At 41.2% G+C, this 72,089-nt stretch overlaps 1 protein-coding gene across 1 annotated transcript; it reads right to left on the bottom strand.

Moving 5' to 3' along the window:
* Positions 1–34,468: 34,468 nt before the first annotated feature.
* On the bottom strand, positions 34,469–64,717 carry CFDP1 (craniofacial development protein 1). Its single transcript, XM_075188883.1, has 7 exons — positions 64,543–64,717; positions 62,312–62,435; positions 60,890–61,121; positions 58,434–58,552; positions 53,125–53,244; positions 36,048–36,206; positions 34,469–34,808 (listed from the first exon to the last, which is right to left on the bottom strand). The coding sequence occupies exons 1-7, from the start codon at positions 64,703–64,705 to the stop codon at positions 34,718–34,720; spliced, it is 1,008 nt and encodes a 335-aa protein (XP_075044984.1). The 5' UTR covers positions 64,706–64,717; the 3' UTR covers positions 34,469–34,717.
* Between the last annotated feature and the right edge of the window lie 7,372 nt (positions 64,718–72,089).

Genomic DNA, 72,089 nt, shown 5'->3' with positions numbered 1-72,089 from the left:
ACTTAATGAACTGGCCAGGAACCCAGGAGGTTGCCCTCCTCTCCCGAGAGTCCAGGAGGACTCCCAGAAATTCGGGAGTCTCCCAGACATCCCAGGAGAGTAGGCAAATATGCTGTAAATGTATGACCTGCCAGAGCCTGGTAGGAAGTGAGGTCGTTGGCTATGCATGCTGGGAAGTTCCTGTTCTCTGTTCTGTATTCTAGTTATGTATGTTATGCTGAGTAAACACGTTATGTTTCACTCCTGAGAGTTGTCACTCCAGTCTTTCTACACCCATATCGACATGGTGTCAGACGTTGGCAGACACGGCTCAAGGTCTCCACCACATTAACCCTCTCATATTTGATGAAAACATCAGTGAAAACTGGCTCCAGTTCAGGAAGGAATGGAAAGTATACTGCATCGCTGGGCTATCTGAGAAGTCGAAAAAGGTACAAGCATATACTTTACTAAATATGGCTGGTGCAGAGGTAGTAGATAAAGCAGAGACATTTATCTATGAGGAAGGGGAGGATAATGAGGACCCCGAAAAGCTTCTAAACAAATTTAAGAAGATTTGTTTACCAGTAAAGAATGTAATAATGGACAGACATTTATTTAATATTAACAAATCAAAAGTGTCAAAAGTGTGATGAAAATGTGTAATCATATGTGTCAACATTAAAGCTACTAGCAAATGTGATTTTGGCACCATCACTAACAAAGTAATCAGGGAAAGAATTGTTTGTGGTATTTATAATGATACTGTACGCACACAGTTGTTAAGAGAAAAGAATTTGACTTTAGAAGCTGCCATTCACATCTGCATGCTTACTGAACAGTCTGAGCAGATGTATGTAATATACAGCGCACACCAACACAATACATGCAATGCCAAAACTGTGACAGGCACTACCCACCTGAGCAGCAAAACTGCCCGGCCTTTAACACTGTAACTTCTGTAATAAATGGAACCACTCCGCTAAATGCTGCAGATCCAAATACACAATGGCAACTAGAACTCGAGGAAGTCAAATATCTATTTGACTGTTTTACCATTGATACACTCCCTGTCATTTCCCACATGCGAGTGGATGAGTCAATTGTCCCCACAGCCATGGTACCAAAGATGGGTCAGTCAGGTTATGCATAGACACCGTGCACCTAAACAAAGCACTGCCGAATCCTAAACACCTACAGATTTTGGCAGATACCGCTGGACAAAGAGTCGCCCAGACACCCACAAAATGCGGTATGCTTTTTTCGTATGCCTTATGGCCTGACCACAGGTAGTGAAGTTTTCCAATGATTCATGGAACAGTTGTTTGCAGGATACCCGTGTGAAATCATTGTCGATGACATCCTCATCTGTGGTTGCAAAATGCAAGAACACGATGTGCGCCTCTGTGAGGTATTGGACAGGATCCGTGCCATAAACTTAAAGTTCAACCCATACAAATGCAAGTTCCGGATGTCGGAAGTTCTATATGCGGGTCACCTCCTTACTGACAAAGGAGTTAAAGCGGAACCAGAAAAATGGCGGCCACTGAAACAGCTCCTACACCAAGACACAGAGGTGCTGGCAGGAGCCACAGCAGGCTGCAGTTACAAAATTGAAACACATGTTAACAAGTCCTGCAGTACTTATTGTGCATTTACCAGTGTAATAATAATAATGCTTCTGTTCGTATACATATAATGATGCTCAAGTTATAGAGATACCATCTAGATGTTATATACACGCGTGGCAAATTTCTTTGTGGCTGATGCCATCTTACGTGCCTACTTAGTTCACACTGAGCGCCCACAAGTTGAGGATAAATATGGCATCAAATACTATCCTCTAACCGAACGAATGAGCTACAGCATGAAAACTTGGTGGATGAACTTTGCCAACGGCTTTCTCAAATCATATTATAAGGGTGGCCCCAGTCATCCAGGGAGATCTGACAAGATTTACGCCCCTTCTTTGCCATGAGAGATGAGCTGACTCTGTCTGATGAAGTCATCCTGAGAGGTCAACAATTTATAATACCCTACACCCTGCAGAAGCACGATGCAAAGCTGCTCCACCAGGGGCACCTGGGCCTTGAAGCCACCAAGCGCAGGGCCACAGAGTCACTATACTGATCCACCATGTTCAGTGACATTAAAAGAAAAGTCTCCATATGTGGCCCCTGCAATGATCTCAAAACATATCAACCAACCAGCACATCAATTTCCATTACACAAGATTCCCGACTTGCCCTGGTCTGTCACTGCTGCAGATGTCTTTGAATGGAGAGAAAAGGAACATCTAGCTTTGGTGGACTCTTATTCAAGGTAGTTTGAGATCGACTACCCAATCTCACCAGCGCTACTGTTATTGCCTAACTCAAGAGACACTTTGTTACATATGGAATCCCATAACAACTCATCACGGACAATGCCATGCAATTCATGGGTAGAGAGTTCAAAGAGTTTGCAAATACCTGGGACTTTCAACACTCTACCAGCAGCCCACACTATCCTCTATCAAATGGGCTAGCAGAAAAAGCTGTCTGCTCAGCCAAACACCTGCTGGCAAAATACACACGTGATTACACCGATATCTTTGCAGCATTGCTTAACTTAAGGAATACACCACGGGATGTTTTGCCATCTTCTGCCCAGCAGTTATTGTTGTGCCACACCAGGAATCTCATCCCTGTTACACAGCAACCATTGCAGCAGTAATTACAAAATATAGTTTCTTATTGGGGCTTTTTAGGTATGGGACCTCTCCCCCTAGATGTTGTTATTGCCTCATGTAGCCTTCTGCCACGAACCCGCTCCCTGAGAAATGACAGGTCCCCAGCAACCTCCAGACGTGGGAAACCTGAGACTTTATAGACTCAGGTTCCCATATCACCAGCTGAATGGAGCACTTTCTTGCTTCGCCACTCAGCCCTCCGTTTTGCGGTGACACAGTTCCGTCATTCCCTCTCGCGAGGCTCATCTCAGCACTAACTTGCCCTCCTGGTGAACCCCGCATGCAGTCACCAGGAAGTGTGGTCATCGATAAAGGAGGGCGTTACATACATTTATTTAGTTTATGGGCAGCACGGTGGCTTAGTGGTTAGCACATCTCACAGCAGTGGGGTCATGAATTTGATTCACAACCATGGCCTTATCTGTGTGGAGTTTGCGTGGGTTTCGTCCAGGTGCACTGGTTTCTTCTCACACTCCAAAAACATACTGGTAGGTTAATTGGCTGCTATTAAATTGACCTTAGTCTTTCTCGGTCTGTGTGTGTGGGTATGTTAGGTAATTTAGACTGTAAGCTCCAATGGGGCAGGGACTGATGTGAGTGAGTTCTCTGTACAGTGACGCTATATAAATATATGATGAGGATTTATTTTTATGCTGTTGTGGAATTACATGTCCCAGTATGTAGTGGCAGCCATTGATTGGATAGGCTGTTAATTGTGTTTCAACAAGCCAGTTAATGGCTGCTAGTGCATGCTGCGATATGTAGTGTACAATAGCATGTAGTTGTTCCTCAATAGTTGAAGCAAACATAGCTGAGGAACCAGAGGTTCACGTCCAACTTCCTTGCTCACTAAGGGCCTGAGTTATTAAGGAAAGTAAGGGGAAAAAAAAGGAGTAAATGATCTCCGGCACAAATCATGTTACAATGCAAGGGGTACTAATTAGTTTATTATTTTGTACATAACTTAAATACAGGCTGTTTTTTCAATTAGCACACAAATACTTGATAGCTTTATTTGTACACTGAAATTTAAAGTTGATCTAGGACAAACCGTACCCCAACTATAAATCTGTACCAAAATTTCAAATTTACCTCCCCCTCCAATGCAACATGGTTTTGCCCAGGTGTAAAGTTACTCCTTTTTGATGCTTTCCTCTCCCTAATGACTCAGCCCCTAAGCCTCTACATTTTTCATGTGAGATCCGGCATGCAGCTAGGTGAGGTGGTCTTTGCAAAAGTTCTTATTGTGCAGGAATGATTCCCCCTTCCCTTGGTGTGTTTTTATCATACCATAAGCCATCCAGTGAAGACAAAATGAAACCATGATAAATATAAGCACTGAGTTTCATTGACATATCAATACATTCCTCACATTACAGGAGTTGCCTGCAATCTCAGGCACTATTGTGCAAGGCATGTTAGGGCACGGAGTTTTTGGCACAGAAAATATTGTGAAGATGCGCCTGGGTTAACTTCACCAAGTGATAATGTGATGTGTTTACAGAGAAAATAACACAGAACAGGGTCATCGTGTACTATAACAAATACCTAGAAATGTTTGGACGCTATCAGAAGATAATGTACTATATAAACAAATATTACATTGAACAGCTCTGTATAACCATTTTTTTAACTGCTGGCACAAGACTAACAGTATCAAATCTAGTACATTTATATTTTAAATAAGCAGTTCTCTTTTCTCTTAAGTGTTCTATTTTTTACAGCTTTAGTATTATTCTTTATGAAATACCAACGAATTCTGCAGAACTACCAAGTAGGGAGGGAAACAAGTATTCAATAGAACAAGTGTAGAACATAACTTGAGACAAAAGCTCTATAAGCCCCAGTCACTACAGCTTACAATAAGAGGGTTTATCCCCTGTATTGTGCAACGTTTGTATGTGTAAAAGATTGATACTAGCAGGGGCTGGCTGGCAAATATCACCCCGGGCGGGGGGGGAAGGTGTGGCTGAGACTCTGCTCAACAGCCTATTAGGAACATTTTAAAGGTAAAAAAATGCAGGTAGCCCAGAGTGACCCAGCCCAAGGTAGCCTATTATGGGATCGGCCTGGGAAGGGAGGTGGGGGGAGGGGCAGGGGCGCACGCAGGATTGTCAGAGGGGGGGTTCCCCCCCTCCCCAAAAAAAACAAACAAACACATGAGATAGCATGCATAGCAGCTCTGTATCGGCAGCGCTGTCCTATACAGCAGCCGCGGCGCTGTCAAAGAAGCGTCCGCGGCGATGCTGTATACAATACAGCATCGCTGTGGACGCTTCTTTGTAAGTGCCGCGGCTGCTGTATAGGATAGTGCCGCTATGGCGGCCACTTAGTTAGCACGGGGGAGGGGGGTTTCAGACTCAGAAACCCCCCCTGCGTGCGCCACTGGGGGGGGGGGGGAGGCAGATTTACTAAACTGTGGTTTTGAAAAAGTGGAGATGTTGGCTGTACAACCAATCAAATTCTAGTCTTACATGAAAAAACAGTCAGTATTTAACTTATGTGCAAAACAGAAAACTAATTTGCACCCCTTGCATTGTAACATGGTTTTGTCCAGGAGACTGAAATAAGAAGTTTCTCAAGTTAAGATCCTTAATGGATCAGGCCCCTAGTTATCATTTATTTAGTACTTTCTGCAAAATGACAGCTAGAATGTGATTGGTTGCTATAGGCAACATCTCCTCTTTTTCAGTTTAGTAAATTTACCCCTAGATCTTGCTCCTAATGAGAGGTGGCAAGAGTTCTCTACTTTGTATCTCCCCTCTGTCTGCTACTACTGGATTTATGTCCCCTGTATTACCCTTCGAAGATGCCGTAGTAACTCTACCTTGAGGGATTGGCACATCCTTGCTTTCCCATTTGTGTAGGTTCATCTGTGCCTCCTGCCAATATACCCAGTGGGGTATAAGTCTGTTTGGGCTTTTGACAATCATGGGTCTGGCATTCCAATGTGAAGGTTTATGAATTCACCCACTGAAGATAAACTCATGCCTCTGTCAGTAGAGCTAAGCCTTGTCTGTGTTTATTGGATAAGCAAGGCAAAAAGGCTAATCAGCCAGGTCATGTGCAAGGTGCGTGATGTAACCATCCAACCAGAACGATGAAAGTCCAATTGACCACAATCAAATTGTTATCAATATTCTTGGATGTTTTAACCTCACTCAAAAAACTCTTCTCTGCTGTTGTTCAATGTGAAGACACACAAAGCGCCCCACTAGAAGAATAGGATGAGACCCAAAGTCTGCTAGCACAGTGCTACTGTAAAAGGCAAGCCCTTTGCAGAGGGAAAGTGGCTGTGCATCCCTCGTACAGCAATAAAATGTGATTTCTACACCCTATATATCATTTCAATAATTGCATACCGCAAATTTAAATCTCATTTTTGCACTGCAAAAGTAGCCACTAATCTGTACTTTGCAGGGTATGTCCTCCCTACACCCAACTCCTTCTGTCAGCTTGTACAAAAATATGCTTTGCGAACCTGTACACTTTGACAAAAATCTAGGCAAATTGAGGCACAAGGCAGAACCAAAGCTGCGGTACACCTCTGCCATTTTACACTCCGTAAGTCACACCATTGGTGATTCAAAATAGTAATAAAACAACAGAGAAAATGTTAACTTGTTGTTTTCAAATATTAATAAACAGACAAGCATATTGGCTCAGTGGTTAGCACGTCTGCCTCACAGCACTAGGGGTATGAGTTCGATTCCTGGCATTGTCTGTGTGCAGTTTGCATTTTCTCCCCGTGTTTGCTTGAGGGTGTTCAGGTTTCCTCCCACACTCCAAAAACATACTAGTAGGTTAATTGGCTGCTATTAAACATTTACCTTAGTGTATGTTAGGAAATTTAGACTATAAACTCCTATGGGGCAGGGACTGATCTGAGTGAGTTCTCTGTACAACACTGCGGAATTAGTGGGGCTGTATAAATAGCCGATGATGACAATGCTTAAAAGAACACAAAAACAACAAACCTTTTCACAACCGCTTTAGGTATATCTATTTCTACTGAAATAAACTTCTTTAAATTCTGCAACTGCTCTTTTTTACTCCAATAATAAAACAAACACTACATATATTTATGTATACTCTTATCTACATCATGAAGAGAGCTACTCTACTATAGCTATTTAGAAAGAAAGAAATTGGGGAAAACTTTGATAATGGATTCCCTTTAAAAAATGCTGCTCAAATCTCCTAAAGGAAAAAGGATGTACAAATATAAGCTGAGCCTGTATCTATGAATTTATTTTATGCTTTCCTATATTTCTGTGTGCTTTGCTGAGCATTTATTAAACAAAAAGAAATTGTGCTAAAATTTGCAGCATACTTGCTAACTCTCCCGGAATGTCTAGGAGACTCCTGAATTCCGGATAGGTCTCTCGGACTCCCGGGTGAGCTGTAAATTCTCCCACTTTTTGAGCCTCCATGAAGCAATTCTCCGGGAATCGCATCATTTTGGCCCACCAACCGTGGTAAAACGTTCTGTTTCCGTCATTACATCACGAGGGCAAGGCCAAAATGATGCAATTTGCTGTTATACAGGGTCCGGGAGGTTTGCCTACTCTTCCGGGAGGACTCCCTGAAATTCGTAAGCCTCCCGGAAATTGGGGCAGCACTGTGGTCAAGTGGTTGGCACTTCTGCCTTACAGCACTGGGGTCATTAGTTTAATTCCCGACCATGGCCTTATCTGTGAGGAGTTTGTATGTTCTTCCTGTGTTTGCGTGGCTTTCCTCCGGGTGCTCCAGGTTCCTCCCACACTCCAAAAACATACTGGTAGGTTAATTGGCTACTGTGTGTGTTAGGGAATTTAGACTGTAAGCCCCAATGGGGCAGGGACTGATGTGAGTGAGTTCTCTGTACACCGCTGCAGAATTAGTGGCGCTATATAAATAAATGGTGATGATGAATTCAGGGAGAGTAGGCAAGTATTGGCTATTTCCCATCAAGCGGCCCTAGCGCCTGTGAAATGTTAGGCTGGCCCAACTCCCTTCCCTCCCCTAAAAACATCCCTATACTGCTATGTGCACCAGTGGCTGGTGCATGCAGCATCTGCTCAATGCTCTTCTGCGAGCAAGATATACTGCCCAACAGTCGGGACAAATCAGGACTGTCCCTCCTAAATCCAGATAGTTGGGAGATATGCACTTGTGCACCTAATTTTACTAACACTTGCAAAAATCAAGATTTCATTTTTTAGGACGAAAATTTGAACGTTCAAATAAAGCCACTATTTTAAATTTATTATATATTAAAGTGTGTTATTACACAAATTGAAATACATGAAATAACTGGAGTTTTTGCACCCATCTAAATACATCCACTATACTTTCACTCCTCTGCAGAAGGCTTCTGTGTTAGGAAGGACAAATTAAAATGCACTGTGACCCCAAATGTATTCCTAAATTTGCCTTTCTTTATTGTGCTGCACGTTTTATACTTCTATTTTATTCATTGTACCAAGTGCGTATTTAAAGGGTTTTTCGCCTTTAAAATTTATTTTTGTTTATCCTCTCCCTGTCTTACAATAGTACATTGGAGTGTGTGGATGTGTTTTGTACTAAGCAGGTTCACTAGTAGCCAGCATCTCTGATGCTCAACTTCAGTAATCCACAGGTCTCTCTGGAGAACAAAAAATCTGATGCATTGTCTAGAAAATGAAAGTTGCCATGCTCAGGAAGGGTTAACCCATAAACTATTAGTACTACTAACCTTGTATATATGTGCTGTCAGGACAGTCTGTAGCATTTTCTCCCAGAGTTATAGCGTTTTGGAACTACTGTCCCTGACATATTATTTACAATTCATCCCTGAATACAAAAGATACAGTGTGCATTTTAAAAACCAAAAAGAAACCAAAATGGGACGTATCTTACATGTCTATAGGTAGCCACAGAACAAAGGTATATCACTATTTATTTATTATTAACATTTATTTATAGCATACTTAGTAGTGTTTTACAAGATTGGCTATTAACAGACAGACAGGGACACTTGTCTGCAGACTTACAATCTATAGATCAAAATTTAGGCAAGTTAGAGAGATGAAAAAAAAAATGTACCACAGGTGATTGTATCAGGAGTTTTACTGGGGCTGATTCTCGCTCACGGCGAGAGTATATCCTGTGAAACTTAAGTTGCCAGTCCAACCTATATGGCTGTAACAATACCACAAAAGCTTTTGCATAAAATGTCTTGTCTTTAATCTTGTTCTCTGCTTTGTCCTTTGGGCATGAAGTTCCCAAAGGAGATTTGCTCTGCACAGTCGATGTTTACAAAATGGTCAAGTTATCTGTTAGAATGTGACCCTCCAGTTTAACATTGGCCCTGCAATACATTCATCACCCGGTTGTGTTTATTGGTTCAGAGGTAATTAATCCTAAGCACACAGAAATGATGTGCCAAGGTCAGGACTGGGGTAACCAAGAAGTCATTAGTGCTATCCTTGTATGTGCTGCTGTCAAGGCAGTCTGCTTTTTTTTTTTTTTTGCAGACCAAAGGTCTGACAGTTTAATGGGAAGTGTGGAATAAAAGCCTATGTCTACAGATCTCTTGTGCTACAAATTGTCATCTCTACAACTAATGAGATATTCCAAACACCTCTTTGTGCAAGGTATGCAAACACACACACACATATATTATATGTGTATGTATATGTATATATATATATATATATATATATATATATATATATACACATATAGCTGGGACTGATTAATCCTCAGACGTAAGTCCAGTTGCGTGCCGTATCTTGCGTGAAATTGCTCCTCACGCTCAGAAACTGACTGTACGCCAGTGAACGCAAGTGCATGCAATTCATCTGTGAACGCAAATGTCACTTCCAGCTGCCTACATCTTGAAGGGCGGAACAGGGGAGGGAATGGGGGTATACAATATATAGGAAGGCCGCATCAAGGCTGAGCACACAGATCGCTTTCCATGGTCACTTCTAATAATAATAGGAAGCCTCTGGAGCTGCCATGTTGTCGGGTTCTAGCAATCCCAGATATATATGGGAACCTCATCTGCCATCAGGATATGATCTCTGCTCAAAGCCAATCACTGGTACTATGCTCTTCTCTTTGCAGAAACATATATACTTGCTCCCGGCCCAATCTCTCCCCTGACACTGAAAGTCAGAATTTATTAATGGGGAACATCCCTGTCACTAAGTCATTTACTTCACTAATGAGACACAGCCTTGTACGTCAACATTCACTGACAGACTGGAGATATTGAAAGCACTTACATCTGCATAGAGAGACACACACATTAATACTTAGACGACTGAACACTGACATGGTGACACAAGCATGGCTGGTGCTAGCATGTCGGGCGCCCCACTGCAAAATCACATGCTGCCCCTCTCTTCTCATTGCTGCCCCCGTCTCCTCAGCCACATTGCCGCCAGTTGTTTTTTTTCAATTATTTTTGTGCCGGCGGACAAGCGGGGATGGCATGCAGAGGGAGTGACCCTCAGTCTTGGCACCCGCCCCCGCCTGCCTTGCTTACTCTGCCGGCCCTGGACACAATGATAGACAGAAACATTGGTGCAGCATATGGCATGTGTACAATGACACAGTGATTTGCATATATGGATATACAAGTATATACTCGAAGTGGTACAGAGCAAGCACACATTTATCCATAGTTACTCTTACGCACAGGGCCGTAACTAAACATTGGTGGGCCCCATTGCAACATTTTGTCCCTATGTACCTTCCATTGGTGAATATGTAATGCCACCAAGGGTACAACAATTGCACACTGATGTTCACAATAACAGTTCCTAATCAAACAACAACATCAACATGAACAACAATGCACCAACATACAACAAACAGGACATAGGGAGGTGTGAACAGCTTACCTTAAATGAGGGCCTGCCTGTTTTTAACCATGTAACTTGTACAGTACCAGCATAATCCTGATCAGATGGGCAACAGGGAGAGAAAACCCAACACTGGCAGGGCCTAAGACCTCTGAATTGTCAAGGGCTAAAAGGCTGTTGCCTCATAGAGGCCTAATGCCTGGACTGAGCCTGGATACAGCTAAGCTCTGGGGGTGGATGTAACTGGTTGGCTGTGGCTTAAGGGTATAGCAAGGTCTAAGGCTGTGGTAAGGCCTGGGGCTATGCTAAGGCTTGGGTCTGGCTTAAGGCTTGGGGCTGGCTGACAGCCTGTTGACCTTGGTCTGGCTTAAAGCAAGGGGCTAAACTGAGGCCTGGAGCAGAACAGAGCCCTGGGATTGAACTGACTCCTGGACTGAGGCCAGGAGTTGAACTGAGGCCTAGATCAGGACAGAAGCCTGTGACTGGACTGAGGCCTGGAGAAGGGTAGAGGCCTGGAGCAGGGCAGAGGTCTGGGGCTGCATGACAGACCCAGTCCAACCACTTGACAGGAGTGAGGAGGGGGTATGTGTGCCTCTCTTTCCTGCTCTGTGGTCCCTCAGGGTCCGCCTCCATCTTCTTCCTGATCATCCCACCACTGGTTGTGCCATCTCTGCCACCTCCTCATCTTTGCGATGCCCTCTGCTCCTCCTGGCATCCTCTTCCTTCCTTGCAGAACTTCTTGATCCGAGCGTCTTCTCTCTTTTTCTCCTCGATCCTTCCTGCATCGAACTACCCACTAAGAGTAGGCGCTGATTGGTGCAAATAGAATCCATTCAGATTTGCTTTGCCCATCACCATAAAATTCTGCTGCCACAGCATGTCGCCTGCTGCTGGACAGTTAAGTACTTGCCTATCTTATCACCTGGCAGCATTTCACAAAACTCATGTCACATTTATACAAAGTATGTAAAAGAAAAGATAGTCCAGCACTCTAAAACAAACAATTCATAAATCACTGTGTGTCAGTTACACATAAGTAGGATAATTTGCCAACATCAAGGCATCTCCTGTAGGTTACACCCTACTCTGTGTAGCAACAAGTGTACCCAATATGTCACAATTAAAACCTTTCTGAGTCTCCATTTTTAAAATATGCAGCATCTATGAAGGGACTCCTAAAAACAAATTAGAACTCTCCTGGCAGCACTATCTCAAATTATTTTATTCACTTGTACACATTTTATGTAAAGGAGAGCTCCCTATTTTCTCTGATTTCTCATTTGTTTTTGGGAGTCAGACCCCTCTCTGCTGCATACTTTAAACATGTAGACTCAGGAAGGCTTTAACTGTGACATCCTGAGTAAACTCATTACACAGGCTAGTACATACTTACCAACTTTGGCAAGAGGTACATCGGGAGATTGGGGGGAGGTGGGCATGTTGGGGCCCGACGGGAGCGTCATTTAGCCCGCCCCCTAAATGTCCATCACAGTTTCTGGCCAATTACAAGAGGGGACGGGCAGCAATTCCGCACAATTCGCACCATAAGCCCCTCCCCCCACCACTTTAATATAGAAGAATTTAATAACCAGGATGTTGGCCTGCTCTCCCGGGAGTCCAGGAGGACTCCCAAAAATTTGTGAGTCTCCAAGTAGGCAACTATGGACTAGTGCCTCACCTACAGGAGATGCCTTAATGTTGACGGAGAAGCTTACCCAAATATAGCTATATTGTGCACAGAATTCTCCTCCTTATGTGTATGCTGCACATAGTGATCTATATATTGTTTGTTTTAGTTGAGTCCTTCAAATAGAGTTATGGCGAGTAAACTGAAAGCTAAGAAATTGTTTGTCCATGTCCTCTAGAAACCTGTGTCTGATCCGTATGGGGAACCTGCTGTGAAATAAAAATAACAAAAACATAGTCTGGTTTCCATCAGTAGGCCACTGTCAGGCAGCAAATATTCACATGAAACCTGTGTTTTGCTTTTCTGTCTATGTGCGATTGACAGAGTGAAATGCATTACATTGATTCATTATCGCTAGGTCCCCTACTGGTATGTATCATATGAGCTCTGCTGTGACACAATAGGGTGGCCCCCTGCTCACATTAGTGCAAAGAGTATGTGTGAGTCTAGCATAGATCATCCCATTGTTCCAGGTTCCCTACATTGTAGCCATTTATGGGTTGTGGACATGGAATTCTCTATAACAAACCCAAATGTTATGTTAGGCTTTAATATACCAGAGATGCTGAAAACAGTTTTCAAACTTGTTTATATAATCTACATCATCATTTATTTATATAGCGCTAATATATTCCGTAGCACTTTACAATTGGCGACAAATACAGTAAGAAACAAACTGGGTAAAACAGACAAAGAGGTGAGAAGGCAAATCTACATAAAAGATTAGAAAAACTTTGTGAAATTCTTTAGCTTTTGCAAGTTTGCAAGCATTGACCATGGTTTGAGACTGTTCAAAAAATCTTGAATCTGTCATTAGTCAAATGTGTTCAACTTACAGTTGATATTTTAAATTCTGTTTCAGAAATTAGGTAAAACAATGAATGAGCTGACCCCAAATCAAGAGCAAACAGTGGCTTGTCAAACTTCAATCAATTTTCAAACTTGTTCGAACAGTTCAAACGTCTGCGCAGAATCACCAGTTTTAGTGCTTTGTGAAGGTTTGTATTTAGTCATTATTTGTCTGAAATGTTTCCTGAAATGTGTTTGAACAAAAAAGTGAATGATTTCCGAACAAATATAAAATATAAAATTCTTATCTTTGACATGTTGGGAGGTATATAGATTTTTATATGAATAGGATCCTATTTGCTTTACTGTATTTTCCACTGATCATGAAGGCTGGGGTGGCTTTATAAATAAAGCAAATAATAAATAATAAATTGTGCTGGTGTCTTTCCCTGCAATGAACAATTACTGGCACTTCCACAAGCAACAAATGCAGGTGGAAGCACACAGCAATATATATCTGTGGCTGGATCACTTATAAATAGCTTATTGCTATAATATGTTTAAATTATTAGCACAGTGTGCCAATTTATATCACTGCAAATGTACTGATTCTTGATACTGTGTATTAGAAATGTACTTATTTTATTATATTGTGTTATATTTCTGTATAGGAAATGCATTAATTTCTGAGGTAATGATTTGTAACTTCTGAGACTGTCATGATTGGATTGTGTTACTTTTCTAGAGAAAGCCCCTCATGTTAATTAGACCTTTTCATTTCAGTGGCCAACACATCTGAGAGGCCGCTGCCTCTCTGCCTGTGTGGCTTTGCATTGTGCATCTCCGATCCGGTCCAATTAATGCAACTAGCAAGTTTTAGGATATAACAGATTAGTGTAAATTTAGTTAACTTTTCACATGCTGCCTACCAGGATCTCCAGCTGTGATTGGCACCACAAAGTCTATTCAAACAAATATCAACAAAGCTGCACCAACATACATCTCCTCTCTTGTCTCAAAATATCTCCCAACTCGGCAACTCCGTTCTAGACAAGATCTGCGTCTCTCATCCACCCTCATTACATCCTCCCATTCCCGGTTACAGGACTTTTTTCGGGCTGCACCCACTCTATGGAATTCTCTCCCTCGCACAATAAGACTCTCCTCTGGTCCACAAACTTTCAAGCGTTCTTTGAAAACCTACCTATTCAGACAAGCTTATAATATTCCTCAACCACCCTCTTAACCTCACCGCCTTTAGCCTGTTACCGCCTGTTACACAATTTCACACAAGACAACTACATTGTTGTGTGACAGGATCATTTAGCTTATGAGTCACTTTTACCTTTGCAGTCTGGCTGGGCCAAAATGCAAAATGTAGACTTAACCTCATGTGTCAATCTCCCATTGTCCCATAGATTGTAAGCTTGCGAGCAGGGCCTTCTCACCTCTTTGTCTGTTTTACCCAGTTTGTTTATTAGTTTATTATGTTTGTCCCCAATTGTAAAGCGCTACGGAATATGTTGGCGCTATATAAATAAATGATGATGATGATGATGTCTGCAAGTATCTACTACTAAGTTGTGTCTGGCTTTCTTAAGGCTGCTATGACCATTAATACAGCAAAGGATGATGATCTAGATGTATTTTACTTTGCAATTGCAGATTGGCTTTGAACTCTCACAGAGGAAAAAATTGAGAGTACCAATAATTGTTCAGGCTGATATTTTCTTTAGTCGTTTCCAATTGGTTGAAGGCTGGGTCTGGATATTATAATTTTAATTAAACTTTAATAATAAGGTGTTGCAACAATACATTTTCAGTTTATCACTGCAGTGGTACATGTAGACACCTTTTTGCTAGAGTCCAACAATTGTTTTAATTATTCGTTTGTTATATGTATAGTATTTAACAATAAAAGTTTATATTTTTATAAAATCACAGACACAGGTTTTTTTTAAATTGTCTTTTACTAAGCTTAAGTTGAAGTAGGTTTTAAAAGAATCTAGAGAACCTACAGTGCCAAATGTCTTTTTTGTGTGTGTACATAGACTGTCATCCATTAGACTCTGAGCAAATTTTAGCAGGAGGAAAGTGGAATTAGAAAGCAGAGAAAGATCCATAGTAGTGAAGACTCTTAAGTATTTATGTTGGAAGGGATGTCTCAAAAGATGAGGAAGAATGTTTCGGACGCCATACATATTTCCTGAGAAGTTGTAGATAAATATAAGGCTACCGATGTGCCCAAATTTTAGAAATTCTGCAGGAAGGTTGGGGGTCAAGACAATTGGGTTAGTAAACACTGCCAGCAAATCATCCACAAACTAGGCTAATTTATGCTTGCTATCTCACAACCTGCAGAATATACTGATTGGCCCTGATTGACTTTGCCAGTGCTTCCATATATAAAACAAACAATAGTGGTTAAAGAGGCAGTACTGTCTTGTACCATTTTGTAAAGGTTCTGAGACGAAGCCATTCATTTGATTTCTATGGATGTTTCATAGAGAGCCAGGTAGGACCCAATCCGAGGTGTGCCAGCAGACCAGATATGACTTGGTCAGCACTATCAAAGGCCTTCTTGGCATCTGTTAACAAGACTTTAATGGAAGTTTTAGTTGTGCAATATGATGTATTAAGTCAATAAGTAACTTAGTGGTATTATCACGAGTTTCACGACTTGATGCAAACCCCACTTGGGGGTAAATGTATCATACCCCGTTTTTTTCAACTCGCGGGAGATCGGCGTCTTCGCAGCTAAAATTTAAAGGGGCGATGGCTTGTAAAGGCAAGTTTGCCTTTACAAGCCATGCCTTTATAAGCCATCGCCCCTTTAAATTTTAGCTGCGAAGACGCAGATCTCCCGCGAGTTGAAAAAACCGGAGTATGATACATTTACCCCTTGGTCTCTAATGGGGGGTAATCAATTGACCGCAAGATTATTTTTTTTCCCGCTGCGTTGAAAAAAAAACCTGTGGGTTTTTAACTGCTATAGTGACCCTTTTTAGTTAATGCAGCGTGAAAACTCGTGCAATTCAATTGAAAATTCAATTGTGTTTGCAAGTTTTTAGGGGAGTAAATTGCCATTAATTTTCATTAATTTTATTGCATTACACAATCATTCTAGTTGATAATATCTACATTACAGTACTTTCTTTAGCATATTTTTTTATTTAACTATTTTTTACTATAGAATCATCTATACCATGTCAAAACACATTAGTACAAACATATTTGTACCAAAAACATACATAAATATATTTAATTAGTGATTTTTATTTTATTTTTTATGTTTTTTTTTTTTTTTAAATTAAGAATTAAGAAAATCAACTTTACATGTTAGGCATTAGTGATAAACATAGTTTATTTTTTTCTCCTCATTACATGATTTCAAATAGTTTTCAGAGGTTTTTTATTTTTATCACACCCCAAAGTGGTGCGAGATAAAACAACATATTGGCCTGTTTAACGTGCAGCGTTAAAAAACAATTGAATTGCTTTTAACGCGGCTGCCTCTCGCACACCCTATACTTTCAATAGACCTTCCACTGGAGCGCGAGAGGACCGTTTGTTAAAAAAAACCCAGAGCGTTAAAAATGGAATTGAATCGCGGGTAAAGTTAACCCGCGCAAAAATGATAACAAAAAAAATCTTGTGGTTAATTGAATACCCCCTATGGATTAAATTAGACAATATAATTATTAGTTGATTCACTATGAGTTTTATATAATATAATAGCACATGAATATTAAGGTGAGATATTGGCCTGTAGCTGGAGCACAGGAATGGGTACAGTATTGGTATTGGCATGCAAGCGGCAGTCAGTGCTGCACTTTAGATCAGCTCTGTGCCTTAGTTCCCACAAAATCATCATCCCACACATTATTAAAAGTTAAATATATGTGAAGACAGTGGTAAATTACAAGGTGGTGTGGAGGAGTGCCATCACGCCAAGGAGGGGGTTGTTTAATGCTCTACTGAATACCACCTCAATTCAGCTGCTGGACCCAGTGAGTTCAACTGTCATTGCTGTCAACTGTCATTGCTGTTGCCATCTCAGTTCCTCCACTGGTGCTCTCCACTGCCTCCTTGGTGGAGCAGCTGATGCTGAACATGGGGAACAAAAGTCCTGGCCCTGTTTCGAGCAGTGACTATGATAACTGGGGAAAACGCCAGGCTACTCTCAGCTGCTCTGGGTTGGCGGATGGCCACAGGAGTGCCCTGTGGAACGAAAGCAGGGGCTTCTCCAGAATCAGGAGAGTTAGGAGATTCAGTTAGGATGAATAGGGGGACAGTTATTATTGAAAGCAGCTGACTGTTTTGAGATTTCTACAATGTCTGGTTCTTATTTTGTGTCTCCACCTTCCACTGTCTCTCCTCGTTACAACGACGCATCACCGGTAGCTGCACAGAAATGTCGATCACCAATTTATTATTGGTCACTGTCCTACAATAACTATACACACTTTCCTCAACGCAGCTACAATTGTTATTTTACTACTTTATGTATCAAGTTTGCCACAAACCTCTTAGATTGTAAGCTCATTTGGACAAGACCATTTTTACCTTCTGTTTAATGTCATTGTAATAATCAACTCAGTGTATAGCATTGCATAGTATGTCAGCACTTTATATAAGAAAGATAATAAGAATGGGTCCTTCCCCTCCTTAGGTAAAATGATAATATGAGCCTCTAAGGATAGGTTTGAAAAGGGTGTATGGACAGAAATTGCATTAAAGTCCTGGGGAAGTAGAGAAGGCGGCTCCTATTTGTAGTAAACTATCATCACCCCATCTGGGCCTGTAGAAGATGAGGCTATAACATTCTCTACTTCTGACAGAGAGAAAGGACTTCCTGTAGCTCCTTCTCTTCTCCCAAAGTATTAGGGAAAACCATGACATGAAGCAATGCACCTCCACTTAAGCAACTCGTCCTTTGGAGAAGATTTCAGGGGAATGTTATTTAATTTAACATCATAACAATGGAAGGCTCTAGCTATCTCCTGAGTAGTATGGCATTCCTTCCCTTTATTATTTTAATTAGAGTGGATATAAGTGAGGACTTTTTGGACTGACAGCTTTAGCTAGATGTGACATAGTTGCTTCCCACATTGGAAAAATGTTTTTGCTCTATTTACGAAAGGCCAATTTTATCTTCCTTTTCTCCCAAAAATATTTTTATTATTATTTAGAATGTTAAAAAAGGAAAATATGATTGAACAGCTACCGCCAAAGGGCCTAAATCAGCTTCTGCAGCCATCCACTCTGAGACCACAAATACAGCGGCAGAGCGCGGCTGCGGCTACACTTCTGGCAGGGTACACTCTAAGGCCCAACTGAAGAAGGCATAGGCGGCGGTTTTTCTGCCAAAGGACCCTTCTGTCAGTGCCATCTTACAGAGACACTGGGCTCCAGTGATGGTGGCAGGCTCTCAGAAGCCCCAAAGTTTTAAATTAGCATGCTGCCCATCCATTCAGTGCACCCTGACCCTCCCAACAGAGATATCCAGGAGGAAACTGATACAGAGCATTTCTTCCTGTAGTGGGTCACTTCCACTTCTGCCTTAATTCACCCTTCCTGCATTGACCCTGAGGGCACAAAAAGCCCAATTGTTTACACCACAAATTAGAACCGACACGGGGACACTTAGCCTTTTGTCAACAGACATAGTCGTGATGTTTTACTCCTTCTATTCCAAACTTTATAACTTATCCTGTGACTTGTCAAATCCTGACAGATCTCTTAAACAGATACACATGGCCTCCTACCTCAAAAAATATTAACGTCCCCACACTCACCACGGAAGACATACAGCTGGTAGAGACTCCCACTCCCTAGGTGATTTAGAGGAGGCCATTAAGACGACCCCTTCAGGGAAGAGCCCAGGACCCAATTGCCTCACAGTCTCTTACTACAAAACTCTTAAAGACTAGCTGGATCCCGCTCATGCTTCAGGTTTTCAACTCTGTCTCCAACCAGTCCCATTTCTCCACACATTCTTTAGCGGCACATATCACTGTCCTTCCCAAGGAAGGGAAAGACACCGCACTATGCCCCAGGTACAGACCCATTTCACGGCTTAATGTGGATATTAAATTGTACGCCAATTTAATTGCCAAAAGGCAATTGCCAAAAGGTTCATTCTGTCTAAAGTGATCCATTCCGAGCAGGTGGGCTTTGTTCTGGGCCGTGAGGCTCGGGACAACACCACAAAGATAATTGATCTGGTCCATTATGCATCATTTGTCAATATCCCTTTGAATTTCTTGCCCACAGACACGGAAAAGACGTTTGATAGGGTGTATTGCGACTTCATGCTTTGCATAGTTTGTCATTTGTGATTTGGTCCGGTGGGCATGGGGCAGATCAGGACCTAATACACGGGTCTGACTGCAAAGATCAAAGTTAAGAGGGAATTCTCTGAATCGGTCGGGATCACGAATAGATCGAGACAAGGCTGCCCCTGTCCCCATTGATATTCATACTATGTATGGAAGCATTAGCACGGTCCATCAGGGCTAATCCTGATATCTCAGGAATGCGGTTGCGGGACAAAGAATTAAAACTTGCACTCTTTGCGGATGATCTCTTAGCTATCCTCACAAATCCTGTTGTCTCGATTCCAAACTTGATGTCCGAATTTCGAACATTTGGAGACCTCTCTAATTTTAAAATTAATTACACAAAATCAGTGGTGGCATTTAACAATGTCCAATTGAGGTCCCCAGCACCACCATCCATTAAGGAATGGATCGCACAATTGGACTTTTGCATGTCCATTGACGACCTGCTTTTATCATCTGCGGACATATACCACAGGTACTACATGTTGTGGTTCGAATGGCTAAAATTTATGGAGACCCCCCCCCCCATATGCCCTCTGGAATGGCTGAGACCTCTTAGTCTCTTTCATAATGCTGAGTTTGCCCCCTAGTATATTGCACACCGAAACCCCCTGGCTTTCCTCCTTTTGTTCCTCCTCCTGCCCCCCTCTTACCTATACTGCAAATACAGTGCAAGTGTTACACAAAGGCTGATTTGGTCAAAAGTGTATAAAGTTAGTCTGCCTCAGGTATTCATTGTATTTCCATGTGCTGATATGAAGGTAAAATGTACTATCTTGAAAGCAGTTAGCAATTCCTTGTTAGAGAACTCAAGTTCCATGCCTCTGCTTTCCTATGTTCATTGTGTTATATCCATAAGCTGTACCACACTTCAATAAAAATTGATTGTGCCAAAAAAAAGGAAAATATTATATAATGGTACAATGTGTGAACATTGAATAAATGTTACGCCAATTTTATCTTATCATTTAGTAATTTGCTTAGCGTGGCCCTCATGTCTATCAATACAGCGCATGTTTAATAGACATAGAGGACTTGTGATTGCTTTAATGTTTTAATTCTCCAAACTAAGACTGTAATTGGATACATTTTACCCTAATGATGAACTTGTGTGCTTCCGAGATGGTGACCCTTGAGGGGTTCAGGTAGTCATTAAGTTCTACACTAAATGGCCAAAAGTATGTGGACACACCTTCTACTTAGTGAAGCAGCTCAACCGTGAAGCAGTTGGCCACAGAAGCTCACAGAAAGGCACTGCCGAACACTAAAGTGTGTGGTGCATACACATCGTATGTCCTCTATTGTAACACTCACTACTGAGTTCCAAACTGCCTCTGAAGCAGCATCAGCACAGAAACTGATCTTCAGGAGCTTCCTGGATTGGGGTTCAATGACTGAGCTCTATGTAGTCATCCACTTAGGCATCCTTATTCTCCTCTGACACATATATGGTGCACAGCTCCCTCCTCTCCACAACCTTCTCTCTTGACCTTCTCCCATACAACTAATACTACAAGTCATCACTATTTTTTCGTTCTTTTTTCTTCACTAATGTGGGTCGAGTCTACTCTCAAAAGCTTGACCTACACCTCCCTTCACATACAGCCCCTCACCACCAACCCAACACACCTTATTTCTTAAAACTAAGTCATGTTCAAGCTCACCTTGGTGTTTGCACTGCTCATATTATCCTTCACCATATATGGCTTACTCACAAAATGGTGTACACCCACTGTACTGGTTCTACTGTTAAATTGCTTGTTTCGACCAACCAAAACGAAGAATTCTACTCAAAAAATGGTGTCCTTTTTGTATCCCAAAGATACCAGTACAATATATGATTCAGGAATACTCACTAAATAAGGGTTCATTTCTTACAGGCAGATGTAATCCATAGAATCTCTCTCTCTCTCTTCCCCCTGAAATGACCATTGCTGCGTGGTTCTGTTACCGTCTGCAAGTGTATGTGGTGATCACATATTAGACGGTGAAGTATATGGGCACCTTGTGGTATAAATAGTTGGTCTTGCAGGGAGTGTTTTGAGCTCTATGGTGGACAACATCTGCATGCCTTGAAATTCTCCCATTAAGAAAGTTCTCTGGAAAGCTTTTAGACTGATTGAAACTGTTTGACAACCTAAGATAAGTAAAGACTGTATCTTTTAATGAATCACTAGTTAAGTTAAGTGAAAATGAATAATTCGCCAATGACGTGCACACACTAGTATATATTCACCATGCAAACTGCAGAGCACTGTCTGCCCCCTTCTGGGGAAAATAAACCACTAGTATTAATAGCTTGAAACAGCAAGTCTCGTAATTCAGGAGTCAAAACTTACCTTTAAAATCTAGAACGTATCTATTTTATACACATAAGATCTAATTAAGCACAACTGGTGTCATTTCTTACAGAAACAAGTAGAGATATTATCATATCCCTAACCCATTCTCTTCATTATGTCCTACACATTATATATAATGATGATTCATTCACATCTATGTAATTATTATAATACATATTTAATGATCAGGATCAATCTGTCTCTTATTTTTATATATATATCTCTTCAGATGCCCTCTCTCTGGTCTTTCTTCACTGGATGTTTCTCCTCTTTATCAGAAAGTTGTGCCTCTTTTGTCCTCTTATTTTAGCCACTTGACTCCTGTTTTCTGTCCTTTTGTACAGAACGTAATGCCTGATGAAACTGAAATTCAGTCAACCCTCCCAAAGAAATTTGAGGAAAATTTGTGTTGCTTATTCTTCACTATCAATGCTCCTTCTATTATTCAGATGTTGAAGCCTGTTCTCTTTCCATCTGTTTTTAGCTTGATCGTTCAGCTTGTAGACACATGGACTCTCCCTTATCACGCTCTCCATCTTCCTCTTTTCTCTTAGACTCTTCACACACTTATATCTCCGATGGTCCATCCCCATGAGTTTAACTTGAATGGAATTGCCACAGATCTTACCTGGTAGATGATTATCACCTCTACCCTCCACAGACCTGGCACCTTTCTCTTCTGTCATTCTACTTCTTTTCAGTAATACTTCCTGCTTCCTCTTTCTGATTTGTTCCTCTTCCATCAGCTTCTTTCTTTTTCCCATTGGTTTGGTTTTATGGTAGATGGCAAAGCCCTGAAAACCTCTTTTCTTTGCAAGTGCTGAGGATGCACTAATTGTTCCCAGGGATGTAAGCCCTGAACCTGCACATAGAAGTGGCTGAGCAGGTTAAGCATCCGCCCAACAAGTAAACAGTTAGGAGTTCAAACCCCAGAAAAAACAATAAACAAAAAGCTCTCCAAATCCTAAAAAGGATACTTAAATTTTACATGCATCATATATATGCTATATAGTATATCATATGATTTCTACATATATCAAGATTCCAATACAATATACTTAATAATCTCATCTTATAAATAAATAGCTACTATACATGCTATTTAATCAAAATTTAAATCTGTATATTCATTTAAACCATCTGGTTTTAATGTATTCAAACAGTGGATCCAATAAGTTTCACGAAGACAAATGCGTTGAAGTCTGTCACGACCTGTCACTGTAGGAGGGACATACTCCAAGCCGATTATTCTCAAACTACTGGGATTATTATTGGGACAGAAATCAAAATGACGAGGAACACTATGATCTTGTTTATTTTTCTTTATGTTTCATCTATGTTCCATGAAACGAACCTTTAGCTTTCTAGTTGTTCTACCAATATATTGATACCCACATAAACAATAAATCATATAAACAATGTATTCAGTATTACAATTGATATGATTTTATATGGAACTTTTCATTAGTAGAAAAAGTCAAAATTGTTTGTACAATCTATGTATTTGCAAGTGGTACATTTTCTGGCCCCACATTTGAAGCATCCCACAGTCCTTTTGGAATTAGAAACAGGCAACCAGGTGGAGACAAAATCACTTGAACTAGAATTCTGTTGTTTTACATAGTGGCCAGGAGCCAAATAGTTGACTAGATTTTTGTCTTTCCTAAAAATAATTTTAGCTTTGGTTCCTAGAGTAGGTCTTAACATAGGATCTAAAAAGTAAAATATTAAAATTATAATTAATAATATCTCTAATTTGAACTGAACCCCTGTTGTATCTGTAAATGAATAGTGGTTCACACTCAAAGAAAGAACAAAAGGATGTCTTTAATTTGTTGGACTTTTTTGTTACTAATATATCTTCTCTATTGAGAGCTAAAGAGGACTGTAACAAATGATCTAATAGAGGAACAGGGTATTCTTTTTCTCTAACTATATTAACCAGATCTTGAGCTTGTTCTCTGAATATGGTATCATTAGAGCAGTTCCTCTGTAATCTACGTAACTGTCCAGATAGAATATTATTGAGCCAAGATTTTTGATGATTACTACAGTAATTAATGTAATTATACGAATCAACATCCTTCATAAAAGTGGAAGATTCAATCTGATTGTCAACCACCCTGAGCGAAATGTCCCAAAAATCTATAGATGATGAATTGTAATGACCAGCAAATTTTAAGTTATAAGAATTTGAATTTAAATATGAAATAAAATAAACTGATAAGGAATCACCCTTCCACACAAAGAAGAATCATCAATATATCTCAAATAGAGGACCAAGATCGCAGCGAGATCGACCCCCCAAATGAACTCATGCTCGAATAAGCCCATGTAAAGGCTGGCGAAACTCGGGACGAACCTGGTCCCCATAGCTGTACCATGTTGTTGTAAATAATAACAATTAATCAAACTCAAAATAGTTGTGCGTTAAAATAAACAAGATGTAAGCTAAAATATACTGTTGATGATCAGTAGAAAGTGTATTTTACTGATGAAGAAAGTGAGCTACCGCTTTTAAACCAAGATCATGTGGGATATTTGTATACAATACTTAGGCAATACACGTAATAAAAATATACTTAGGATCCCATTTGAGCTTCCTGATTTGGGTAAGAAAATGAGTGGTGTCTTGTAACTGTGATGGTAAAGAGCTAGATATGGGTTGCAAAAAAAAAATCCATATAAGCAGACAAATTTGATGTCAGAAATCTAATCCCAGATATGATTGGGCGGCCAGGAGGATTAAGATGGGTTTTGTGTATTTTAGGAAGGTAGTAGTAAGTAGAAGTAATCGGATGAGGAGGATACAGGAAATCTCTGATTTGCTTAGTAATAATAGCCTTATCTAAGGCCTGACCAAGTAACTCAAATAAATCCTTCTTAAATTTCTCAGTGGCATCTGATCTGAGTAACTTATAAAAGTTAGAGTCATCCAGTTGTCGATGGACTTCTTTTATATAATCCCCTATATCCTGAATAACTACCCCTCCTCCTTTGTCAGCAGCTTTTATAATTATAGAATAGTCATTAGAGAGCTCTTTAAGAGCCTTTCTTTCCAATTCTGACAAATTATGACAGTAACGAAAATACTTGCCATTCTTATCTAGATCTCACTCACATCTCTCTCAGGTGGCATAATGCAGACTTATAAAAAAGAGTCTATATATAAACCTCTAAATTGAAGTGGATAAAAATGTAATTTTCTTTTGAATTTAGTGTGCAAATAAGAGTTTTTGACATCGAAAAGAAGCGGTGCCTCAAAACCTGAATTGGGCAGAGAGGCACCGTCACTTCAGAGGCCAGTCCCTCCAACATAATAATGCCATCTCTATCATTGTGATCTAGCACTATGGGAGCACCCTCAAGACCCTTTTTCTTAAGTTGCTTAGAGGCAAAATACCTCTTACGACTAAGGTTACGTACATATCGATTAAGGTCAACAAAAAGATAAAAAACATTAGGATTGTTAGATGGGGCAAACTGAACTAATAAAATACACATGGCCTACGCACAATACGATTGTGCTGAGAAAAGTTATTCTTAACAGTATGTACTCTTATCTTCCTGTTAATTACACAAGTCTCGTTATTCAGGAGTCAAAACTTACCTTTAAAATCTAGAACGTATCTATTTTATACACATAAGATCTAATTAAGCGCAACTGTTGTCATTTCTTACAGAAACAAGAAGGGATATTATCATCACCCTAACACATTCTCTTCATTATGTCCTAACCATTATATATAATGATGACTCATCACATCTATGTAATTATTATAGTACATATTTAATGATCAGGATCAGTTTGTCTCTTATTTGTATATCTATCTCTTCAGATCCTCTATCTCTGGTCTTTCTTCACTGGATGTTTCTCCTCTTCATCAGAAAGTTGTGCCTCTTTTGTCCTCTCATTTTCTCCACCTGACTCCTGTTTTCTGTCCTTTTGTACAGAACGTAATGCCTGATGAAACTGAAATTCAGTCGATCCTCCCAAAGAAATTTGAGGAAAATTTGTGTTGGGTTTTCTTCACTTTCAATCTTCCTTCTAATATTCAGATGTTGAACCCTGTTCTCTTTCCATCTCTTAGCTTGATCGTTCAGCTTGTAGACACATGGACTCTCCTTTATCACACTCTCCATCTTCCTCTTCTCTCTTAGATTCTTCACACACTTATACCTCCGAATATCCATCCCCATGAGTTTAACTTGAATGGAATTGCCACAGAGTTTACCTGGTGGATGATTATCACCTCTGCCCTCCACAGACCTGGCACCTTCCTCTTCTGTCATTCTACTTCTTTTCAGTAATACTTCCTGCTTCCTCTTTCTGATTTGTTCCTCTTCCACAGGATTCTTTCTTTTTTTCCCCATTGGTTTGGTTTTATGGTAGATGGCAAAGCCCTGGAAACCTCTTTTCTTAACAAGTGCTGAGGATGCACTAATTGTTCCCAGGGATGTGAGCTCTGAACATACACGTATGTTATGTCATAGTAGGTGCAGTGATGTCAGTCCTGCTAGAGGGCCATAGGCTGGTGTGATATAATGTATCAGCTTGTTACAAAATGCTTATTATTGCAATACATTTTAGTTAAAATTGTATCAAACTTCTTTCCAGGGTCTCAAGTACCTATGTCATCCATAGCTATAGAATCTGATGCTGTAAAACATTTTCTCTGCTAGATAAAACTCTCTCACGTCATGTCCCCTCAATTCCTGTGCCTATTTGATATTTAATGTACCCATTTGTCTGTTACAGTGACAGATTAAAACTCCACTGGCAGAACTTCCACTGCACATGAAAATATATATATATATATATATATATATATATATATATATATATATATATATACTCATCACAAGAAAGGTGCTCACCAGCCTGTGTGCAGGAACTTCAAAACCATGAAATGTAAAGTAATATAATTAGGAGGCACTCACAGAGCTTTTCCAAATTTTAATGGCATTATTCCATAAAAAATAGGTCAACATTTTGGGCTTTACTTGATAAAGGGTTGTGTGAAGCCTGAAACATCAACCTATTTTTTTTATGGAATTAAGCCTTTCAAATTTGGAGAAGCCCTGTGAGAGCCTCCTAATTATATCACTTTATATACAAATGTACACAAACAGGCTACACAGCTAGTGACTCCAGCCACAGTTGGTGTCTGCACTAAGGGGCAGATTTAATTAGGTGCAAGGTGATGCAATGTGTCTCTGGAACAGTCCGCGGATACGCATCGCGACAGTTTCTTACCGTACTAGCCGTCAATAGGTCACCACTGCCCTGGGTGCTGACTTCCTCTGGCTACATAAAAAGCATATAAGTTGCTGTTCACAAAAGACTTCACCAACATTACTATGTGGGTGCAACTGGGGGTACCGCTGTGCAATATATAACTAGCAATGTGGATTATATCTGTGCAATATATGTCTGGCAATAGGCGTTATTTCTGTGCAGTATATGAGGGCACCTAGATAAATGCCCATTGGCAGTAACATTTTGCACAAAGACAACTGTGTGGCAATGGTGACATCTTGGCAATATATGGATGGTAATGTGGATATCACTCTACAACGTGCAATCAGGAGAATCTCTGCATTTAGAGGATGGATCCTTATATTTCAAGTTTAGGAATATAGCTATATATAACTAACTAACTATAACTATATAATTAGTCTAGTGATATAATGATTACTTCTATAATAAGTGCGGAAAGAAACACTTATTTGGTATGATGATGGTGACCATTTGCTGTAGGAGGTCAATGGATGTTGGGACTCTCTAGGCATTAGCTATAATGCACTAATAATGTACAAGTTTCAAAGTATCATAAGTTCTTCACCTCGCACGACAGCCCCCATCCATAGCTAACTTGTATTGTATAATACAAGTTAGCTATATTTACTTCTACAAATAGTATGGTATGTATGTGTGTTCAAATGTGCATTGTAATTAGACTTTACCATTAAATCAGATCACCAAGTCGTTTTTTTTTTTTTATCACTAGCCTCTGCTGAAACAATTAACTTGTGGAAAAATGCTTACAAGGTAAATTTACAAAAAAAACAAGATTACTAGGTGATGTGATGAAGCTGCATTACTAGGCCCTTGTCCATTGTCCCACCATATGTTGCTAAGTCTCCCATGTAGTTATTCATACCTACCCGTCCTCATTTTGGTGGGACAGTCCTGATTCACAGACCTTGAAAGTTTTGTGCAAAATGAGTGGATCAAGCCTGTTTGGGGTTATTGTATCCTGATTTTGCATGCTTAAATGTTGAGGGTATTTCTCCTCTGTAAAGTACACTAATGTATTTTATAATACACAAGTAATGCTGATATCAGTATAAATAGTAAGTTCTGATATAATCACTTAAGTGTACATTAGTACAATTAGGGTATTTATGGAATTACACACCCCGAATGTAAATTGTTCAGGCTATTAGAAGTCAACTCGGGTTTCCCTGACTTGCACTCCTTAGTTACATGTAATATCCTTAGGACTTACAGACTTACAGTAGTGGGTACAACATACTCTACATGGCCAAAGAACGTGGACTCCCAAAAATCTCATTACATGGGCAGTAATATGGCGTTGATCCCCCCGTTGCTGTTATTGCAACCTCCACTCTTCTGGGAAGGGTTTCCACTAGATTTTGAAACATGGCTGCTGGGCATTCACATATGTTCAGCCATAAGAGCATTAATTCATCCCAAAGCTGTTCGGTGGGGTTGAGGTTAAGGCTCTCTGCAGGCCAGTCAAACTCTTCCACAACAAACTCGAGAAACCATTGTTTGATGGATCTAGCTTTGGGATGGGGGCATGCTGAAACAGGAAGGGATATTCTCCAAATTGTTGCCACAAAGTTGGAAGCACACAATTCTTTAGAATGTCACCGTATGCTGTAGCATTAAGACTTCCCGACACTGAAACGAAGTAGCCCAGGCCAAATCACAAAAAACAGCCACGAACCATTATTTCTTCTCCACCAAACTTTACAGTTGTCAATACGCATTTGGGTAGGAAGCGATCTCCTGGAAACTGCCTGACCCAGATTAGTCCGTCAGACTGCAAGATGGTGAAATGTGATTCAGAGAATGAGTTTCTACTGCTCTAGAGTCCAATGGTGGAGTGCTGTACACCACGCCAGTTGATATTTGGCATTGCACATGGTGATTTGAGAACACCCAATCCATGAAGATCCCGATGAACAGTTCTTGTGCTGACGTTGCATCCAGAGGCAGTTTGGAACTCGGTTGTGATCATTGCAACGGAGGACAGAAAATTTTTATGTGCTACGCACTTCAGCTCTCGGTGGTCTTGTTGTGTGAGCTTGTGTGATCTACTGCTTGGCGGCTGAGCTGTTGCTGCTCCGAAACACTTTCACGTAACAATTTCAGTACAGGTGGAACAGGGCAGCTCTGGCAAGGCAATAATTTGATAAACTGATATGTTGGATAGGTGGCAGCCTATGACAGTGCCACGTTGGAAGGTCACTCAATTCTTCAGTACAACCGATTCTACTGCTAACATTTGACTATGGAGGTTGCATAGCTGTATACTTGATTTCATGCATCTGTAAGCAATGGATGTGGATGAAATGGGCAAAAACGCTAATTAGAAGGAGTGTCACATAATTTTGCCCATTTAACGTACCTATCGTTTTGATCCACTGGAATACACTCAAATACATTATGGAATATTTTTAGGTAAAATGTAATACAATCAGGGGTGTAGCTTCAGGATCTGGTTATAGTATAATATTACTGGAGTAAAATATGGCAAAATTACGCTATATAAATATCACCCCCGGTCAATCTATGGGGTGTTGCAGGTTCATACTCTCTGGCACCTACCTCAAGTGATTTGTCACCCAGATCTAGCTCTTCATCTAAGGATACAGTAGGTAGTTACACAAGCCCACACTCTGATTGGAACGGTTACTCTGTTTTTCTCTCCATTCTCTGCACTCCTAGGGGTAAGTTTACTAAACTGCAGGTTTGGAAAAAGTGGAGATGTTGCCTATTGCAACCAATCAGATTCTAGTTATTATTAATTTAGAACATTCCACAAAATGACAGCTAGGATCTGATTGGTTGCTATAGGCAACATCTCCACATTTTCAAACCCGCAGTTTAGTAAATATACCCCCTAGAGTCACTTCACTTTCCCTGTCCTCCCATTACTCTAGGCTATCTCTTTGTACCAGGCTGAGAGCACCTGAATTGACTGAAGTTTGCTAAGGTTTCACTGCAATTCACAGAAGTATCTTTGAATCCTGTCTGCATCACGGAGTCTCCCTCCTGGTACTCAGGTCTTCTCCCTCTCTCGTTATTGCTGAGCCCTGGAGTTACAATCTCAAGTGGGAGGAACTGTGACTGACGCACACGTGACATACTGCTGCCACTATCACTTGCCCCAATGTCAGTCGGAGAAGCATGGGAAGGGACCTCTCACAGAGGTTGGGTTTATCCTCTCTCTAACTTTCAGCTTTTTCCCAGGTACCAGAGTGGATATTAAAATGGTTTGATCCAGCCATAACACCCAGATGTGGTTTCCTTATTGAAACATCACTCAGGTGCATTCATACAAAGGAGAACTACACATATCAGAGAACAAAACACTGATGTATAATTTATTAATGAATTCATATGCATTAATGTATAGAATATAAATAATATAAAAAAATGTATCAAATTCATTGGTTTGCAGTTGCAAGTCACAGCAAGACACACTGCACAGCGAAACTCACGTGTGCTTACATTTGATTTAAACACTGAATTCTCATTGGTTTCTGTTGTAAATCTCAATCAACATGGGCAATATGCCTGACTGGTTCTACGGTGCCAGCTGTTGGGAGCAGTTGCACACGACACTGCCAGGCAGTGTAGCTGAGAATGCAGGGTGCTCCGAGACTTCTGCTTGAATGAAAGACCTGTCTGTGCACCAGAGTGTCTGCCAAATCATGCAAAAGCTCTCCATTCTTCAAAGGCAGCACAGTTATGTAAGAGGAGGCGATGTTACAGCGAGTGCAGACCAAAAATACCCACGGATTGATTTTACACTGGGGCGACAAGTCCTGTGAAGCGGCAAATATACAGAATGTTTATACAGATCCTGCATGCAATTTTACATTAGAAGTGGTCTGTCTAGCATACACGAGCATGTCCCCAAACCTAATGAACTTTAAAACAACGGACAAACATAGCTGAACTCAACAGCTATGAAACGTCTCTCCAGGAAAGCAGTACTGGGACCTTATTTTCATGCAATTATATGTTTCACAATTTATAAGCTGCAGACATCCATTTAACTTTCCTGTGTTTTCCGCCTGTTGCTCACTGGTGCTATAATTAAACCACTTCCAGTGTTACTTATATGTAAGGTGGGAAATTTTGGTGAAAACAATAAACTATTATTCTAACATTTTGAGAAATAATCTTAAGTAAGAATCACTTCCAGTTTGATTTCCTACTCACTTTAATAATGCTTTCAACATAAATCTCTCCCGGTCTGTACTACGTACAAAGAGAACTAAGATGCCACAACAATTTCTACCTGTACTGCTCACTGGCACAAAATAGAGAGGGGTTCATTAACTCTGCATGAGATTGTGTAAAGCTGTTCATACTTTTAAGGCAGCAATAGGTGGACCCAGCCCTAGAATACATTATAGAGGCGTCGGGTCCACCCATTGCCACCTTAAAAGCACCATTCGCACTGTGAACACTGTAAATGACGAGCTTAGCAGTCGCCGGATTTTCTCTATTCGCAATTTACAGGTGACGGCTATAACTGCTGCCGGAGATACAGTACATCTAAATAATGGTATGTAAATGTTTATTCACTGTCGCATTGATGGTCATTGGGATGTTTATGTTGGTGTCATTCTTGTCATTATTGTAGTCATCGCCAATACGTACTCCACCCCTTGTGGAAATCTTGGCAAATGGGTTGTGTGGTCTTCTACAATCAGCAAATGAAAACAATTGCTGGATTTTTATCAAACCTAATAGATAAAACATCAGACACACTCTGGACACGCACTCATGGTCCAAGAACACTGATCAAGCTCTACGTCAATCAGTCTTTTGAATGGATTGCCAGATCCATTCAATTTGACTATACACGTGTGGTGATCTGGTGAACAGATTAAGCGTGACTGATGCATTACACCTCTGTTGTCATTGTTTGGCTACAGCAGGGTAATTCCATTGTATGAGCACTAAGTGCTCATAGCACTGATTGTCTCCAGTTACTTCTCCATTACGTAAAACAGGCCTGCAGAGCACGGTCATACAATGCTTGGAGCTCTTCTCTGCATACAGTAGTACTCATAGCACTTTGGAACTTTTTAAAAGCATATATGTGATACTGCGGTACCAAGAAGAAGTAAAGACCCATACACCAATAGAAAGCTAAGTAGCATGACTGGTACTTGTAATGCTGGCAGTGGCCAGACAAAGGTGTATCTTAGTGCAAAGAATGCTGAACTGGGGGTATCTATGCAAAGTATAGCTAGCTGGCATTCAGGAAGGGAGTACCTCCCTGAAAAGCATACCATGACTGGGGGTACCATTGTACCGTAAACAGCTGCCAATGGGTGTATCTCTGTGCATAGTACTGGGGGATTATCACAGTGCAATATATGTCTGGGAATTGGGGGATTACCACAGTGCAATATATGGCTGGAAACTGCGGAATTATCACACTAATATATGGCTGGGGATTGGGGGATTATCACTGTGCAATATATGGCTGGAAACTGGGGAATTATCACAGTGCAATATATGGCTGGGAATTGGGGGATTATCACTGTGCAATATATGGCTGGGAATTGGGGGATTATCACAGTGCAATATATGGCTATGAATTATCAAGGTGCAATAGATGACTGACAACATACATTATGCAATACATGTTTAGCAATAGGGAGGTTATTTATGGGCAAGCTGTGTCTTGTAATGGGGGGTATGTCTGTGCAAAATAAGTTACTAACATTGTGGGAGTTTCGCTGCAATATATGTATAATATAGCAATCTACTATTACAGGCAATAGGTGTGCTGTGTGGCAAAATTGAGGACAAGACAAAATTGCAACAAGCAACAATACTCAGCCTCACAACTTAAAGTGACTGTCAGACAGTGTAGCTTGCTCCAAACCGTTCCATATTACAGAAATGAGAATTGTTACAGCTCACAAATCACTAGCATAGCTTAGTCCTTAGTCGTTGGGCATAACTGCAATAGTGATTTTTTTTTTTTTTTTTAAAGTGTTACATTGTTATCTGTAGCACATGGAGTCGTATGGAGCTGGCTACACTGGTGACCAAGGTCACTTTACTTTGCATTGCACCTGTCAATTGAAATAACTTGTCACAAAATCAGACGTGATCTTACATGGATACAAAGTTGTACCACTTGAGTAACAGAAAATGTGATCTGCTGCTGTCGCAGACCGCTGCATCCATAGCAGAGATGCAATCTATTACAAGTGACTAGCGGCACAGATCTGTAGCATATAGCCAAGGCTACAGATTCCTACTGCTTTCAAGGCTTCGAAGATTCAGCAAGACCACTTAGTGGGAGTTAGCCTGTCTGTATGACTTCTGATTCTTGTATCTGTCTGGGTTTTGCTTTCAAGAGTCAACCAACACATCCTGCCCCGAGATCCGGGAGCTGTGTGCTGTTTAAAGACGCACAATTTGGAAGTCAATAACCATTCTTCCTTCCTTTAACCTTTAGGTAGCTCCCAGCTCTACAGGACAGGAAATCGAGGAAGTGTAAATTTGCAGCAAGGCCCGGTCAGGAACAAGGCAGAATGTGGGTATAGGCAGTTGTGATCACCTCTGGTCAGTAATAACAGCAGTCAGCAAAAATATCTTTAAAAAGGAAAAAAAAAAACATGTACGGGAGCTACTGACATTGCATTATATAACCAGTGACTAAAAACGGAGGAGAGAAAGTTATCTGTGAAGGAATATATATATTATTGGCATCATTTCATTTCTGTAAAATAACAAAAATATGCAATATATTACCGGTTTACATACTATGTTGAAGATGTCAAGTTGCCATAAATAATGATAATGTTATTTGGTGGAGAAACTAAGATACAATAAAATACCAAATTCTTGTTATGCGCTACACTCTTTAAAACAATCAGCTAAAAATTATTTATAATGCACCGTGTCTTGGAAAAGAAAATACCTGTTGGAAATTTATTCTGCATTTTGTCCTCGAAAAACAGATTATTCTATTGCTGGAATAATTTCCTGACACTGCTGACATCATTTGTTTGGTAGCATCTACTCTATTAACCCCCTTAAGACCAGATGGTTTTTGCTCATCCATAACCAGACAGATTTTCACAGTGTGTCAGTTTTATTTAGAAGCATTTTTTATTTTTTTCTACCCAGATCAACTTATTGTTTTTTTTTTACTGTGACGGATGGAAATTTCTATTTAATAGCAATTTGGCTTAAACCTATGTTGGATATTATGGGCATTTGAGGGGAATACCCCCACTCACACCAAAAGAAACGCCCATTTTTCGGAAGTGTAGACCCTTTAGCAATGAAGAGTAAACACTACATGCTGCAATATAGATGTCATCTCTGTGTATTGCTCCAAGGAATAGGTATTTTCCACTAATTGTCTAACAACACTCCACACAATAATTTGAATGGCTTATTTACAAAGATACATTTATTATTTCTGAGCCATTTAAACCAGTCAGTGACAGAATGGGACTAATTCTGATTTTTGTTTTTTATTTAAAAACACTCAAAACCAACAAAAACATTTAAACATCAGTAAAAATGATATCATACAGAGAGCAGAGGAGCCAAAATGTTCAGATTATACTCCAAATATACAGATTTTCAAACCTCACTTTAGAAGGAAGCGATTTTAACCATTTTCTGTCACCTCTTCCTGGTGCTCCTGCTTTCAAAAAACAGGACAGCCACCCGTAGTGTCTTGGTCTCAGACAACCATTGACGTCTACGGCTTCATATTTTTAAGTCTGATTTCCCGTTCCAGTTCGAATTGTCGGTAATCTACTCTTTCCAGGAAGGCTTTCCTCTCTATGTACCTGAAAAACGTATAGCAATTCTCTTAGAACAGTAGCTATTGTGAAAGACACAACGACACTTATTTAGTGTCACAATGTTCTTTAAAATTAGCATACATGGTCATTTCTCTCCCTCTCTATTTAGTACAGTGTTATGAGCTTGTTTCAAACACCACATGGAGGAGAAGAAAATGAACATCTCTCAAAGGCATGTAAATAATTAAGAGGAGATGTGAAGGCCTTGGCGCATCCGTGAGGGTTACATAAGTTGTGGTGCCAAGATTACAGCAGTAACCTCCCCTTCAGGCAAGAAAACAGCCAGCAAGTACAAGATCGTGCTGAGTCAGGGCAGCCCGGGCACCAGAGAGCAAGCTGTACTGTGCTCAATGGAGGAGTCCTGCCAACTGCTAACATGGCACAATCTTGTGCCAGGGGAAGACCGGCCTGTCTCCTTTGTGTGGTTAATCAGGGCACTTACTTGCTTTATTATTAGTATAATAAACTCATTCACTGCATTGTACTTGATGCCCATAGAGTACAGTGCCTTTAAAATACACATTTTTTTATAACACACAAGCCCAGCATTTGCTCCTGCTAACATGATGTGGTCTCTGTATATAAGCCAGCCTGCTTCGCCTTCTATTTAGTGGCAGAATAACACAATGAAATGCCCCTCAAAGCTTTCTGAGCCACTGGAAGAGTGGAGGAGATGAACAAGCTCAAGCGACGAGGTATTTAATTTAAAGACAAATCAAATATGGGTCTACTCCAAGTCCTCAAAGCATCATCTGAACTGCTCCTGTCCATCTGCGGTATTGATGTCAGCGTGCCCTTAAGACTCATTTCTTTATTCAAGTCTATCAGTCCTCCTCCTAACTTCCTTGTCCTGGCTCTCTCCCCCAGTTAGTACCACCCTATGTGTCTCCCCCGTCCCTTTAGGATGTAAGCTCTCATGAGCAGGGCCTTCTTTCCTTATGTGCTCCTTCTACTATTCCATCACCCTCTGTACCTCTTGACCTGCTTCGCTAGCCCTGTTTACCTGTTTTCTTATGCTTCAGCCTCCTTCTCGCTGATTTCTACCATCACTTTCACTATCTGTCCCAGAAATAATCTCATTTGCTTACCCTGTCACCTGTGTTTTTGTATCATGTTGTGTCTTGGTTCTCTATTTTCTGTATATGTATGTATGGTGCTGCTGACCCTTTGTGGCGCCTTATAAGTCAAAGATAATAACAATAACAATAATAATAATGTTCTTACCCATCTTTGCCCCTGTTGTGGATAGCCAGTTCTTCTCCAATCCCCTCCTGATCTTTAAAAGATTCCCAGTCCAGCTTGGATTTCTCCAGTGTGCTCAGTTTCTGCTTTTTGGAGCCCAATTTTCCCAGAATGCTGCTCACACCCCCGGGTCTCTTCACACTGTAGTAGCACAAAGGAAACACAAAGGTCAGCTATGTACTTATGTTCACAATAAGAAACACAAATGGTAATGCTGGGCAAAGAACAGCACCATGCAATTTCTGACATTACTGGCATATAATGAGCTGCTTTTAAAAGGGGAGTTTCTACTTTAAGTTTGCTATTCCCTCTCCTTCACAATAATAGTCGCGGGGGAGGATCCCCGCCACTCGCTCTATTTGACCAGCACTTACATGCAGCCGGGGCCTCTGACGATCAGCGTTGTGCTGCTCACTCAGTAGCAAGAGACATCCAACACAGCGGCTCTAAAGGTTTTCTAAATTAAAGCCGCTGTCCGACTATAGGAACCCTTGTAAATAGAGAATGGTAGGGGGAGAGGGAAGCACTACTATAGAGAGGAGATGGGGATTTAATAAACGTCTGTCCTCAGAAAGGGGTTTCCCCACTTTACTAAAAATGAGGTCCTGCTACTAATAACAGCAGTAAAATACTTTTCTGAAACATCCATTTATGATGCATGTCCTTTTAAAGGCTACCTAAATGTTATAAGAAGGATCCCTAGTGTGGTTTATACAAGATAACTATCTACCTGCACTGTTCTAGACATTCTCTATGAATGGATTCTGTTCACTCTCCGCTCACAGCGGCTTCTCCTGGAATCTATTGGACCTTCCACTGTGCGTGGTATACAGGAACTAACCCCAGTTGCATCAACATCCTGATGACACAGGGGGTACAGCTACCCAGCACCAACTGCCTCCTGTACCGGGCATTTAATACCCCAGTGATTTGAGGAAAATGACACATTTGAGGGCGGGCACCATATACACTTTTCTTTGCAGATCAAAAAGTTACCCATGGAAACTATTCTTAACAGAGACAATAGAAGAGAGGATTGTTTTATGTAAACCACTTTTAAAAGTCTAAATAGATAAGGCTGCTGGACCCAAGTGCCAAAGGGCATATATGATCCAATATTAAATGTAAACTGGAATTGGCCTTTAAAGCCAGGGCTTTAAAAGTCCTAAATAAATACTGTTAGCTCTAACGCTTGAAGTCCATTTCTTGTGATCGCCATGGTTTCAGCTGGTTACCAGCTCCTTAAAAACCACATTTCGCTCATTTGTGTCACTGGCTTCATACTGCTACTAAATTCTGCCCACTGCATTGTATGCAAAACAATGGAAAAAAATTCCCTAAAACTCTCACCATGGGCAGGATGTGACACTGTGATTACAGAGGATCTGGGCCTTGCAGTTCAGATATCACAGGGGCTGAAGTCACTTTCTCAGACTCCATACCAGACAGAGGATACAAAACAGTTTTTCCTTAGTGTTCTGTAACCACAGCATGACACAATCACGGTTCACCATGGCAGTGTCAGACAATGTAGAACTAGGTCGGAGAACGTTTAAAGACGTACACTTTATTTAAATATGCCAGTTAAACAACCAAAGTCCACGTCTTTATGAACGTCATGCATGGAGCAATTTGATTGATTTATTTGGACATTATAGATATGTGCCAGTGAAAGGGGGGGTGGGGGGCATTGAATAAAGAAAAAATAATAATATATAGACATGGAGTTACAGATTTTACAGGTTATTGAGCAGGTAGATGAGCAGACAAAGCATAATAGGTCAACAGCTCTGAGTGAGGAGTCTAAATACTATAAGCAATACAAAAGCATTACTAAAGTAAACTGCTTTTGATTTAGGCAACATATGATCCGTCAGTTGATAAAGAAGCAGAACGCTTGTAAATTTAAACAACGTAACATATTTTAAGAATATTTAGCACAAGCAATGAAAAATCAGACACCGTCTATGTACTTCGCCGGTAACAGATTATTAATCTTTATTTATAGGGCGCCACAAGGTTTCCACAGCGCCGTACAGAAAACAGACAGTGGACCATACAGGGTAGGAACATACAGTACAATAAACAAAAAATACCAGGAACTCAAAGCTACAAACATATCATGCACATTGACGATGGAGTAGAAGAATAGTTAGAGAGACAGGAGGGATGAGGACCCTGCTCGTAAGAGCTTACATCCTATAGGGAGGTCAAACAGTCAGGAGGCAGAATGGGGAGTCAAAGGGGATCAATCACAAGAGAAGCGAGAGGCGGGACAGGAAGAGAGAGGTGAGGGAATCTGGCATGGAGAGCTGGTTAGGTGGCTGGTATGCTATGAGGAAGAAGGGAGTTTTAAGTGCCTGTTTAAAGGTGCACAAATTAGGGGACAGTCAGATGGAGGTCGTTCCAGTGGAGGGGGGCAGCCAGGAGAAATCTTGGATTCGGAAGTGGGATGAGGCGATCAGTGTGGAGGAGAGGCGATGGTCATTGGCCGATCCTAGGGAACGGGATGGGGTGTGAGTAAAGAGGGCTGGAGATGTAAGGGGCAGTGGAGTGGTAGAGGGCCTTAAAGGTGAGGGCGAGGAGTTTGACTAGGACTCTGTAGGGGAAAGGAAACCAGTGTAGGGCAAGGCGGAGAGGGGAGGCAGAAGAGGAGCTGCGGGAAAGGAAGATGAGTCTTGACAGATATAACTTAGGTGTATGTTTATACAGAAATTAGCACTATACATGATAGAAGTGTTTTACATTGCTCCCTTTTCACAGTATTTTTGTTTGCATATGTTTTTATTTTATAAATAGGATTGCAAACTATTATAGCTCTAGTATTATTGCTGTACACACCTATGACCAATTTCAGAATATAGCATTGAAAATAAGCTGATCTGATGCAGAAGAACATAAACTGGTGCAGCCGTCTGCTCTCACCTCTGCTGATGTGTCATTTCAGGCAAGCTTAGCAAATAGCAAGAATGATAATGAGAACTTTTCTCCCTGCAATGCAACACTGCACTGCCCTCCATAACATCCCTCAATTGTATTTGCCCTTGATCCACGCCAGAAAATAACAGTTTTATTGCTGTGGCTGAACGCCACTGGCGCATATTTAATTCACATTTGAGATGAAGAAAACCAACTGAAGCAAAAGCGCATTCATAACATTTCAGAGGCGAACTCTATTAAAATCTAACCCAGTAAATAGAGCTCTGTGCTTCTATATAAGTGTATAACACAACTGGTGGTTAGCGAGGTTTGTTTTTGCAGCTTTTAGAACTACAGTCATGCCCTTAGGAACCTAAGTACCTGTGCAGTTTTGCTAGAAGTTGGGTTTTATTTTATGTATCTAGTCTCTTCACCTCTCTCTCCGTCCCCTTGCTTTCTTCTCCTGCACTTGATCACCAAATGGACAAGTGTGAGGGAAATAGGGAGTTAATAAATATATTATGGAGGTGGAAAACCTGTTTAAGAGAAGGGCTGGATTGCAGAAGGTATAGAAGTTTCTCATAGTAGTAACGATATACTACTCTGGCGTGGCTACACTGGTCTGGCTCACATTTAGTACAGGTCTATTGTTTGCTTTCTCTTCCTCAGAATCCCTTTATTGCCTCCCATCTCTCTCCTGTCAATCTAATTAAAGGGTGACAATCCCTTCGCAATGCAGTAATCAGGTATGTGTGTGACATCACTGGAGGTAGAGTATGACAACACTGGAGTCGTAAGCAGATCTAGAAATAGGAGAGGCAGAGAGTTAGCCGACAACCCCTGAGATTGCTCATAGCATACAAAAACCAGTGGTAGATACAGGGGAAGGAATGGGTGGAGAAAAACCCCCAAAAATTTATAGCACTTAAGAATGTGCTATGTTGCCAAGTAAACCGCCGACTGTTCTCTGTGGTGCGTCCATGGGCAAAATCGATGGGGATGGGGGCATGATTAGAGACAAGAGTGGTAGGCAAGGCAGACCAAGGAAGCAAAAAGCTTATATGCTCACATGGCAAAGAGGGATAAACATGAGACAGTCTAGTTTATACAGTACATTCATCTGAGCTAAGCACAATAAAAAAAAAAAAAAAAAAAAAAAAAAAAAAAAAAATCGGACTGTGTGTCCCTTTAAGTTCACCATTAACAATAGCCTTAAATGAAGACTTCTACTATAGAGAGAAAATTATTCTCAAACCATTACAGGAAACGGTACCAGCATGACACTGAATTGTTGAACACGTTTTTTTTTTGTTTTTTTTTAGCATTAACCAGTCTCACCGCAAACATCTTGAAACGACACTGCAGTCAAAAAGAGGCTAAAAAAACACAGAATAAATAATAGCTCAACCCAAAGTAGTACCATAGAAAAGTATGAACATAATGGTTTGTTTTTTTTCACATAAACTCTGTAAAAATAATTGTATTTATAGAGGACCGTCATGCTGAGATGACCCCATTCGCTTCTCAGTATGGAGGTTCTAGCCAGTAGGAGAGATACTTGCTCTGATTTCTATCACCAGTGAAAAGGTTTAAATTTTAAAAAAGATGAACAGCGCCATCTATGGGTACACAGAGGGTACTACGATATTTCGTTCTCTAGTATTCTACAAGGCCATATATTAAAGAGACACCATCATGGTTTTTTTTAATGTTCTATTAATTTAAAAATATAGTAATGTCTTGTTCTAAATGTTAAAAGATGACTAGTTAAAGTTATGGACCCTGCGTGTGCAATTCCATTGTCTCTCTACAGCAGTTTTGGACAGCAGATTTTCCCCCTGCTCTTCTCTATTTGGATTTTTAGGAGTACAGGTCCACATAATCTCCCAAAGAGCCTTGCACAGACACAGGCCAGATAATACTAATAAGCAACTTACTATTTTGCAGCAGAGATTAGATCAATCAAAGTGAAAACAGAGAATGTGGAAGAAGATGGGTATGATGTAAGGAGAGTCTATTAATCCGATAGCCCAACGCCTGTGGAACGTTAGCAGTGAGGAACAAACCATGGCACTCACCAATTCCAATAAAGTTTAGCAACATTAAAACCCCAGTTTTCCATGCCTCTTGCATGCTTCATCAAGGCAAAAAGCATAATTGGTCCTGGGCCTGAAACTAGCTTGGTGTGTAAATCATCTATTGATGACTTGCCTAGAAGACCATTTTAGCAACAAAAAGAATAGATACAAAAATCCAAAAATTGTAGGATCATCTTTCCTGTTCCACAACTGTATGATGGGTAAAACATGGTAGATTGGAATCTTCTGCCACCTGTTGGACACAAGGAATACTACGGAAGTGACGTTTAGCAAAACATTGAGGTAGAAATACCCTCCTTAAAAAAAAAAAGGCAAAAGCAAAAAACAGAAATTTGGGTGTGTTTGTCAATGCCTCTCCGCTCTTAAGGTCATACTTGCCAAGTCTCTTGGTATGTCCAGGAGACTCCCAAAATCCGGGTCGGTCTCCCGGGAGAGCAGGCAAGTCTCCCTCATCCAGCAAATACCTGACCAAAATAATGCGATTCCCGGTGAATCGCGTCAATTTGGCCCCGCATCAAATCAAAGTGGGGGGCAGGGCAAAAATTACGTGATTGACCTCGCCTCACCTACTCCATCTAGTCACGCCCCTTATCCGGGATCTCCCGGACTTCAGTGCCTAAAAGTAGGCAAGTAAGGTCCATTTTGTAAAAATATACCCTTATTTCTATTTGTTTGCTAGACACACTTTATTTTATAATAGTGTATAGAATGCATACGCCTGGATTCGCAGCAGGAAAGGTCAACACTAGATGCTCTCTAGCAGAGTGCGTCTCTAGAAAATGATTCAAAATTGGATCGAGGTTATATTTGAAAAAACAGATCCCTATTTTGCATATATAACCCAACTGAAATATCCTTTCAGTCAAACATCTGGCAGGATTAAAATTACACCCTGCAATTAATGCAGCTGTTGCGCTCTACAAAGTCTTCTGTTTCTGAGACTCCTAAGAGGTTATTTATTTCGTTCCTTGGCTACTGCTGCAGTTTACAAGCTTTGAGGCAAGACTAAGTAGGTCAGAGTGAGCGAAGCTCTCTACATGGGAAGGATCAAGAAGAGAGATGTATTTAATCTTGGAGATTAACCCTACTTTCCCCAGGAGTAGGTGAGGAAATAGAAAAAAAATACTGCAGTATGCAAACAACTTAACTTTTGTTAAGGAACCGACGAGTTGCCTGGGTTTACAAGTTTGGAATCGCCAAAATCACCAAGGTTTCCTATAGGATAGAGTGACAGAGCCACACATAGACATAATGCTGGTGACATGTTCAAGCTGAGAAGGCCCCAGGCTGATGGGAGATGTTGGTAGACTGCTCTGATGAGCTGTGACGGAGACCTGAAGCCTCAACTGCTGCCAACAGGGCATTCAGCTATACACAGCAGAGTACAGCACTTAGTTCAATCCTGGGTCATATTACAGCATGCAATTCATTTAGCACCAAATTCACTTGTAGACATATTAAGGAGCTGTATGAACAATAAGGGTCTCCAATGCCAATCCAGGAAAGCTGGCACCTTATGAAGTGTCGCTACACAATAGTGGTAAGCATTCATAACGCTGGCAATATTGGAGTTAAAAAGTTGGTTATCAAGTGTCCTGCTAAAAACATCCGTGACTTACTTCCTCCATGACAAATGGACACAAGTTCGACCTCGTTTAGGCCCCCTGGTATCTTCGGGAGAGCCGGGACTCTCTGTCCACCTCTGCCCTGACTCACGATTCGAGCCCTGAGCTGCCTCGGGATCCTCCGGCCTGGACGTTCTACATCTTCCACCCAGGGAACGAAATGTGCCATGTCTATTTGTTACTCATGCTGAGGTGTATCGGCCTTGTACGGACCGGCATTTATTTCTAATATGCAAATGTAATTTTCATTCACTTCGTACCCATCCACCTACCACCAACAACGCCGTCCCCGCTGATTCCCTGTCAGACGGGGAACGGACGTCTGATCTCCCCGTCGGCTGCCGCAGGACTTCCGGATAGCGCGCGCATGCGCCCTGGTCTCACTTCCGTTGCTAGGCAACACGACGCTACTCCTGTTCCCGCTGCCTCCTCCGCTCTCCACCAATCAAATCAGTCTGGATCCTATTTAAACCTGCCTCTGGAGCCATTAGGGTGCCAGAGTATCAGGTTCACACCCAGTGTTCCTGGCTTCCCTATTTCCTCCATACTCCTGAGTATTCTGATTCCTGATTACCTGTTGTGACCCCGGCTTGGCGACCATTCTACTCTTCTGTGTGACCCCTTCTGTACTGTGACTTCGGCTTGGCGACTATTCCTTTGGATTACCCTTTTGTACCCGATATTCCTGACTGCTGTGACCCGGAACCGTCTGACCTCTCTACGCTGCGTGCTCTCTGCTGCGAAGTCCAAACCTCCTTGCGGGGGTCCCTGGTGAACACCAGGGGTAGGTTAGACTCCGCGCCTGCTTGACCAGTGGCACCAATACCGGTTAGTGTCATATTATCTTCAGCCTCATAGGCCTACAGCGTGACACTCCCCCTATGTATACAGAAAAGTTGAAAGGGAACTACGTAGATGTTTGTATGCCAATGCTCAATGTTTACGGTTTCCCATGTCCCTTTTCAAAGTAAAGAGTTAAAAAATTTATATATATATATATATATATATATATATATATATATATATATATATACACACACACACACACATATATATATACATATACACACATATATACACATATATACACATACATATATATACACACACACACACACACACACACACGCATCTCCATGTATTTCTTCTTACTAGCGATATCCTGCAATAATTTAAGTTGTGTGACAGAGAAAGGGTTAAACGAACAAAAAGGACAAAATGGTAAAACACTGGTTGGCAGCAGTGATCGGCCCTGTTTAAACCCCACCATATAAAATACCACAGCAGTGTTATCCTGACAGCATGTCCCTGCTGACCAAATGATCTCACTGCAAACTAGCTCATAAAAAACAGCCTCAGCCCACTGGAAAGTATTATGGAGATCAGGCGTCAAGGCTGGCAGTCGATTAGTTTAACAGGGGCCGACTAGAGACAGGTATTGAACAGGCTGGAGAGCAAAGCCCATCATAAAATCTATTATTCATTCTGTGTAAAATCATTTAATAACAGCTTTGTGCATCCTCAAAGATTAATGGCAGGCTGCAAAGCAGTTCATTAAGTCACTCTCAGGCTATAAAGTGCGGTAATATAAAACCATGCTGGGTTTCCTTTAAATTCTACACATTTTAATCTCTCCTGCTACTTCTTGTTGATAAAACGGACATTATTATGAAAAAATATGTTTATTTTTTTAAATAAAAGATGTTCTAGTTTTTCTTTCCTAAAAATATTCAGTATTCTGTAGAGAGAACTGTATTTCTGTATATGTTTTATTTATTACTGTTAGGTGGAAATAGCATGCCCCATATTTTTAAAAATGAAATCTCATTCATAGACGCCAAAGGAAAAATGCATTGAGCAGCTAAACCATTGGAAATCACTGAATACTTGATGGATGAGAAGCACATTTTGAACTAGACATCTGGTAGGGGCGTAACTGTAGCTTACTGGGCCCCACAGCAAAATTGTCAAGGGCCCCCTGGAAACACACCAGCGGTAGTCATGGAGGAGACGTACAAACAAGGCGTTCATCTCATTTCAGATTCACCAAGTGGAAAAGAAAAGTCAGTAATTAGTGGGTCTCAAAATGCAGGAGAAACGTAACTAATTAAGCGTACATATGCAAACACTTGCCGGCTTATGAAAAATACAGACTGAACCATATGCTGTAATTATTTCCTGCATACAAAGCAAGGAGTGTCCCTGTGTAGTTGTCCATAGATACAGAATAAGAACATACTGTATACAAAGAACAACATTCACCACAAGAAGTGGTGCTGGGCAGTTGTCAAAACACAAAGAATAAGAATAGATTCCAAGAATTGCATCCAAAGTGTCCTAAAATCTGAGTTTTGACTCTCTCTCACACTAATATATATATATATATATATATATATATATATATATATATATATATATATATATATATTTATTTTGTTATCCACACATAGACACACACATATATACATACAGACATATCTCTGTGAGCACTGACATACACATGGACAACAGTGGACATACATAGCTATGCCCAGCTAAATTTATGATCTTCTACGTCAAGCTGGACAAAGCCATGTCTCGCCAGTGCCAGCCTCCTACACTACCTTGACACTCCCACTACTTCTTTAGTGGAAAGGGAGAACTAATGTAGAGGGCAGGGCCTGTCAGTGGAGAGGCGGAGTTATGCCTAGACAGTCATTTAAAAAATTGGTGCAACATTTTGGAGGGTTCTCCAGGAAAATTACAGAGGGCTGGGTGGGAATGCTCTGCTCTATCAGCCCGTAAAAAAAACACTGCAGCCAAAACTGGCGACCAAAGACGCAAAAATGTTGAACTGGTAAAACTGTGTAAAGGTATGGACAGAGGGCCAGATAGTCGCCCTACACAGCAGATTCGCAAAAGCCCCATGACGAGCAGCCCAGGATGCCCCCACCACGCCATGAGAACCCGAGGCACAGCACGATCCATACTCATCATCATCATTTATTTATATAGCGCCACTAATTCCGCAGCGCTGTACAGAGAACTCACTCACATCAGTCCCTGCCCCATTGGAGCTTACAGTCTAAATTCCCTAACATACACACAGACAGACAGACAGACAGAGAGAGGCACACACAGACTAGGGTCAATTTGTTAGCAGCCAATTAACCTACCAGTATGTTTTTTGGTATATACAAATCGCTTAATCATAGACCTAATCCAACAATAGTTTGCTTGGTGGCTGGCCACCCTCCATTAAAAGAATCGTAAAGTACAAAAAGAGCTAGTCCTCCGACAAGCAGAAGTCCTTTCCACATAAACCTTCAAGGCGCTGACAACATACAGACCAACAGAAGGCGGCGGCCCAGAAGGAGACACCCCTTCCCGAAAGGCCAGAACCACTATCTCCTGGTTTATATGGAAACCTGAGAACACCTTTGGTAAAAAGGAAGGCACGGTCCCGAGAACCGTCCTATCCTCATGAAACACCAAATAAGGAACTTTACAGTACAAGGCCTCTCGTTCTGAAACTCTTCGTGCAGAAGCAATGGGCAACAAAAATACCACTTTCCACGTCAAAAATCTGAGGTCAGTTGCCTTCAGAGGTTCAAATGGAGGCTGCTGAAGGACATCCAGGACCAGGTTCAAATCCCACGGAGCCAACGGAGGAACATGGGTAGGCTGAACATGCAGCACCCCTGAAGAAAAGTACGAACATCAAGCAGGGAAGCCAATCGGCTTTGGAAGAAAAATAGAAAGTGCCGAAACCTGAACCTTCAGGGAACTTAATCTAAGGCCCGTTTCTAACCCATTCTAAGGAGAAGCTTGAAAACTAGATAAGTTGAAAGATGCAGGGTTAGAACACTTCCTCTCACACCATTGTACATAAATCTTCCACACCCTGTTGTAGATTTTGGCTGACACCGGCTTCCGAGCCCTCATTAGGGTATCTACTACCCTAGGGGAGAAGCCCCTTGATTTCCAGAGGTTGGCCTCAACAGCCACACCGTTAAAGCCAATCGAGGTAAGTCCGGATGATAAAAAGGTCCTTGATTGAGAAGATCGGTTCTGAGTGGAAGGGCCCAACCTGGTCCTTCTGCCATAAGCAAGAGGTTTGCGAACCAAACCAGTCTCGGCCAATTCGGCGCCACTAGAATCACCGGATGACAACCCCATCCTTACTTACTGAAGCACCCGCGGAATCATTGGAATTGGAGGAAAAAGATATCCTAGGAGGACTGCATGCCTGCTTTAGATAATCCGCTCCCCAGTTGTCTACACCTGGAATGAAAACTGCAGATATCTCTGGGACCCAGGTCTCCGCCCAAGATAGGGTCTGTTCTGCCATCTGCACTTCTTGTTCCTCCTTGACAATTTACATACGCCAACACCGTAGCGTTGTTGGACTGTAGACGAACTGGCTTTCCTTGAAGGAAGGATCATGCTCCCTGAAGAGCTAGCAACATGGCTCATAATTTGAGAATGTTGATCAATAGGAGGGCCACCATGTCGGTCTAGAGCCCCTGCAGACAGAGATGGAGAACCACCGCTCCCCAGCCTCGCAGACAGACATCCATAGTCACTAGGAGCAAGTGTCACGGGGCAAAGGAACTGCCCACCAGCAGATAATCCTGTGAGAACCACCAACCCAGTGAATTGCGAGTCCTTCTGGAGAGGTGAATCGGTTGTGACTCCAGATGGAGGAGATCCTGACCACTGGCTCAAAAGATCCCACTGGAAAGCATGTGAGTGGAACCGACCGTAGGGAAGGGTCTCGAATGCAGACACCATCAACCCCAGAACCCGCAAGCCCAGCCTCATGGAAGGACGCGGATGATCTGAACAGAGCGAACCTGAAGGACCATGTCCATCAAAAAGTACCAAGAACACCATCCTTTGGGAGGGTTCAAGTTGAGATTTTGGATAAATGATTATCCACCCGTGCTGTTCCAGAAACCGAAGGGATAGAGCAAGATGTTGAGACAGGAGCGGACCAGAGGAAGCCTTGATGAGTAAATTCATCCAGGTATGGAACTACATTTACTCCCTGAGCACGTAAACCGCCATAGCTGCCACAATCTTCGTAAATACTCTGGGTGCGGTGGAAAGACAGAAGGGAAGTACCCAAAATTGAAAATGAGAACTCCCTACAGTGAAACGAAGCAGGGACTGATGTCCCTCCCAAATAGGGAGGTGAAGGTAAGCGTCCCAGATGTCTATAGACACCAGAAACTGCAGGGGTTCCAACCCGTTGATCACGGAGCAAAACGATTCCATACGAAATTTGGTCACACGAAGATGAAGGTTGAGACTCTTGAGGCTCAGTATCGGCCAAAACGAATCGTCCCGTTTGGGAACCAAAAACAGGTTTAAGTAAAAACCACTGCCTTTCTGATCGTCCAGAACCTGGCAAATGACATCCGCGGAAAGAAGGAAAGAAGGGATGTGACTGATTGGAGCAACGCCCTTCTCTTGATCAAATTCCAGGGCAATGGAGCCTGGAAGAATCGTTGAGGAGCACGACCCATGATGTTTATGAAATGACCTCTGGATATAATTCCCAAGACCAAAAACATCCCTGATGGACGCCACCCACTGATCTTTGAACAACTGAACGCGACCCTCACCCCCGCAGCCGCGAGGAGAGGGGGAATCCCTTCATGCGAAGGTCTGAGGTCTTGGTAGATGGACGTTTCTTAGAATAGGAACCTTTTCCTTTCTGAGATTGTCCCAAGTGCAAGTGGTCTGCCTCTAATTGAAGAATGCCCCCTTGAGGCCGTGTTACCATGAAAGGACTTCCAAAATTACCCAAACCGAGGAATCCAAGGCTTAGGAGTGTTCACTGGCAGAAAAGTGCTTTTACCTCCGGTAGTCGGATTTTTATTATTATTATTAATTTTTATTTATAAGGCGCCACAAGGCATCCGCAGCGCCGTACAGGGACAAACAAATTACAATACAATGGGAGACAGCACAGTACAGTAAACAGTAAGCACAGTAACTCAGTAAGCTCAATGCACAGCTAGAGACGGCGGGGAAGGGGGAGGGAGGATCCGCAAACGACGGGGCCCAAGAAGGAGGGCACGGAAGACAGGGAGACCCCCAGGGGGGAGGAGGGAGCGAGAGTGGACATGGGGTGGAGGACCCTTGAGGAGGAGGGCTAAGTAGCTGGAGAGCAGAGTTAAAAGTGGTGGAAACAGGAGGAGAGATGGCCCTGCTCAGAGGAGCGTACAATCTAAGGGGAGGGGTGGACAGACAGAGAGACGCAGGGGAGAGAGGGAGAGTAGGGGGACGGAGGCAGAAGATAAGGTAGGAAGTTAAGTGGGAGACAGAAAGGCTTTAAGAAAAAAGTGGGTTTTTAGGGCCCGTTTGAAACTGGACAGATTAGGGGAAGTTCTGATGGAGGGAGTGAGCTTGTTCCAGTGGAGGGGAATTGATCATGTTATCTAGCTCTGGACCGAATAGGACCGATCCTGAAAAAGGTAAAGCCTCTAAGGATTTTTTGGACTCCCCATCGGCATCTCAGGAACAAAGCCAAAGCGTTCTCCTAGCTGCCACCACAGAAGAAACGGTAGCCGCATTCTGGGCTGCCTCAAAAACATAGGCAGAAGCTTCCTTTAAGTGAAGAGCCAAGGAAAGCAACTTCGAATCCTGCAGACCGCAGCTAATTGGTCGGCCCAAGACTCCATTGCTCTGGCCACCTATGCGGTCTAGAACAGGGGTCTAAAAGTTGTGCCGGCTGACCTGATATTCTTCCATCCAGTCAAGAGTTTGAGGCAACGCCATCACCAAATCCTGAATTCCCTGGAAGCGTCATCCCAGTCACATAAATGCATAGAATCCAAATCCTTCCCTAATTCGCCTTCCTCTCCAGATGAACCTTCACAGTCTGAAGGTAACAAAGGATGAGAAACGCGGGAACGTTTGGCCTTAGATGACAATGTGCTGAAGAGTCTAAATACCTGTTCAGGCGGTCAAAATGCTTTCCCAAATTGAATGACCACGCAGCTTCAGGCTGAGTGACTTGAGATGGAAAAGGTAGGGCCTGTGGTATGTCATCTGAAGTCCCAGAATTGACGTCCTCCACAGAAGCAGCCGAAGAATCGCCAGTATTACATTCATAGAAGCGGTAGTAGTCTCTGCCTGTCGATTGATAAGCTGGGTGAGCATAGAAACAGACTGCACCAATAAGGAAAACCACACTGGCTCCTCCACCATTTTGGAACGGCCACACCGGGTGTGCACGCCCTGGTCCCGCTCTTCACACTGCGCACACAGCCCCCTGGTGCCACCCTCACCTTCGCAGAACATTTAGAGCAAGAATAAAACTTAATGCGGGCACTCTTCCCCTTATCAGACATAGATACAAATTCCTCCAATACCACCTCCTTTCTATTTTTTTTTATTTTTTTTTTTAAGAAATAGAAAGGTAATACAGTACTCTGATTTCAGTCAAACACACAGTAATAAAAGTCTCAATTACTAGTCCAAAACAGCAAGATAGAATAACACTGTAATACTAGTCCTAACTACAGACAGAGGGCCCGAGTCATTAAGGAAAGTAGGGCAAAAAAAGAAGTGGATGTTCTCAGGGACAAACCATGTTAATCAATGCAAGGGGTGCAAATTAGTTTATTATTTTGCACATCAGTTAAATACTGGCTGTTTTTTCATCTAGCACACAAATACGTAATAGCTTTATTTGTACATTGAAATTTAAAGTTGATCTAGGACATGCCCTACCCCAACTATAAATCTGTCCCCACATTTTACATTTACCTCCCCCTCCAATGCAACATGGTTTTGCCCAGATACAAAATAACTCTTTATATGTGCTTTACTCTCCTTAATGACTCAGGCCCAGAGTCTGGTATAAGTACCCTCTATGCAGAGGACTAAACAGTAGCTCTGAAACGGACAAAATAATGCCAATATATCCCCTATGGGGTAATTAGCTGACACTAAGAGGAACTGTGAAGAGAAGCTAGCAGCAGTAGAACTCTCTGTGGTGCCCCTGAAGTCCGACTGCGTGGAGAGGAAAAGGCGCAGATATCTCCAGCTCCAGAGCATACCACTGACAGCCGGAGAATCTCACACTCACTCCCCGCTGTCCAATGGTTCACACACCCAGGGAAGAGCCTCCATCAACACAGGCTGCCGCACTGCATTGTGTCCTGCATCATTGCCCACTCAGAACAGTCTTCTCCGGCTCTGAGATCCAAGCCCCCCTCTGCCTCAGCGGGGGACTTGGTATCTCCCAACATGGCAGGTCCTCAGATGAAGGATGGCGCTCTCTGCCCGTGGCAGCGCCGGATCCTTCGGGACAGTGCAGTGACAGTCGCATATTATCTAAACAATCCTAAAGAAGCGATCTCTTGACCCTTTTGTCTTCAAACTACTGGAGCTACTTATGTACAGCCACCTATCACACTTCCTCTCCTCACTCCCTTCTCAACTCTCTGCAATTTGGCTCCTATCCTGAACATTCCACCAAGACTGCTCTCACAAAAGTGATCAAGGGTCTACTTACTGTAAAGTTTAAGCTGGGTACACACTATGCAATCTTACTTGAGATGCGATTTTACCAACAACTGAAAGTCCAGATGAGCATGCAGAGTCATGCACACATACTTTCACAATTTACCTTCAGATCTGTGATCTTCATCTCTCATAATCATCTGCTGAAAAGATTGTGACCCTGTACACACTCTACAGATATCTGCCTACACTGCTGGTTTTGAGTGCGTGTACACTGCCAAATACGCACCACATCGTACCATTGTTAGTTATGATTTTTAGGAAGTTTAGAAAACCAATCAATTGATACAATGTGCTGTGGAACGATAAAACATGATCGTTGGATCGTACACACACTTGCAATATCTGGCCAAACCTTCGTTTATTGTGTGATCTGCACGATCATTGCAGTAGTGTGTATCCAGCATATATATATATATGTTATATGTAGGGAATTTATACTGTAAGCTTCAATGGGTAAGGACTGATGTGAGCGAGTTTTCTGTACAGCGCTGCGGAATCAGTGGCGTTATATAAATAAATGGTGATGATGATGTTCTGTTTCCCCCACTGTCCAGAACTACAAAGCACTGTGGCACCTCACAAATCAATGACAACAATAGTAAGGTAAACAAACATAGTAATTCGGTGGCATACTGACAAAAAAAGCCATGGTCGGTATAGTAACAATAAGAGTGACTAGTGTTGCAGGGCCCCAGGGCCACCGCTGCAACCCCGGTATGCTATGCGGACCACATGCAGCTTGTCCTTTTTCAAGGTTTTCAACTGTGGAAACACCAGCTTGGCAAGTTTAACAGTCAGTTGAGGTTCTATATCACAGGAACTCTCTGAGATATCATCACTACAAAGATGACAATTTAGATGTAGAAAAATCTCCACTATCTCCGTATGTCTGCGGGGCCCCAGACACAGACTGTGCACAACATGATACTATACTGTACAACACGTATTCAGAAACCAATATAAGCAGGGTAATGAAAAATATTTTAACGATTCACCAATAGGGGGCTACATCCATACCAAATAGTGTGCTGAGTTTCCCATACAGTCACCTCTGCATGAATGCGAGATCTGGGAGCTGCATGTCAACACTAGCTCTGGTGTCTCTGGTGGGTGTCACTGTTAATATGTAAGGGAGAAACGGTGGGTCCCAGTAAAGTAGTGCCCTACCCAGACAGTATCAATGCTGGGCCCTATAGCGGCCACATTCTATGCCCATAGATACGTCACTAAAAATATACAAGCCTATTAAGCTTGCCACATAAGCCAAGGTATTCCAAGTGATATTGGACAATTGGTTGATATGGTCTGAATAGGACAGTTAGCGGTACGTGTCCGCAGTAATCTGCAGCCAAACTGGAAGTGGGCAACTGACAGCATTGATAGATCTCATCAGCATTAGCCACTGCTGGGTTCCTGGGGCTGCTGTTGTCTCACTAGCCTGGCATTTTTGCAAAAGCAGTGACCACATAAGAACTGCAGATGGCAATAACGTAATGGATAAATATAAACACAATTGGCGGCTATTTTTTATATAGCCCCCAACTGTGTGATATACTGCGTCAAGTCGTAATGTTCTACCGATTTCAATAGACGTTTAAAAAGAACCTGAATCTGGAAAGTAACGGGACATGGATGGTATAAATCAGTACATTCAGCACCTGCAATAAAGAAATCTTTCAAATAACCAAGGTAATTGATATTGTTCATCAGAATGGTACGTTCTACATCACAACACTTCACTGAAGAAGTGATTGTACATTTCAGAGGGAGAATCTCCCCACAGATGTCCTAGTTTGTGTTTAACGTTTCATCTGACAAGTAGTCCTCATTTGTGGAACAGACAGTGGTCACAGGACAGAGAGCCGTGCTGTGATTGGCTGATGAAGAACTCACCCTGAGCCAGCTGCTGCACTGATTTTTGAAGGGATGGGGCTCACTTCCACATGGTCATTCCCCTGCTGTTTGATAAATTCTTTGGCTTCCTTGGACGAAGAATCCACTTCTTTGGTCACCCTGATGAGAAAGAGGACATGGTTGCTGTAATCTGAGGAATATAGTTTGCTCAGGGTAGAAGTCAACAGTACCTTAAGGTTTTCTTAAATCTAAACATGTTTTTGGATTTCAACAAAACCCAGTCTGAAAAACCTAAACCTCTTTGTCCTGTGGTTCAGAGCGAATTATTAGTAGTTCCCTACTGCAGCCAGGATGTGGGGTCCAAGGCTCAGCTGACAGACTCTAAACCCACACCAACCAAGAGAATCAAGCTATAGACTGTATACAACGGGAGCCAAGTCACCCCTGACTTGTCAAATATACAGAGAAGCATTAACTATTTCCATTTCCAACCGTAGCATTTGTAGCTCTCTGGATTCAAGCTCCCATACTATATTAATGTTATTTCTTTGCAGGTTTTTCCTTAATTCTTGCCATTACAATTTGTGATTTGCTTAGTAAATCACATCAAATGTTTGGGAATAACAGATGGATGATGTGCATAAGCTGCATTATATTAAGCATGTAGCACAAATAAGCACTGGTATGCCATTAACTGTATAGAGAGCTGGATGAGTTTAAGTATAGTAAACTCCTTCCTTTAGAGTCTTTACAGTAAGACCATCGCTGTTCAAATGAACCAGTTATTTAATATTTAGAATATTAGCTTAAATGTCAACTGAAATGTCAGCCTCATGCGTAAGCATGGGGGTGGGGGAAGTAATTAGTTGCTGGATCAGCTATCCAGCATGTAAGCTGGAGGATAAAGAGACTACAAGTAAATATCTATGGATATGCTCATATATGACGTTAAGTGCAGAATTCTACATGACAGTCCACAAGAGGTTTGTAAAAAAGGAAAACACTGATGGAGATTTTCCTCCCCCCTCTCATCACACATCCCACATATCTTACAGCAGGGCCAAAACACTGCTGAATATGACAGAATTTTCCAGTAGCAAATTGCACACACAGCAGGTCTATTATTCCTTTTAAAACTAGCAGTGACTTTACTGGCAGCGCCCTGTGTGCTAATCAGCCAATCTGTTGTTAGAGGGACTTTGACCTCAGAAAAGAAAAATGTAAAAATGCAGAGAAGAAAATGTAAAAATACGTATTTATGTGTATTTGTATAACAACCTTTCTCTGGGCAACAGTGCTCACAGCAAGCCCCTTACGCTCAATATGCAGACTCCTGTCACCCCCATCCTCCTACCCTCTGATATAATGTAGGTTTAGATTTTGGAAGATAGAAGTTTGGGTGGGAGATTCGCGCATATGAGCAGAAGGTCCTATCTACAAAAAGCAGAACAATGGTGGTGCTTCCAATGGGCTGTTAAGCTGCCGTACAAATGAATTTATTTACAAGTCTAATAATTAAACCATATTTGGAAGCCTAATAAAGGACTAGTGTCCATTTAATAGGTGTTGTACACTTTTGAACATACTCTTCTTTATCTAGCCTCCACTTGTGTAGATCATGGGTGGTCCTCCCCAGAGAGCTCCTCTCTTACCTGACGCGCTGAACAAGTGCATTGCCGGCCACCCATAGCTCTACAATAGACTAATATTCCAGCTACATGTGTCACAGCTTCTGGTAGGTAGTTTTGGGGGTGATGACCCCCCCGTATTTGGAATACATAATGGGAAAACTAAATTAAGAAGGGAATGTCCCAAAGTGGACAGTGAGACTTAAAAGTCAATCACAAACACTCTGCCCTGTTATTGCTGATCTTTAGTTGGCAACCAATCAGATTATTCAAAAAATACTTTATGTTTATAGATTATTATTGGGATTCCAGAAATAACTTTTGCAGGAGTTTCTGTGCATCTCAGTAGCAGTATTCAGGTTTGTATCTTTTAACAATGTATTCCTAGGGTCTCATTGAGAATTAACACCAGCTAAATTGTGGAATCCCACCAAACGACACAATCTCACGTGACATCTCCAAGTTGTCTGCAGCCTGTTTGTATCAGCTAGTTTAACATCCTACCTACAAAGGACTAACAGCTGCTGAGAAGACAACTTAAAATGGGGTTTGAAGTGGGAGGGGGTTGGTATGATCCGTTACCCAGAGTAACCAAAATAAAATAACAGGTGCAAAATAAGCCTCTGATTCTGCCCCTTCACATTCATTCTCTCAATCTGCTTCTTACCCAATAGATATTACGCTTAACATCAGTGGTCTAAAGCCAACATTATCATTATCTATAAACAATAGGTGTGTTTCTGACATTAGCCACAATGTACTGTAATACATTATATATTTCATTCATCTTGTGGCAGATAACAGAAAAGCAGAACATATAACCATTTAGAAGGTCCATGGCCACCAAAGTGTGTGAGAAGCAACCATTAGACACTGTTGCTGGTTTTCACGTACGAAGAGAGCTTGGAAATGATTGTTTGTTTATTTTCCTAGTGTATCGCGTCATTGGTGAGTCTGGGGAATACCTCAGGGAAAAATACGTTCTCCGCTCTGCGGGAGGCCAATCTTCACTGACTTCATCGGCTGGTAAATGGGACAAGAGCCCCTCCACTGAAGACAACTCCCAAATGCAGGAGGTGGAAATTAAGGCAGGCAGAATACAGCTCAGATTAGTTAGAGGCCCAGAGGAACTACGTCGATGCCAGGATAGTCTGATTTTTACCATACATATTCCTAAAACAGGCCCCTTGTTAGCCAGCAAGTCTAGAAGCAAGGCAGCTGTAAATGGAACGCTTTGAAAATCAGCTTTCATTCTCACTGCCTGTGTTACTGCACCACCTAATGGACATTCAAAATCGCACACTGGGCAAAGATAAAACACTACTTATGCTACAAAAGTATAACAATATATATTGAATGTAACATAAAATGGGAATCTGTGCAGTGATCAATGATTACAAAGGATTAGGCGATTGTACTACTAAGTGGTGAGAGCTGTGTGTAACATGGGAATAATGTTTTCTTAACATGCACCAGACCAGGCAGTTCTACAACTCCCAATGCTTTGAAGGCATTCTTCAAATGGCAATTTTATTAAAGACAAAAGCCAGTGGGCTTGGCCTTTATTAAACGTGCTGTTTTAAAAAATTATTTCAAAGCGCCGGGAATCTGTGGTTCCTTATAGTAAATATACCCCATAGACTGTGATGTAGTCAGAATGAGTTTCCACGTGTGGATGTACTTTTGTCATCCCCTCTGTAAAACCATCCCGTCAGCAGCACTGAGCAAGCTTCACGCATATGGAGCATGGCAGTATTCTCAATTCTGACCCCTCTAGCCGATGGTTTCCTATGGAACCACATCATGTCTGTTGCAATGGAGACCACAACTAGTAATTAAATGGTGTAAGGGGGGGGGGGGCAGCAGGGAGAACTACTTGCTTAATATACACATTTGCGGAGGGCAGAGGAATGAATAAGAACGTGGTGCACTTTAGCTTTCAGCGAACAAAGTTTATGATTTTGCAATAAAAAACTAAACGTGAAACAAACATCTATTAGCATACACTATAACAGAGAGGACACCAATATGAGAACCTCAGCTCCTTTACTAACTAAAAATATACAAATTATACATCGTTTAAGAAGAATAGCAGGCAAATTACCAAAAACTGTCAAAGTGCCCCTTTCCTCCAAACTAATGCAACTGTCTATGGCAAGAGGAGCGAGACACCATTTTTCGTTAGCTGCCATTCCTCTACAAACGCTAAAGTGTCAAGAGCCATCTTTATTTTACACAAGTAGAATATACCATGAACAAGTTGAACCACTCACATTTGCATCCAATTAAAGTGGTAAAAAGCAAGTTTTAATAAATAAGGTAAGAGTGATATGTATACTGCAGAAAATAGTGTGCAACATTACTACATAACTTTGACTGAACACAGTAGTAAGGTAGAAAAGTGATTGAACTTTCCGGTCAGTTTCCCAACCTTATTGCTTCACCATTACACTGCAGAAATAGATGTGTGCACAGATCATTAGGCTGATGTATGACTAGAATACACTAGGGGCTAGATTTACTAAGCTGCGGGTTTAAAAAAGTGGGGATGTTGCCTATAGCAACCAAACAGATTCTAGCTGTCATTTTGTAGAATGTACTAAATAAATGAAAGCTAGAATCTGATTGGTTGCTATAGGCAACATCTCCACTTTTTTAAACCCGCAGCTTAGTAAATCTAGCCCTAGAACTTGATTGAAAGGAAACCATTCTTAAAGTGTCACAGCATTCTGGGCATAATGAAACAATAACCTTCCAGCTACACCGCTTTCCATCTAAAGACAACTTTAATTGACTGGCCTGTCCCCATGTAACTTTTACAGAGCACATTATTTTAGCTCCTGACTCCTGTCTATGCTGGTCAGCTATATATATCAGACGTTTCTTATCTTTTTTTTTTTTTTTTTAACCATTTCATTACCATTGCCCTGGGATATGGCCTGGCTTGTCCATGCTCAGTGTGTGTCTAGAATCTTATGCACAGAGTGTCACAATAATGACTTTTTCAGAAGCTGCCACTGCCCTATATTGGCGCCACTAATCTGGGAGGCGCGGAGTCTAACGCACCCCCAGTATACACCAGGGACCCCCGCAAGGAGGTATGTGCTTGGCTGCGTGAGGTGCGCAGGTCGCGGTTCTCCCAGTTGGTAATCAGGGCAGTAGGGAGACAGGAATGGTCGTGCGGTCCGAGTCAAAAAGCCAAACGTTGATGCAGTACAAAGGGGTGATCCAAGCGGAGTGGTCAGAGGCAAGCCGAGAGCCAAATCGTTAGGAAAAGAGTGGTCAGAAATGAAGCCAAAGGGATTGGTGGCATGCATTCCCGGCGGTCAGATGCACTTGACCGCCAATAATCAGACTGGGGAAGCGTCCCATTGCCTAGCAACAGGACGCGGGTCTACTGCGCATGCAGCGACAACCCGAAAAGTCCGACCCGTTGCTAGGCAACGGGATGCGAGCCGGGCAGAGAGGCAGGCGTCCGTCCCCGCCACGTAGGTGCAGTGCGGGGACGGCGCCTGACACAGAGCAGTTCTGTGTTGTATACAAGGCCAACAAAAATAAAACTACTCTGCCTTATATGGCTAAAAAGCAGTACAAGGAAACTAAAAAGGAAAAGCAATAAAATTAACCTGCAGGAGAGCACGTAAATGAGAGCCAGACATGCTCCTGACTTAAAATGTAACTGATTTTATAGATAGCTTTGTAGAATATTGTGTTACTTACTGGACTTCTTCACCAGCGAAATCAAACACTTTAGTTATGGTCACTTTTTTGGACTCCTGCCTGGACTCTGTGTCTCGCTTTGAAGGTACGGGGGAATCCTTGGGTTTTTCCGGCTGTGTCTAAGCGAGAAGAGAAACAGCAGTAATTATAAGATGTGTGAAGATTCTGTTATGTATGTGACCAAAGACAGCCGTATAACTGTAACTCATAGTAATACACGAGGTCTGGAGTCATAGTATTATTAATCATATTTTTATTTATTTATTTTTTTAAACACAGTTTAGGATTTGGTATAACATTCAGTCAAATTATTAGGCAATGGGATTTGACTTTCAAACCCTAAAATTATTTATTCAGTGCACAGAAATATAATTAAACACAGCTACATAACATAAATAAGTTAAAATAAGGTAGAATGCAAGACAAAAATACATGACTGATATCAAATTCAAATGGCAAAAGGTGTCTGTAGGAACACAAGAGCCTGGCAATGATAACTTAGGTAGTTATATTAAATGTAGCACAGTATATATGCACGCTGATGAGTACATAGACAGTGTTGTAAAGAAACAGCAAGAGGCAGGACAGAGACTGCATAACATGTTGCCTATGCTACGAAGCCAAATGGGTATATTTACTAAACTGCGGGTTTGAAGAAGTGGATATATTGCCTAAAGCAACCAATCAGATTCTAGATGTCATTTATTTAGTGCATTCTACAACATGACAGCTAGAATCTGATTGGTTGCTATAGGCAACATCTCCACTTTTTCAAACCCACAGTTCAGGAAATATATCCCAATTCTTGTGTCAAAAGGCATTAGACAACAATGAAATAAAAACAGTGCTACAGACGATAGGCAACCAAATGCGCTTCAAGGGCCGTACATTACCCTTAATCTCAGTAAGAAGTTAAAACAATACATTTAATCGAAGAAAGACATTCGTCTGTAATAACAAATCAGCAGACATTATAACAACTGTTATATACTATAACAAACAAATCTAAAAATAAAGCAGGAAGGAGCCGGGGTTGCAGGTGAAGGTTTAGAGGGTGGAATACGGCCCTAGGGCCACGTGTTGCATCACTGCTATAAACAAACAAAAAAAAAAAATCAATGCTGTCAACTGGACTTCACAACTTAGAGACCACAAACCAATCAAGCATGTTTGCAGGTTGAAAAGGGAAAAAATTGAACCAGAGTTACAAGACCCATAGGGGAAAAGACCGGGGGCTAGATTTACTAAAATGCGAGTTTGGAAAAGTGGAGATGTTGCTGATAGCAACCAATCAGATTCTAGCTTTCATTTATTTAGTGCATTCTACAATATGACAGCTAGAATCTGATTGGTTGCTATAGGCAACATCTCCACTTTAGTAAATATACCCCCCAGACGTATGTAAAGCAGGCCTGGACACACCCCTCGAAAGGTTAATTGCCAGGACCAAACATTAGCAACCAGCAATTTTGTGAGCAAGCCACGTACCAAAAGAAAAAAACGTGGAGCCATGCATATTAGCAGGTATGGCTATGACAAATACATTCATTGCTCAACATGATGTGAACATGACTTAAAATGAACAGCAGGCTATTATTTATAGGTTACAAAGCTTCAAAAGCCAACGTATTATACCATCCTAGTACCCCTCCCCTCCAACATGGTCTATTCCACCCACTACAAAATGTTATGTTCCCAAACGTCACACTTCTCTTCCTATTACATGTACATAGACTGATTTAACTGGTGTTATTAAACATTAATTGCTGCAATAAAAGAAGAGATGGGAAATTCAGGAGTAGACTTGGTACCAGGTGATGTACCAGGCTTGTGTTAACCAGCACACACAACCTTTCATGTGTGCTACATGAAAAACAGTCAGTATTTAACTTATGTGCAAAACAGAATACTAATTTGCACCCCTTGCATTGTAACATGGTTTTGTCCAGGAGACTTAAATTAAGAAGTTTCTTATTTAAGTTCCTTAATGAATCAGGCCCATTGTGTCCACCAGCATACATCACATACCAGCACTGTGGAAAACCTACATATTTCAGGTTCATTTTAGCCTCTTCAACTATCATTTTTTTTTTTACATGAATTTTTTTTTTATTTTTTTATACTTTTTATTTCAAATTAAAATCTGTGTAGAAGTAATAATGTACTATACTAGAAAATAAAGATATTCTATGTCACCTTGGAGTCATGTGACCTGGATAAAGGCTGTAGCTGTGTGCCTTTATATGGTCACAGAACTCCAAGATGACTTCTAATATCCTTCTAATGTACAAGAGGTTATACATTTTTCCCAATAATATCCGCAGCAGATCACACCTCCACAGCTCATAATGGGAGTTCTTGCCCACAGCATGCATCTTCTACTGCCTAAGAGAACTACATGTGTTAGGGTTTGGGATGCTTGCCAAGCAGACAAGAATTAAATGCAGAGACAATACCTGGTCATTCTGTGCACTAGGTGCAGGAGTGCGGAGTTTAGTTTGTTGTCCAACATCAGAAAGAAAACTTGACCAGAGGGAATCTTCTCTCTTTTTTCTTGCCTCTTCCAGCTTTTGTTTCTTCTCCTCATTAAACCCCCCTGCGTCTTCCTCCTCCGAAATATCAACTGTGTCCACGTTTTTCGCTGCACATCCGTCAGAATTTAGGCTTAGCACACCTTTCTTCCGTTTTCTTAAGAGAGAACAGGAACAGGAATGTTGTCAAATGCACTTAACATATAGCAATCGTAGATAATTGCAGAATATGTATTCTTAAGACAATTGTGAATTGTCTTATAAAAAGAAAAATATGTTTTAATAGTGTTAGTTTCATAGTTGCAGAGCCCAGTTTATACATTTAAACGGGAATCTCTTTCCATGACAAAGTCTGTACCAACTGTTCAATGATCAACAAGAGTGGACAAACTGCAAATGTTAAGATTAGCAAAATTGTGAAATCCTGCAGTCTTTCCACTGTAAACTTTTAGAATGTTAACTATGTTCAGATACAAAATATTCAAAGAAATGTTATGCTGGGTTATTGCTCCAGATAAAATACTATGGTCGTTTTGGGGTTAGCAAGGAAAGGTTGGCCTCATTTTAATAGGAACTGAAGGAACTTCGGTGGGTTTTAAAAAAAAAATTTTTCTGTGTCCCGGATCAACAAAGTGAAGTACAGGCCTAGATTGGATTTTTCAACCTAAACGCTATTGGGCTTATTTAAGAAAAAAATACATGTAGCAACTAGACCTTGTTTATCGTTAATTTGACTAACAAGATCGGTTGCTGTGAGTTAACAGTGGATCACCTTTGTGGGTCCTATGGTAACATGTAACTGAACAAGAAAACTGATGGAGAAAAATAAAGATATAATGTACTGGCCTGACATATAATACTAGAACTGCACCCGTTTTAAAATAAATAAATAATAAAAAAGTTGTGATGTGTTAACCCTTAATCATATGATGCCATCACCCCAGCCTTTTATACTGTCACCAAGAATACAAATTTCCCACACAGCCAGGGATAATGTACAACAATCACTAGATCGGAATGGGCAATGCTTTAACCCTACAGTGCCTACAACCCCAATACTTGTGCACACTGCAAACCAACTGAGGAAGATCACCCAGAAAACGCCAACAGAATGTATTACAGGTATCATGGTCCAAATATATTCTTTAAATCTATGATTACCTAAATAATGGTGATTCTGACATCATATATAACGAATATATGACAGAGTCTAAACCAGGCTTATGCAATGTATGCGCTGCTCTCTAGCTATTGTGGAACTAAAAGTCCCAGCATGCCCTGGAGCCAATAAGAGATGGAGAGCCACAGGCTGTCTGGGTCTGCTGTGAACAATATTGAATATGACACCTGGACAAAATGGAATTGTTTTTCTTCTTCTCAGTTTTCCGTGACACTTTGTCTTCTCCATCCTCTTGTTCATCGTCATCTTCCTTCACCAGCTCATTCACGTCATCTTCACTGTATTCTCCGCCTATGGTACAAAACAAAACCACTCGTCAGGCATTATCAGATTTATTTTATTAATGGCTCATTTGCAAGAAAGTTTCTTCTTTACAACATGACTTCCCACCCGTGTTCTCTCACACAGATGAATGCTTATTTTATTTGATCATCATCATCGCCATTTATTTATATAGCACCACTGATTCCGCAGCGCTGTACAGAGAACTCATTCACATCATATCACGGAGGTTTATTTAATATCACGGAGTGCTGTGCTCCAAAGGAGAAACTAAGTCCCCAAAAATATGGCAAACCTTTCATTGAATATTACATGTTAAACTTGGTCTGTCAACTACGCACAGAGGAGGCAGCCATTATTGTTACAGTTCCTATTCAATAGGAAAATACTGTCAGTGCCAATGTGTCTTGGAAAGCAGCATAGAAAATAAAAAAAGTGTCTGAAAAAAAAATGAATATGCAATTTTATCTGTATTCATATACCTCTTATGAAATCCCATCCACTTGGTCTATAGGTAACAAAATAACGACTTATTGGTTCATTTCAATCAAATACAGACTACGTGCACCTCAAAGCCTGGTAAGGGCATCCATATGAGATGATCATCATCATCATTTATTTATATAGCGCCACTAATTCTGCAGCTCTGTACAGAGAAATCATTCACATCAGTCCCTGCCCAATTGGAGCTTACAGTCTAAATTTCCTAACATACACACTCAGACAGACAGAGACAGAGACAGAGAGACTAGGGTCAATTTGATAGCAGCCCAATTAACCTAGTAGTATATTTTTGAAGTGTGGGAGGAAACCGGAGCACCCGGAGGAAACCCACGCAAACACGGGGAGAACATACAAACTCCACACAGGTAAGGCCATGGCCGGGAATTGATCTCATGACCCCAGTGCTGTGAGGCAGAAGTGCTAACCACTTCGCCAACCGTGCTACCATAGATGATCTACTAAAGTACATAAATAGTAGATTAAACAACAACAATGGGAAGATGTGACTGAATGAACACCTATATAAAATGTTTCACAAAAGCTAGGCGCCAGAAGTCATATTCATAGGCGCATTTGCCAACCGAATAAAATGCAAATATTAAATCCCCAATATGTGATAAACACATCTCATCTACCTACAAATTGTTACTATATGTTATATATGAAATGGCAGTTTGTCACCACACACACATTTTTAGATGACTTATCCGTGTTATACAAGTCAAGTTTTTTTTCCACAGCCTTTGAATTTCACTTTTTTTAGTTACATTTTAGTAAACATTGTGGAAAAAATATAAAATCTATGTGCATCTGCATAGTACCAGTAATAACACTTCAACAGTCAATGTAAAAACCCTGACAATAACATGGTAAAATTGATAAGAGAACATTTCAGATTTAGAACTGGGAGTAAAGCTGGGTACACACTACAGAAATTTCAACCAACTTTTTATGCCGATAGATTTTACATGCGATCGATGGTCCGATCGCTCGGTCCATGGACTGCATACACACTAGCCTTGTTTAGGACGATAAAGGGAAGAGCGCACGTCACTTTAGCGACTTTTTACAGCCATGTTGTCGCGAGCAATGACTGTAATTTCGCACTCACTGTTGTGGATCGGTAGGAAGTTTATACACACTACACAGCGGAAACGAGATTGGAACGAAAATATTAAACGGTACGACCAACCAAATGAGGCGACAATCGGCCATTTGGGCAGACTTTCGACCATCGTGTCACAACACACACTGACCTGACTTTTGAACGAGCGGTCGTATGTCGGCAGACTGAGCAGATTATTGGATGAAAACTGTGTAGTGTGTGTACCTTGCTTTAGTTAGTGGTATCAATGTCCTCATGTGTGTAACAGACAAATCACATGTAACCCTATCAGCATCCCTAGTGAGTATCTGTGTCTCAGAGGATGTTGTGATCAGAGGTAGGGTGGCCCTCCAGCTGCTGTGGCGAGACATGCTGGGACTTGTAGTTCCACAACTGCTGGAGAGACAAAACATGCATACGCCTGGCTATGACTGTGGTCCCAATAAACAGGATCATCAAACGTCACCATGACATCTACAGTGTTACCATCCATTGCGATGGACATACCTGACGGGACATAGTCTTCATCCTCCGAGGAAGAGTAATCCTCGGAATCGCAGTCAGACATTGCTGTACAATGTATGTAACACCGCACACCCGGTAACCGTGATGGACTGCTGTGACCTCCTACACTGCGCAAGCCCGTAACCCAGATTTCCGGATTGCGCATGCGTGCTACAACCCACCTGCTCGGGCCGCGCATGCGTGCTACGACCCAGCTGCTCGGGGGAAGCGCATGCGTGCTACAGCCCAGCTGATCGGGCCGCGCATGCGTGCTACAATGGTCTTACATTACAGCGCATGTGCAGGTATAGGATCCGGCGCAGACGCAGTTAAAGTACACAAATTTTAGCGCATGCGTATAATAACTGAGGGAATTTAAATGCCTTAACGATTTGACACAGGATAGTATTGTGCGTGATGTGCATATATAAAGCTGCCGAGCAGCTAAGTGTCTCTGAAGATTATTTTCAAGTGTATGGTACAACGAGAGAAAGGTTATTTTACTATTGCTAAGCCTCAGTTTATTAAAAATTCTTCTGATGTAACGAAGACACCTTTGTAGGGACAATGTATTAGTAAAACTAATGTACTCCACGTTTTCTGAATTGTTTGAGCAGATATCCCTATCGAGCAGGCCTGGTCAACCAAGTGTTGGGAAACCACAAGTCCCAGAATGCCCTACCAGCTATAAGCTGACTATGTACTGACAAATCATAATAGAGCTTGTAGTTTCACGGGGGAGAAGTGTCTTCCTTAATTATAAAAGTTGGCATTTTTTTGTGCAGTACTGTGTCCAGGCTACGCGTAAAAGTGGGCTTGGCATGCTGATTGGACAACTGGGCTGCGACGCATCCTCTAGAAACCAATCCTGTGCCTTGTAGGCAGTAACAGGCCTAGCTGGTAATGTAGAGCAATGTTTTGAAGTTAGATGAAGTTGTTGGTAGTGTTGCTTGATTTTGTGTATTCCAGCCAGATCCAGCCACTTTACAAACTGGACATGTTTGTTTTTTTAACTAAGTAGACCCAAAGTTATTCAGTTTTGCCAATTTTGAGAAACAATGATCATCTGGCGGCCAAATCCAGGTGCCACTTCTCCCTGCTTATCCTCCTGGACCTGTCGTGGCCTTTGACACTGTGGATCACCCTCTCCTATTGCACATGCTTCACTCCATTGGCCTTTCAGACACTGTGATCTTGTAGTTCACATCCTACCTCTCCAACCACTCTATCTCTGTTTCTACCTCTGGTTCCTCCTCCATCCCATCCATCTTTCCCGTAGGAGTTCCTTAGGGTTCTGTCCTTTGCCTTCTGCTTTTTTTCTCTGTACAACTCCTGGGTGAACTCATCAGTTCTTTTGGCCTCCAGTATAACCTCTATGCCGATGACATCCAATCACTGTGATACAAGCAATTGGGAGGGTAGAAGACAAGAACCAGTTAGACCAGTGTTTCTCAACTCCAGTCCTCAGGACCCACTAACAGTGCAGGATTGCCAGATGTCCAGTGGAATAATTATACCACCTGCTACACTGTGTCAGTCAGTAATGAATACATTTGTGCTCCAGCAAGGAGATATGGAAAACATGTACTGCTAGGGGGTCCTGAGGACTGGAGTTGAGAAACACTGTGTTAGACCAATAATAAATATACAACTATTGGCTGTCTGGCCCCAGCATCTTAATAATGAGATCCATTTAATTACTATTTAGCTTTTTTTTCAGTAAGGGGAAGGCAGAGGAGTAGACGCTCTTCCAGGGTCAGCTGCAGTAGTCCAATCTGGACTCCAACCATATGTAGAAAGAAAGAACAAGGTGGCCAATGAGCAGATATTTAACTGCCGAGTTAGAGAATACATTCTAAGTTTGTAGTCATTAGATCCATACTGTTATTTATGGTACATTTGCATCCATACAGAGTGGCCACATTATTCACGCACAGTGAGTTGCTTTCCCCATTTGCACACAGAACAGCTTTAGTTCATCAGAGAGTGGACTAACGAAAAATACCAACCCCAGTATGTTTATAATTGTTGCAAATTAGCTAAAATAGTTAATATCACCTCATCCAATAGATACCCATTTGGCTTAAGATTTAGTGACCGGGGATCCCACGGCATTAAGCATTCCACAACTTTATCGGTTGGAGCATTATTGTGCTGAAACAGCCCATTCGCAGATGGGTACAGGACTGCCACAAAGCGATGCACCTGATAATTATATTCAGTTATCCTGTGGCATTTAAACTGGGCTCTACTTGTATGAAGGGACCCAGTGTGTGTCATGTAAACATTATTATTATTGTTATTAACCTTTATTTATAGGATGCCACAAATGTTCCGCAGCACTGTACAGAGCACAAACAGCGAAACAGTACATGGTATCAATACTATTAATTTAATTTAATAGGGCTGGTCGCAGGGAGTTGTGGCCTAATTATAAAACAATACACCACCTTTATTCAGAGTTAGATGTCCCACAATACATCATAGAAAGCTCTATCTACCTTCATTCATAGATAGATGACCCACAAGAAACTACAGAAAAGTCCTTTACCTGCTTTCACATTGAGATATCTACAATACACTTTCCACCTGCATTCCAATAGAAATGACCACGATACGCTATAGAACATTACATCTATTTACATTAGTCTGATCCCCATGATACTCGTTCTTCACTCCAATTTACAGCATTCAGATGAAGATGACCACGACACAGAGAGTTCCATCTACTCAAATTCAGATGGAGGTGACCACAACACATTATGGACAACTCCCAAAAGCGCCTTATGGTCATCATCTGTCTAATCGTGATTGTTATGAGATAAACTTTCTCACCAGGACTGTTTTTTAGTCCTTGGTGGTGGAAGGCAGGGGTGGCACTGGTGAGATCTGTCACTGATCAATACAGCAGAATGAATGTTGAGATCCCAATGCAGCATAATAACAGGAGCAAAGCAGGAGGAAGAATCCACAGGGTGTAACAACAGGATATGACAACAATAACCAGCAATGTGTGCTGGGAGTGACAGGTATATATGGAACACACCCAGGTGCATGGAATAATGAGTGAGGCAGTGTTAACTCCTAAGGAACTAGGAACAGGCACAATAGCAGCACCTCTGGTGATCAGAGCAGGCAAAGCAGTATGCTGCAGGCAGATCGTGACAAGATCTGATTGTTATGTTGGGTGAAGTCCTAATTTCAAATTGTTTAAATTCATATGTCTCTCTGTGGAGCATAGTCAGGAAGATCGACTCCTGACTGAAAGCTACAGGATCTCACTCCAAGGCCAACAGCTTGAAAACAGCAACTAAAGAAAATGGGTATAAAGCCACACACAGGACAGGACAGGTACTTATGTAGTGATTGCTATCTATAGGCCAGCTTCAGCTATGTATGGATGTATATATTCTAATGCCACATTGTACATAATCAGTTGTCTCATCATCCCTGTGTGCTTTTTCTTCAGGCATAAATGGTCAGACTAAACCTCTGCTCAATGTTCTGTGCACAAGAATGAGTGAGGAGAAATTCCTGATTCAGCCCGGACAATGCTGGGGATGAAAGAAGATATTCCTCAAATCATGTCTTCTGATACCACCAGAATATTAACATGGACACTGGTGGATGGTAATTAATGATAAACTAAAATACATTTTCCAGTGTTTCTTCTCATAGGAACATAGAATACTGTTCATGGGGGATTCAGTTTCTGAAAATCTTAAAGAGATATAAGACCAACGCATTTACAATAACCTCTTATATAAAATTACATCTGCTTAAATTTATAGATTTACATACAAATATCAGGAATGTGAAAGAACTAAAGACAGTATTCCTGACACCTAACAGAAAGGTCTTTTAAAATAAAATAAATAAAACTAAAGATTGTGATAAAAAAAAAACAATATTTCAGAATTGGCACAGACCTTCCTTAAGCAAAGCATTCAGCTGCAATTCTAGAGAGCGATTTTGCATATTTTAATATAGGAGGAAATCGAAAACCAACATTAGGAACAATGACAAACATGGTAAATCTTATCATAATGTTGGAACCGGGTCCTCAGATGAGGTGTAAAATTAATAAAAACTTCTAGCTAAAGAAATATAGGCCCTGATTCATTAAGGAGAACAAGGCAAAAGAGGAGTCAAGCTTGATCCTGGACAAACCATGTTACAATGCAAGGGGTGCAAATTAGTTTATTACTTTGAACATATGTTAAATACTGGCTGTTTTTCATGTAGCACACAAATACTTCATAGCTATATTTTTACACTGAAATTTAAAGTTCATCTAGGACATGCCTTACACCAATAATAAATCTGTCCCCACATTTTAAATTTACCTCCTCCTCCAATGCAACATGGTTTTGCCAAGGTGCAAAGTTACTCCTTTTTTCCTTTGCTCTCCTTAATGACTCAGGCCCATAGTGTTTAATTGCAGTGACAATTTTTGTTCCATTATAATCCATGTCCCAGGTTCTGAACCTGGAGTACGTGTTCCCGAAGTGTTCCTCATATTCAAGGGATACCTAAGTCTGTTAAATATAATTCAAACATTAAATTTATTTGTACATAATATAACATAAAGCTTGGCGCTTTGTAAAACTTGTAAATACATAAGGAATACCGTAGCTTGTTATAAATATACTTAGATTAGGGGTACATTGAATAAGCAAAAACTTGTTAAATATTGTCAAACTTTTACCATCATATAAATAATGGTGTAGAAAATGTTCATGTGACAATATCCCATCTACATATATTGGGGTTCTCCGTCTGTAACGTACCTCTCCATTTAATATATGTAGATTCTGGGTTCGTCTCATTCCAGCTCCACACAGACAGTAATGATAAACTATCTTCTCTGCAGATTGGTTTATTATTATTATTTTGAGTATGACAAAGGATAAGCTTAGGTGTGTATAGATTGGCTATAATTGTGTCTACACAGCAGATAAAAAATGTAACATAGAATTGTATAAAAAACTATTTAGTGATTTTTAAAGGCAACATGTATAAGATACTGAAGTCTATCTTGTGTGGCCAGCTGTATTTCTGCTATTTCCACATGGGTGTCCCAAATTACCCATTATCGCCTGCAAAGCTCTCAGGACCATCACCGCTTCATACATCTCAAGCCTTGTCTCCAGATACTCTCCCACAGACAATAATGTAAATCTGTCTTGTTAGATTGTTTTATTTTCGTTATCTTTTGAGAATGACAACAGATCAGCTTAGGTGTGTGTACATTGGATATAATTATATCTGTAACACCCGGTTCCAGCACTCAACTGCATTGGGAGTCCAGGATCTGTAAGTGAAGAGAGTAGAGGAGGAGCCCCTGGCTGGGAGCAGTTTGGAGCAAAGTTGAAGAGATACTGTCACAAATGACCAGCCTGTCCCAGATACAGCAACCACTTATCAATGTTTCACAATTAAATCACATATATATGTAGCATGAGCCTCCCTGGGCTTCGTAAATTCACAAAGAATCACAGAGAATATGCTAGATTAAATGTATTTTAATCCGAATTTTTTTTCCAAGGCTCAGTTGCAAAAAGTTAATGACAAGACATAAGTTGCACAAGTAAGTTTCAGAAAATAAAATAGTTAAGACTTGGTGTGTGTGTGAGGGAACACAATTGAGAAATATGACACATTTCAGTCTTGATAGACCCCCTCATGAAAATGCACAATGTAATGTCTAAAGCAGAAGATTTAAAATCCTTCTTACAGGCTCTTCACCCCCACCTTAGGAAATACATTTTCAATTAAGTCAGATTGATTCCCAAAATAACACAGAGCTTTCCGAAGTAAATTATCACTAAGATATATGTATGGGCACCTCAGAGAATCCCTCACCTCTGTTCTGCTTGAGTGGCTAGATGGTTTACAACTTTGTGGCTTCAAACTCCTCTCAGATCCTTATCTATCCCAGGCCTGGCTAGTTTCAAAAGATTATTGACACTTGCATAGGTTCAGACTCATGTCATCTAGCAAAGCACACATTGAGATTACATTACAAGGTTACATACAATATACATTGTCATACCTGAAAATAACAATAATACATAATCGTCACATATCTCCCTAAACCTAGTCACTGTCTCTCCTGCCCATTCACCACTTTTGCCTCTTGGCGAGAGAGGCCTTCTGCATTTCCATGTTCTGCGCCCTTCCGGTGATTAATGGTGGAGTTATATGTTATAAGTCATTTACAAAAAGGAGAAAAAACGCACAAGGTAGTCCATTAAACTTCCTCTCAAAATATACATGTCAATTTGACTTAAATTTTAAAGAGTATACATTCCAAGGAAGGGTGCACCCGATCACTGGATTATTTGTAAACCAAAAGTAGGAGAGAAAGAAAGAGAATTATCGTGAGGGGCACTCAAATGGAAAAATGTATATGCTAGATAATTACATATAATTGAATTCTGTTAAATATATCTTTATTAAATTAGTTCATTAAAACTTTCTAGTAGCGAAATATCAAAAGATGCATATATTGAGATCAAACAAATGATATAGGAAAAAACTGATAAAATAGACAATATTAATTGTCTAGCCGCTTAACTTCCCACTTAACTTCCTACCTTATCTTCTGCCTCCGTCCCCCTACTCTCCCTCTCTCCCCTGCGTCTCTCTGTCTGTCCATCCCTCCCCTTAGATTGTACACTCCTCTGAGTAGGGCCATCTCTCCTCCTGTTTCCACCACTTCTAACTCTGCTCTCCAGCTACTTAGCCCTCCTCCTCGAGGGTCCTCCACCCCACTTCCACTCTTGCTCCCTCCTCCCCCCTGGGGGTCTCCCTGTCTTCCGCACCCTCCTTCTTGGGCCCCGTCATTTGCGGATCCTCCCTCCCCCTTCCCCGCCCTCTCTAGCTGTGCATTGAGCTTACTGAGTTTCTGTGCTTTCTGTTTACTGTACTGTGCTGTCTCCCATTGTATTGTAATTTGTCTCTGCACAGCGCTGCGGATGCCTTGTGGCGCCTTATAAATAAAAATTAGTAATAATAATAATAGCCGCGATACTGCTCAAAATAATGTTTAGCACAATCTAATTTGCCATGGACATATGCCATAAATATCTGATGTTATCACCTTTAGAATAAACTCCCTTCAATGTAATAGTAGAATTGCCACGATATACATGTTGCCAAAAATCCACAAAAGTGAACAATCACCTCCAGGGAGACAGATTGTGTCGGGCAATAGAAGTTTGACAAAAGAAGCTAGTAGATTCATAGATCATCATTTATGAAAACATGTTATGAGTTTGGACTCATATATTTGAGACACGAAAGATGTCCTATCCAAATTGGATAATATCATAGTTAACCCAACTACCAAATTTGCGTCATATGATATTGCATCACTCTACACTAATATAGCACAGGAAAATGGACTCTATGCAGTCAAATATTTTTTAGGGATGGAAAAAAGTACTGATTTTTCGACTTTTCTTGTCACCTTACTTCAATTTGTATTAACAAAAAATTACTTTGTGTTTGAGGAGAAATTCTTTTTACAGATTAGGGGAACCGCG

The sequence above is a fragment of the Mixophyes fleayi genome, chromosome 10, assembly GCF_038048845.1.
Source record: "Mixophyes fleayi isolate aMixFle1 chromosome 10, aMixFle1.hap1, whole genome shotgun sequence".
NCBI classification, from domain to species: domain Eukaryota; kingdom Metazoa; phylum Chordata; class Amphibia; order Anura; family Limnodynastidae; genus Mixophyes; species Mixophyes fleayi.
Note: the sequence above shows the minus strand (reverse complement) of the source record. Positions and strands in the feature narration are given on the sequence as shown.

Coding starts and splice junctions, on each gene's coding strand:
- CFDP1 (XM_075188883.1), bottom strand. CDS start 64,705: ATGCGCAATCCGGAAATCTGGGTTACGGGCTTGCGCAGTGTAGGAGGT. Junction 62,436..64,542: donor TGAAGACTATGTCCCGTCAG/GTATGTCCATCG, acceptor TTTGTACCATAG/GCGGAGAATACAGTGAAGAT. Junction 53,245..58,433: donor TTCGCTGGTGAAGAAGTCCA/GTAAGTAACACA, acceptor CTTTCTCATCAG/GGTGACCAAAGAAGTGGATT.